Source organism: Brassica napus, chromosome C6 (genome assembly GCF_020379485.1).
Source record: "Brassica napus cultivar Da-Ae chromosome C6, Da-Ae, whole genome shotgun sequence".
Classification (NCBI taxonomy): Eukaryota; Viridiplantae; Streptophyta; class Magnoliopsida; order Brassicales; family Brassicaceae; genus Brassica; species Brassica napus.
The window spans coordinates 22,278,825-22,350,913 of NC_063449.1; the positions used below are offsets into that span (position 1 = coordinate 22,278,825).

The 72,089-nt window shown below is 35.1% G+C and overlaps 5 protein-coding genes, 1 non-coding gene and 3 pseudogenes across 6 annotated transcripts in view; 4 read left to right on the forward strand and 5 right to left on the reverse strand.

Annotated features, from left to right (window-relative positions):
- Positions 1-13,335: 13,335 nt before the first annotated feature.
- LOC106403980 lies at positions 13,336-14,726 on the reverse strand (annotated as a pseudogene).
- A 161-nt stretch (positions 14,727-14,887) lies between these two features.
- On the forward strand, positions 14,888-16,340 carry LOC125589005. The gene has a single exon (XM_048761085.1). It carries the CDS (start codon positions 15,128-15,130, stop codon positions 15,860-15,862), a length of 735 nt encoding a protein of 244 aa, XP_048617042.1. The 5' UTR covers positions 14,888-15,127; the 3' UTR covers positions 15,863-16,340.
- A 1,032-nt stretch (positions 16,341-17,372) lies between these two features.
- LOC106402500 lies at positions 17,373-21,270 on the forward strand (annotated as a pseudogene).
- LOC106403981 (protein NOI4) lies at positions 21,151-21,899 on the reverse strand. Its single transcript, XM_013844750.3, has 3 exons — positions 21,761-21,899; positions 21,469-21,657; positions 21,151-21,337 (listed from the first exon to the last, which is right to left on the reverse strand). Exons 1-3 carry the CDS (start codon positions 21,767-21,769, stop codon positions 21,314-21,316), a joined length of 222 nt encoding a protein of 73 aa, XP_013700204.1. The 5' UTR covers positions 21,770-21,899; the 3' UTR covers positions 21,151-21,313.
- A 5,324-nt stretch (positions 21,900-27,223) lies between these two features.
- Positions 27,224-28,645, forward strand: LOC106404691 (annotated as a pseudogene).
- A 2,644-nt stretch (positions 28,646-31,289) lies between these two features.
- Positions 31,290-31,396, reverse strand: LOC125589367. The gene has a single exon (XR_007325557.1). It is a non-coding gene; the product is annotated as a small nucleolar RNA R71 (small nucleolar RNA).
- Positions 31,397-55,083: 23,687 nt separating this feature from the next.
- LOC106404076 lies at positions 55,084-58,049 on the reverse strand. The gene is made up of 5 exons (XM_048761192.1): positions 57,518-58,049; positions 56,560-57,421; positions 56,231-56,469; positions 55,784-56,095; positions 55,084-55,686 (listed from the first exon to the last, which is right to left on the reverse strand). Exons 2-4 carry the CDS (start codon positions 57,415-57,417, stop codon positions 56,041-56,043), a joined length of 1,152 nt encoding a protein of 383 aa, XP_048617149.1. The 5' UTR covers positions 57,418-57,421; positions 57,518-58,049; the 3' UTR covers positions 55,084-55,686; positions 55,784-56,040.
- Positions 58,050-64,903: 6,854 nt separating this feature from the next.
- Positions 64,904-66,711, reverse strand: LOC106404832 (protein WVD2-like 7). The gene is made up of 5 exons (XM_013845496.3): positions 66,453-66,711; positions 65,644-66,284; positions 65,511-65,564; positions 65,375-65,417; positions 64,904-65,281 (listed from the first exon to the last, which is right to left on the reverse strand). Exons 1-5 carry the CDS (start codon positions 66,522-66,524, stop codon positions 65,174-65,176), a joined length of 918 nt encoding a protein of 305 aa, XP_013700950.2. The 5' UTR covers positions 66,525-66,711; the 3' UTR covers positions 64,904-65,173.
- Positions 66,712-70,611: 3,900 nt separating this feature from the next.
- The window catches only part of LOC106402909 (glycosyltransferase family 92 protein RCOM_0530710), a 2,102-nt gene continuing 624 nt past the window's right edge, over positions 70,612-72,089 (forward strand). Inside the window, exons 1-2 of the mRNA XM_013843735.3 lie at positions 70,612-70,884; positions 70,951-72,089. The exon at positions 70,951-72,089 is cut by the window's right edge and continues 624 nt beyond it. Coding sequence (XP_013699189.2) covers positions 70,764-70,884; positions 70,951-72,089 — 1,260 coding nt within the window. The 5' untranslated portion in view covers positions 70,612-70,763. The remainder of the gene's footprint in view (positions 70,885-70,950) is intronic.

Genomic DNA, 72,089 nt, shown 5'->3' on the forward strand with positions numbered 1-72,089 from the left:
TTTTATTTCGAATTTGTTTTTTCAAAATTTCTTTTTGAAAATCGAAAAATTATGTTTGAAACTATTTTTAAGTATTTATTAATATATTTATTGGAATCCTAAATTTCACATCCAAAAACTCTACCCCACCCCTCAACTCAAAACTTTAATTCTATATTAGTTAATCTTAGGGATATACATGTCTTTTACCCTTCATTAAAAGTGAGGGTAAAAATAGTTAGTGTAAACATGAAAAACGGTACTATGAATGTGATATTTGTGGCAATTTTCCTTTAAAAAATGAATCTTCCGTAGAAATCATATTTCATTTATTTCTAATTAACATTTTAGTATCATTGAGATATCACATCTTATATAATCAACACATATAACAACTTCACCTATAAAACTGTTTTAATATTATTTTTAATTTTAAAATATCTGTTGACAAAAAATCTAACAAAATTTTATTAAAAATTAAAAATGGTTAGTGTAAACATGAAAAACGGTACTATGAATGTGGTATTTGTGGCAATTTCCCTTTAAAAAATGAATCTTCCATAGAAATCATATTTCATTTATTTCTAATTAACATTTTAGTATCATTGAGATATCACATCTTATATAATCAACACATATAACAACTTCACCTATAAAACTGTTTTAATATTATTTTTAATTATAAAATATCTGTTGACAAAAAATCTAACAAAATCTTATTAAAAATTAAATATTTTTTTATCTAATAATATATTAATTAATTTCGTACTTAGAAGTATAATATTATTCAAATCAATGTTAATTAAGATTTTATTATAAAAATTGTATGTTATTTTCATAAACTTTCTAATTATAGCATATATATTATATTAAAATAGAAGTAATATTAAATATAAACATTATATTAAATTAATAAATTAACTTATTTTATTTTTTTAAATCATTTAAAATATCATTCACCATTAAAACATGTTAAATTTTTTAAAGTTTGTATAGATTTTACTTATAAAATCCTGCTATATACTAAAATTGTAGATGCTAAAGTATATTTCTTGAAACACAAAAAAGAAAATAAAATGATCCTACACAAATATGTGTTCTATAGTATAACTAAATAAATTTTAAAATCTATTTTGTATGGAAACTGTGAATATTAAAAATATATATTTTGAATAACATTATCTATTTGATTATTTCAAGTTATGAACTTATTGTAGAACTAGACGTTATATTTTATGTAATAATAATTAATAACAAAGTAAAATGTATATAACAAATCTTTATATATTAATAATATCAAATAAAAAATAAACAATAAAATTATAAAATTACATTATATGTAATAATAAATTATAAATAATATATTTAAAATATTTATAAATATATTAAAATTATACATTAATTATATATTTATAAAATAAAAATAATATCCGCACGACGTGCAAGCTTTAGCGAGCGAGTATGTTAAACTTAGTTATACTCAGATGGAAAATCAAAAGTATCAGAGAGTCAAGAAAGCTTCCGTCTTTAAGGTTTTTCTGTTTCCGAGACTGTAGCTTCCACGGTCTGAGCCTACAAATGATCCAAGGTCAATACTTTATATACTCTTTATCCACTTGAGGCATACCTTTTAAGAGAATCAGGTATTGGATATTAGCAAAAACAGAAGTCTTATTAAATCCATCAACCGGTTAAGGGATGTTGGAAAGAGCCCAAACTTGTCTTGTCACATGACAAGTGAAGAGCACTTGATTAATGGATTCATCACAGCTGCCACATACTTGATAGAGATCCTCGATCTTCATTCCTCTACTTTTCATGCCATCCACCACATATAAGGCTTCACTAAGGAATTTTCGGGAAAATGGCCATTTTCGACCCCTACTATTCGCGTCGTGCCTTTTCATACTCAAACAAAAGATAAGTGATAAATACAACCTAAACTAAAAATTAATTTGAATTATAGACCTGAACTCTAAACCGTGATGTCGTTTTGTAAGTCAGGAAATTTTAAAAAATTTGCATTTCTGGGAATCATACATTGGTCCCGTGGATGGATGTATTTACCGTTGTCCTAAAACACTTATATTGTTTGCTTATTAGATTCAAAATATAAGTAGCTTTTATCTGTATATCCTAAGGAAAGAATTATTTTTGTTTACAAATTTTATTTATTACAAGATATAATTGAATTAATAATTTATGTACTTTAAGTTTTTTTTTACACTTTTACAAATGTAATCAAAACTAAAATGACATTTTATAACTTATTCAATCTAGTTTTAAAATGACATTTCTCAAATAGTTATCTAATTTTAAATTTAAAAATCCATATATAATAGTGATTATAATTTTTTTATTTAAAATCAAAACTAAAATTTTAAAATAAAAGTGTACACAAATCTAACTAAACTTATATAAAATTTAAAATACACAAATTTTATTTTATTTAGATTTGTGTACACTGTTTACGTATTTTGAATTTTATATAATTTTATTTAAATTGGTGTACACTCTTTATTTTAAAATTTAAGTTTTGATTTTTAATAAAAAAATTATAATCACTATTATATGTGGATTTTTAAATTTAAAATTTGATAACTATTTGAGAAATGTCATTTTTAAACTAGATTGAATAACTTATAAAATGCCATTTTAGTTTTGATTACATGTGTAAAAGTGTGAAAAAAAAACTTAAAGTACATAAATTATTGATTCAATTATATCTTGTAATAAATAAAATTTGTAAGCAAAAAATAATTTTTTCTTTAGGATATACAGATAAACTCTACTTATATTTTAAATCTAATAAGCAAACGATAGAAGTGTTGTAGCACAGTGGTAACTACATCCATACTATATCCACGGGCCAAAGTTCGATTCCCAGAAATGCAAAAATTTTAAAATATCCTCAGTTTTACATACACGGTTTAGAGTTCGGGTCTATAATTCAAATTAATTTTTAGTTTAGGTCATATTCAGCACTTATCTTTTGTTTGATTATGAAAAGGCACGACGCGAATAATAGGGGTCAAAAATGGCCCTTTCCCCGGAATTTTCATAGGAAAAAATTCAATGTTTGAATTGAGAGTTCTAACGTCAAGATTTTTTTATCTTCTTCTCTGCTCACAACCAGTTATTTTGATTCAACAGCGCCACATCTCCTGGAACAAAAACCTCTTCTAATACATGTACTTGAGATGTCAGTAAGATCTTCAACCATAAGATTGACATTGAAGGTGTAGTTTTTTTTAGTAGGTATGGGACAAACTAGCTAAAGGTATTATGAAAGGAGGTTTCACTTTGGACTGGAATGGGATCATCAGTTTTATCTCAGATAATTCCCATGATATTCATACAAAATTATGCATTCGCTATGCATTTCAGACAACTCTATACCTTCTATGGAGAGAAAGGAATTCGAGAAAGCATCGGGACGCCAAGATAACAAAGCACACCATGGTTAATATCGGTGATAAGACAATCAGAAACAGACTCAGCACCTTGGTGGCCAAGCAAGAGAGCAAGTACATGATGCACTTGATGTGGTAGTAGTAGTAGTAGAGGAGGACCCAGTCTCATAAGAACATGATGCACTTGATGTAAACAAAAGCGTTTGATGAATCTACTTTTAAATTCATTCAAAAAAAAGAAGGTGTAGATTTTTTATCCATGGATCCCTTAAAACTTCCTCCTCATCGATAATCCATCTGTCCACCCACACTTTCGGTGAACGACCTTTGCCCAGTCTTTTATGAATTTTTTTTAGGATGAAACTTGAGAAGTTAACCAGACCAATTTCCAGCATATAACCAATTGCAAAAAAAAAAAAAACTTAGACTTCTTGAATCACACTCAGTACTGCTGAAAGTATAGACCCGTCATTCTGTCAAGATCAAGAGCCCTTGAAGGTTTGATAGAAAAAACCGTAAATGGTATTTCTTGCTCTGTAACTGGTCTAATTAAGGTCTCATTCATCTCAGCACTGATTCTTTTTAGGCATGTCCGCGAAAATTGATGAAAGCTGGCAGGATTAGAAGATTTGAACAAGGTAGTGAAATAATCAATGGCTACCTCCCTTTTTGCCGCTTCTATCACTGTTCAGTTCCATGTTTATCTTTCATTTTAAGGATTCTCAGTCTCTGTTAAAGTTGCACAAACACAAAGATTATAAGAACTTCTCTTCTTATTAGATTTAGAAACTCTCTCAAAACTAAACCTTTCAATGTGTTTCTTTAATAGAACATCTCTCCATGAGAGCACTGTACATAGGAAGAAGCTACATCTTTTCCTAATGACGAAGCTACATCTTTTCCTAATAATAATATGGAAACATTCCTAAGCTCGATATGTTTTTTTTTTTCCTTAACCCATCAAACTTCACTTTAATGAGTTAACTTGCTCCTCAAGTTAATTGGAATTATCCAACATTCTCCCCCTTAATTCCAACTCGAATCTCGGGTATGTTGATCTTCTGAACTCCGATGAACTTCCATAGACCGTTAATAGGTGCATCGCATTTCTTCGATACGATGTTGCATCAGAACGTGAGTATAGATGCTTCACTGCTTCTCTATGACTCTCTCTTAAGCATCCTATGGTGCTTCGATACGATGTTGCATCAATCTCAGGATCCTCCTCTGCCTTTGATACTTTCAAAATCGTGTGCATCAGAACGTGAGTATAGTTACATGACTCCATCTTCGTCTTGACAAGTATACCTTGCGCGTATCCTTCTTGTTTGATGTGAATGCCATCAGCTCCTTGCGTTACTTCTATACCAAGATAGTATGTAAGCATCTTGAGGTCTGACATCTCAAATCTTCTTGACATATCATCTTTGAATTGCTTGATAACATTGAGCGAAGTTCCTGTTACAAACAAGTCATCAACGTATATAACTATGATCAGAAGCTCCCCCTTCTGTTTCTTTTGATATACCGCAGGTTCCTTGGTGCACTTCGTGAACTCCATCTCCTTGAGAACACGGTCGAGTTTGATGTTCCAAGCTCTTAGAGCAACTGGTGCAAATACTTCGTCGAAGTCTATGCCTTGTTGTTGCACGTAGCCTTTTGCGACTAACCTTGATTTGTATTTGATCACCGTTCCATATGCATTCCTCTTGATCTTATAGATACACTTCAAACCTATCGGTTTCACACCTGCCGGCTTCTTGACGAGCTTCCATGTCTTATTTTTGATGATAGATTCGATCTCTGCCTTCATTGCATCGATCCAAGCTTGTATCACTGCAGCTTCGATGTAACTTTCTGGTTCACCATCGATGGTCAGCAAGAGTCTGCCACCTTCAACTTCAGCAAGTAGGATGTAATCATCGAACCGCTTTTGTTTTTTGATGTTACGGCCATATCTTGATGTTACACGTTGGTCTTGGTTTGCATCGTTGTTCTCTGCTACTTGCTCTTGTTCACCTGCATCTACAACTTCTTCTTCTTCTTCATTATTGTTTTGTTCTTCGTGGTGTTGGTGATCTTGATGCTCATCACCATCTCCTTCCTCTGTAACATCGATATGAGGAAGCTTGAATGATCCTGGTTCTTCGTCCACATTTGTTGATAGTGTATACGATGCGGTGAGATGTCTAGTTACACCGTTTTCTTCACAAAAACGAATGAAATCAGAAGATGTGAACTCTCATCCTCTATCGGTGCGAAAATTCTTGAGTTATAGCTTCGTTTGATTCTCCACGTACTCCTTGAACTTTTTGAACCGATCATACGCTTCACTCTTCTCTCTTAGCAGCATCATCCACATATATCTTGAGTAATCATCAATTAAGACGAATATATATCTATTGTTCGCTGGTGTTGATGGTGATATCGGACCGCACAAGTCACCATTTACCAACTCCAATGCGTGTGATGCTCGATACTTTGCTTTAGGCGGGAAAGACTTCCGAGTTTGCTTCCCAACAAAGCAGGCGCTGCACACATCTTTCTCGTGTATCACCTGAGGCATCCCTACTACCATCTCTTTGTCTACCATATTCTTCATGACTCCAAAGTTCACATGTCCTAGCCGTGCATGCCACGTCCATGTAACATCAGTTTCTTGTATTTGAAGACACTTTGGATATTCAACCTCCATTGGCGTCTTGTACAATCGCTTTGGTTGTCTTGCGACTTGTACTAATAGCATTCCACGGGGATCTTTCAGCATCAGTAAGTATTCGTTCATATTAACCTCACAACCCATCTCGGTTGCTTGTCCAAGACTTATGATATTGTGTTTAAGACTTGGGATGTAGTAGATATCTTTGAGTGCTCTTCTCTCCCCTATTTTTCGATGAACGTGATCGAACCTTTCCCAACAATCTCGACGTTTGATCCATCACCAAATTTGACTTTTGATGCTCTCATCTAGGTTTGAGAAGAACTCTATCTTTCATGTCATATGGTTACTTGCACCATTGTCAAGGTACCATATACTCGTATTTCCATCGCATTCATCAAACCTCTTAGGAAACACTCTCTCTTCGTTGAGGAATACTACTTCATGCATATATAATGCATCTGCTTCTTGTGTTTCTGTTAGGTTAGCTTCTTCTCTTGGTCGTGTAGGACATTGTGACACGAAGTGCCCCATCTTTTCGAATCGCCAACATCTAACCTTAGAGTAGTCCTTCTTGGTCTTGTCTGAAGCTTCTCCTCCTTTGTTATGACCATCAGAACCATTAGACCTTCCTCGTCCTCTTCCTCTTCCACCATAACCTCTACCTATGCCTCTTCCTCGCGAGTTGCTATGGCTTCCACGACCTTCTGCATCATTCTTTACAAACATTAGCTTCGATTGATCTTCATCTTGGGTTTCTTCTTTGATGCGTTCTTCGAAAGCCTTCAATCTCCCAACAATGTCTTCGAATCCCGTTGAATTTAGATCCAACACTTGTTCTAACGAACCTACGATGTGAATGAACTTCGTTCTTGGAAGTCCCTTCAGAAACTTCTTTACCAGCTTTGATGCTTCCATTATCTCTCCTAACGCGGCTGCTCTCGATGCTAAGCCTGAAAGTTTTCCTGCGTAGTCATCCACCGTGTCTGTGTCTGTCATCTTCCGTTTGTCGAACTCAGACATCAAAGTTTGTAACCTTGCTTCTCTCACGCGATCAGCACCTAGGTTACGGGATTTGATAGCTTCCCAAATCTTCTTCTATGTATCATGTTCTCCAATCTAAAGTATTAGCGCCTCCGGGACTGATTGAAAGATTAGAGCAATCGCCATATTGTTCTTCTTTGCATTGTTACTCCCTGAATCAATCGTATCCCAAACTTCGTATAAACGAAGCATCACTTTCATTCGCATCGACCATACGGTGTAGTTGGTCGATGTTAGCATCGGACATCGTATGTCCTTCTTCATCTCAAGACCTTTATCACGTGCTTGAGAATCGTCTCCCATGTTTTGATCGAATTTACAACTCCTCTTGTAAACGACCTTCGGAACCTGGAGCTCTGATACCAATTAAAGTTGCATAAACACAAAGATTATAAGAACTTCTCTTCTCATTAGATTTAGAAACTCTCTCAAAACTAAACCTTTCAATGTGATTCTCTTAATGAAACATCTCTCCATGAGAACTCTTTATATAGGAAGAAGCTACATCTTTTCCTAAGGGCGAAGCTACATCTTTTCCTAATAATAATATGGAAACATTCATAAGCTCGATATGTTTTCTTTTTTCCTTAACCCATCAAACTTCATTTTAATAACATCGATCGGTTTGTTTTGAAAGCAGCATGAAAAAAATTTGAGTTTTGATCACCATGCTTGAGCTGTCTCTTTTGTTTCCGTTAGATTTCCTCTTCTTTAAACGCTCGAGTTAGTTCCTTTGGTGCTTGTTGTATTCTAAAAGGGTCCCGGATAAAGAACAAGGCTCCAAGCAACCCTTCTAAATACCTTGAAATCTCGATAAATCAGCTTGATAAAACCAAAGAAATTAGCATTCTCACTCTCAGCCTGGTCAAATTATTTATCTCTTTCCAATGGCATTGCATTACCAGACCAGACCGAATGGCGGAGGCCAAAATTTTGTCATGCTACTGTGGAATAACCTCTTTTGCACCATAGATTGATGATCTTCATACTGAAACACAATGCCCTTGCCTTTATTTAATTCCTTAGTAACCATAGGGGCTTGTTCCAGCCTCAAAATAGTTCTCTTAGTTATCAGATCTTTCGCTGCCTCCACTACAATATTCCTTACTCTTTCTTCTCTAGTTGCTCGATCGGTCTTCACCATTGAGAAAGAGTAGATACCTTCTCATCTCGTCTAACACTTCTTTCACAATCTTTGGTCTCCCCGTCCCGGGATTTATTCCGGCTTGATATTCCTTTCAAACCTCAAAAAGATATCACTTTCTCTTAGCACCGGGACCTTTTTCTCTAGTTTTTTTTTGGTGAAAAAAAGGTGTTTTCACCTTTTTCTCTAGTTCATGCAGAACTTTTTGTTTTCTTACATAAGCCGCATCCTGGGCCTTTTTTTATCAAGAGAGGACATAGGGTTTTTTCATGGTTAAGCCTTTGACACGAAAAACAATGTTTCCGTATAGTTTTAGTGAATCACAGCAGATTTACCTCCATTGATATTCACAACCTTTGGCATTATTAAAAGATGAGCAACATTAAATACATACTAGGTAAAGAACCTGTCCGATAGGAAATTTTGTAAAATAATATATTATACAATCACTTTTTGGAAACTAAATATGTTAAAAAATTAGCTTCCATGCATCTATATTTTTTTATTGGTTAGTTATAATAAAATTACAAATATGTTAATACATCAGCACATTGAAGTTTTAATACATGTTTTAAGTTATTATTGTAAACTTATTTTATTAAAAAATATATGCCACTTTCTAGAATTTGTACTTTTATATAAAGCATCTTACTTTACTATCAAAGAAGTTCAGATGTCATCAAAGTAAACTAAAATGGGAAGAAAAATAAATATCCTTTCATTTTCCATGAATTTTAAAAATGTATAATATAAGTAAAAATGAGAAATAATCAGAAACAATATCAATAAAAATATTCTAAATTAAAAAGACATATAATTATATATATATATATATATAAATTTTTTTTTGTTTTTTTTACTGAAAATATTTGTCAACATTTTATTTGTTTCAGTATTGTTATACCAGTTGGATAAGAACTAAAATTATATGAATTTATTTTTATAGTAAAAAATAAAATCTTCATCAACAAATTTTGTTTTCTAAAAATGACATTTTACATTTTCTTCAGTCTATAATTGTGGATGTTATTTTCATGTAAACTATATTTAATGTCATATTTATCTTTGTATATAGAATTATCATTTTATGTATTCATCAGATAATTTACAATATGTTCAACTAATTCGGTTGGTAATTTATTTAGAATCTTTGAAACATCTTTCTTAACATTATAAAGGACGATATATATGATCGTCAACAATCAATTGTATGCAATATTTATTCTGAAAAAATATAACTGGAACATTAAGATTTATATATATATATATATATATATATATATATAATAGTAAGCATTTTCAATTTCAATTTAGAACCCTTCTGCAGATGTCATGCATAATACCTATAAAATCGTAAATATCACCATCTGTAGGGGGCCAATTTTAAATGTGTATTTGTGGGACAGAGTTGCGGAAGAGTTTCGATGGAAGCGGAAGTACTGTTTCCTTACTCTTGGTGACAATCGTGTATCCAAAAAGAGTGGGAGGTAAAACAATGTCGCCACATTTTTCAAGCCTAGCATTTTTGTTGCTTTTTATTATTTTGGGTTTTCGATTGTAGTTTTCTTGTAAGAAGAACTACACTGCTGTGATGTTTGTTCACTTGTTAACTAACATTATCTTTGTTTTAATGTTCTCTTATCTCTTTGCTCCATAGGAAACCTTACGTCAGCTTAATATCCCCCTCCGGAGTATTCATTGATCAAGATGTGGATCCAACCGTACAGTATTTAAATGCTTTGTAAATCATATTTTAATCACTCCAATTAAATTTGATTATTTATTAGGTTTTCATATGATATTTAGCTCCAACCACTTCTTGAACAACATTTCAATTATTTTGCATGACATTTAAATATTTTTTTTCTTGTTTAAGAGACAATATTATAATTACTATTTCTATGTTGATTAAAACAACAATTATTTTTACATATATATATTTGCATGTTTTATTTCATAAAAAAAAAGATTAAGAAGACCGGATATTGTAATAAACATATGTTGACTTATGTTGATAAGACCCTTCTTATTAATATTATTGTCTTGGGTTTACGGGAGAGTTCTTATAAAACATCAACATTTATTTTATTAAACTAACACAATAATTAAATAAAATCAACTAAGTTGATAAATTATGGATTTACCTTTATGAAATCATGATTTCTTCTGTTGGATCAGTAAATAATATTTTGGAAATCAATGTGGTATGAGATATAAATACTCTAGAATTCTATTGGTTTCTCAATCAAATTTTACAAGTTTAGAATAAGATACAAAAATAATAAACACAGATCTCCATGTTATATGTGTTTCTCCAGAGATCTTTGAAAATCCCTTAACAATGCATTTCTACATTTTCTAGTCTATTTTTGATTGTTGTAATTTTCTGGTTATGATTGGTCAGTTCCCACAACTCCTTATATACATGACTAAAGGTTGTAATGGTTGATAACCAAACATTACAATGATTAGTTAATGGTTGCAATGGTTAACATTAAAAATTGCAATAATTTATCACCAAATCTTACAATCACTAATAGTTACAATGATTCATCACCAGAGATTACAGTGGTTCTTCACTAAAATTATATTCACCAACAGTTGTAACAATATCTTTAGACATATTGACAACTTCTTTTTAACAAATGTAATTTCAAGGATGAAAAGAAACATCATTATACATTTTGACAATTTCATTTAACAATGCAATTCTTAAAATAAAAAATAACATTGTTAAGATGAAAAGATACATACTTATATATTTTGAAAATATTTTTATAGAATTCAATTTTTAAGATGAAAAAACATATTGTTAGGATGAAAAGTTACAACCTTTGACATTTATTTGAAGAAAATATATATTTTTTAGAAATTTTGACAATTGTTTTAACAAATGCAAATTTTTAGGATAAAAAAACATATTCTTATTCATTTTAAAATTTTCCTTTAAACCAATGCAATTCTTAAAATGAAAAGACACTTTGTTTAAATGAAAATATACATACTTATATATTTGACAACATTTTTTAAAGCAATCTATCTTATTAAATTAGAAGCACACTTATAAATTAACTCTTAGTTTTTTAATTTATTTACATCTCAATGCCACTTAAGTAATAAATTTACCTACTTTTTAGTATTCTTATCTTTTATAGTTTAATGAATGCATTTTCCTAAAATGAAATACAACAAATTATGTCCTACTTATTTAAGGAATACTTCCTATAATCAAGCTAAATAATAAATTACACTTAATCAATACCAAAAATATAACAAAATGTTCATTATACGGACTGTTTATTTTTTATTTTGGTATATTAACTATGTCCAAAAAAACATAGAAAATGTTATAAAAATACATCATATAAAACACAAAAAATTATAAATAATATATATTCGATCATTTGATCGTATAAATCAAAGATAACCATAGACAACATTTTTATTTTACCTAAATTTTTGATCCATAAAAAAATACATTTACCCCAACACACGGGTTATATTTTAAAAATATGGGTATAATAATTGACGGATCAAAAAATAAAATAAAATTATTCACAATAAATTATAAAATTTATGGGTATAGAAATATATTAAACAATTATTTAATACATAAAATTTTTATAAATATATATTACCATTTATATAAGATAATAAAAAAAAAAGAATATCCGTGCGGGTGCGCGGGTCAAGTTCTAGTGTCATTTTAAAATGAAAGACACTTTGTTAGGATGAAAAATTACAACCTTTGACATCTATTTGGAGAAAATATACATTTATAGACATTTTGATAATTATTTAAACCAATTCAATTCTTAGAATGAAAATACACATTGTTAAGATGAAAAGATACATACTTGTATATATTTTGACAACATTTTTTAAAGCAATGCTATTTTTAAGATGACAAGACATATTACTATGTTGAAAAGTTACAACTATATAGTTTATAAATATATATTAATATAAAAATTATTAAATTATCCAAAACTAAATTATATGAATATTTTAGACAATTTTAATATTCTTTAAATGTATATAAAATACATACGAAAATGAAATAAAAGATGAATGATTAGAAACATATGTCAATTTTAGGATAAAATTTTATATCCTCAGATATTTTGAGAATTTTACAAAACTTTATGCAGTTTTAAAAAGAAAAATCTTATCTTTAGACAAATGATAATTTTAAAAATTTTTATACAGTACATTATGTTAAAATACACTTTCTTATACTTTTTTACAATCTCTTAAAACTCAATGTAATTTTAACATGAAAAAACAATTCTTAAGAGACACATCCTTATAGGAAGTTAGGTCTATTCATTTGGCTGTGTTGTTTCATCCTAAAAGTTGTTTCACAACTCTTAATTTTTTTTAAAGATATAGTTTGAAATATTTTAACTACTTTTTAAACTAATTAAAAAGACATGATTCTTCAAACAATTAATTAATGCAACTTTTAAGATGAAAAGACACATCTCTTAGAATTAATTAGGATTGTTATTATTAATAGATATTATTTTGACCCTAACATAATCCATCGTATGTGGTTTCATAGGGTCGAAAACAACTTCTCTCACATCTCACACCAAGTCACCCAACTCAGTGATTGCATCAATTATGTAAAATCTTACTTATCTGAATTCATAGGGAAATGAATTGCAGATATTCTTTTAAGGGCATCTCCAAGGGAGACGTCAAACCGCCATTTTAGTGTCAAATTTTGACTTTTCATCTCCAACGAGACTGTAAATGTAACGCCATTATAGTGTTTTGCTGATTTTTGCAACAGTGTTACACTAAATAGTGTGTCACAGTAGTGATGTGATAAGTTCTTTTTTTCTTTTATTGTTTAAGTAACTTAATTATTTATATTTACTTCTAAAAATAACATATAAAATTCACTGTTATGTAATTATGATATTAAATTTATTTATCATAAATTTTTATGTGATTTCTAAAATTTTTAGTTAATATAAATTATTAATTCATGTAATATTTAAAATATAATTAAAATACATAAAAGTTATTTAAAATACATAAAAGTACCCAAATAAACATCAACTAAACATAAAAAGTGCATACAAGAAAATAAATTTGTATAATTTAAAATAAATAAATTTGCAAAAAAAAATTACAAAACATCAGATAGACTAACATAATAATCTAACAGCCCGAAAAATTATTATCAGCTCCATCAAGATAATTATAATATGGGGTATAATCATCTTGGTCATTTGGTGACATTTGATTTTCACCTTGAACTTTTTCTCTTTCAGATGATTCTCCTTCAGCTTGATCTCCTTCATATTGTGATGTTCGATATTGTGATCCATGATATTGGTATTGGACACCTTCTCCTTGTTCGTTATTGACTTGTTTGGGCTCATTTTCTTAAAAATTCTTTTTTTTGGACTTTCGATATAAGCACGAGACGCATGATCAGTTATAGAATTCAAATATGCGAATAATATTTTATTCTCTTCTTTCATTTTTGCTACTTCGACCTTCTGCCTTTGAATTTCATTTCGTTCTGAATTGTTTTTAGTTATAGCTTTGAGAAGTTTATCATTTTGCTCCATCAATTGAATTGTTCTTCAGATTGTAGTTTTCTCTTAGCTTTCTTCAAACCCATAGGTCTTGAAGATAAATTAGAGGTGCCTTCTTCGGAATTTATATTTAGATCAAATGAATTCATACCAGGGGATGGTGATGACTCGGGATCAACTGAAAATGATGGAGATGATGTAATATTATGACCTTCTTCATAAGAAAGCACCAGGTGCATTACCGTTGTTATCTGTAAATTTTTCCATGCCTTTGAGGATAGGCCAGACGTGGTCGAATTTGAAGTCTCTCTTATATTTGACATCTTGGGCTAATAACATCTTTGATTGGTTCAACTAATTAAATAATGAGCGAAGATTAAATAAGTTAATATGTATAATAAATTTATAAAACATAGTAAAAATAGAATATCATATATACTCAAAATGTCATGTTCAGAAGCACCGCTAGGATTCTTGTTTTCAATTTGGTTAATGCATCCTCTCAACTTGGAGACAGCTGACAGAATTGTAGTCATTCGAGTTTGTAAAGATCTTTTTGGTCTTGGCTGATGGCTGAAAATCTCAAACTTTTGATATTCAGTTTCAACTCTTGCCCAAAATTGATCTTTTGACTGGTTTATTCCTATGATGGGATTTTGAGAAACATCAAGATACACATGACATAAGTGCATATCTTCTTCAATGGAATATGATAAAGAGCGACTTGAAGTCATTTTGGAGAAAGATAGTAGTGGTAAGAAATGATTTGGAGATGTATGATCATTGAAAGAGAAGTATACATTTATATAGAGAAGTGATTCGTATTTTTTTGATAATGTGATAATGGGAATATAACATGAAGTGACTAATCAATTCAACGGTTAGATCTTGGTCAAAAAATCGAATGGCTAAGAGTGATTTGTTTTTTTTTTCTGATATGTGATAACGGAATATGACATGAAGTGACTAATCAATTCAACGGTTAGATTTTTGGTCAAAAAAAAATCGAATGGCTAAGAGTGATTTGTTTTTTTTTTCTGATATGTGATAGTGGAATATGACATCAAATGACTAATCAATTCAACGGTTAGATCTTGGTCAATAAAATCGAATGGTTAAGAGTGATTCCTTTTTTTTTGATATGTGATAATGGAATATGACATGAAGTGACTAATCAATTCAACGGTTAGATCGTGGTCAAAAAAATCCAACGGTTAAGATGGATTCGTCTTTTTCTAATAATGTGATAATGGAATATGACATGAATTTCCTATAAAATGTGTATCATATTCGAACAATAAGACCATCATCTTCTATTTCTTTTCATTCAGAGATGAATTATAACTATGGTAGTTCATCTCATGTATCATCATCTTCTTCTTCTTCTTCAGATAATGAGTATTATGATGATATAGAAAAGCAAGTAGCATGTCAAATTACTACCAACAATAATTTTTCCATCACTCAACACCTACTTAACGAGAGACACCATGGTGGATCAATTCCAGGTCATATTGTTATCGATCGTGATCGGGAGAATGCTTCTCGCAATCTTTTCAACGACTATTTTGCAGAGAGTCCTTTATTCTCTGAGGTGATGTTTCGAAGGCGATTTCGGATGGGCCGTCCTTTGTTTCTTTGTATTTATGATGCCATACAAAGACATGACAAATATTTTGTCCAGCGAAGAGATGGTGCCGGTAAACTTGGGTTGTCTGGTTTACAAAAGATAACTGCTGCATTTCGGATTTTGGCGTATGGTTTACTAGCGGATTCAACCAATGAGTATATCAAAATCGGAAAGTCAACTGCTCTAGAAAGTTTGAAGCGGTTTTATCGTGATGTTGTCGAGGTGTTTGGAAGCCGCTATCTTCGCTCCCCTGATGTTAATGATGTTGCACGACTACTCCATATCTGTGAACGTAGAGGATTTCCAGGTATGTTCGGTAGTTTAGATTGTATGCATTGGAAAAACTGCCCAACAGCTTGGGGAGGAAAATATACCGGTCGTAGTGGTTCTCCTACAATTATTCTAGAGGCTGTAGCTGATTATGATCTTTGGATTTGAAATGCATATTTTGGGCCGCCGGGATCTAATAACGATATTAATGTGTTAGAGGCATCTCATTTTTTTGCTAATCTGGCAGAAGGAACAGCTTCACCCGCTAATTATGTTATAAATGGAAAAACATTATAATATGGGTTATTATCTAGATGATGGTATATATCCAAAATGGTCCACTCTTGTCCAAACAATTCACGATCTGCGTGGTCCAAAAAAAAATATTCGCAATGAAACAAGAAGCTTGTAGGAAAGACGTGCATTTGAAGTATTGCAGTCAAGATTTGCAATTGTGGCAGGACCATCGCGCATGTGGAATAAAAAGGTATTACATGATATAATGACAACTTGTATCATAATGCATAATATGATCATACAGGATGAACGTGATATCAATGAAACAATTGAAGAACAAGCTGAAATTCCAAATGCGGAAGTTGAGATGACAAGTGTTGATGATGCTCGATTTCAAGAATTCTTAGCTCGGCACAATAAAATCAAAGACCGAGATGCTCATTTTGAACTCGAGATGCACTAATCGAACATTTGTGGGGTGAATATGGTAATTCTAATAATTAGAAAGATGTACTGTATTTTTGTTTGTATGTTTTAAGTTATTTTAATTTCATATGTATTTTCGTTTGTATGTGTTTAGTTATTTTAATTTCATATGTATTTCAAAAGTATTATTCAATAATTATAATTATTGTTTTAAATTTGTTAGTCTAGCGTTTATTAAAAATTAGCACTTGTGAATTTTATATGAATAATAAGTATTATCAAAAATATTAAATACTTGAGAGAATCTTTTATTTAATAATATAGTAATAGAGAATATTTTTTTAGTGTATTATTTAGTGTTGTGGTTGGAGAAGAAAAAAAATTTGGTACTAAAATCACATTAAAATAGTGTAGTTTTTACACTAAAATAGTATAGTGGTTGAAGATGGCCTTAAGCACCATAGCCCATTCATTGATGAAGGGTATAGACCTCTTTCAATAATTTTACCAATTTGTACTTATTGTCAAAGAAAAGAGCCGAAATCCCTCTTTAGATAGAGTTCCAAAAAAAAAAAGATAAATGTAATTTTTTTTAACCGATGTCGCTTAGGTGACATTGTTCATGTCGTTTTCTCTTTTCCTTTGCTCCTCTGAATACGAGGAGGTTATTAAATGTTAGCAAAATGAAATGTGCTTAAAATTCAAAAACCAGTCAACAAGAAACATTGAATAAGTTTCACTTATATTATTTTTTGTTTAATTACATTATTGCTAGGGTATAGTCGTCAAAATAACGGTTTCTTCTTTGGCTCCGAATGGTAACAGCGGATTGAGCGATGTGGGACAAGCGGTTCAACTGCGGTGCGGGGGCGGATTAAAACATTTCAAACCTTTGTCTCGATTCTTTTCGTGACTTGTTTTTCAAAATGTTTAATTTAAATTTTAAAGATATTATATTTTCTTGAGGTAGAAAGATTACTTCTTCATTTTCTCTCTAGTTTCCTCTCCGCCTCCCTCTTCAAGCTTTCACTGGTTTTTCTTTTGATCGGCGCGTGGCGGCTCCTTCAGCGCTGGCGCCGGGTCAAAATCTCTTCTACCGCCCTCTGTTTGTTTTGTCGTTCATCCGTGTGTGACTTTCTTTCGTTTCGGGAGAAGATTCGCCTTTGCCAAATCGTCTTTGGCTTTCAGATTTATGATGGATTTCTGTTTCAAACTTCCGGATCTGTGGATTGACGGTGTGGCTTAGCTACAAAGCTTTTTTACTCGAATCTCGTTCTAGATCTGTTTGTCCTGTTGTTGCTGCGGATCTCCTTTCTTCTGGATTGGACTCTTTTTGCAGGTGTTGATTGTCCTCTTGGAGTTTGCTTTGGCTTCCATCTAGTCTACCTTTATGCCGTTCATGGCATGTTCTTGTCTTTTGGATTAGGTGGACCTCGCCCCTAGTTGTTTGTTCAGATCTCGCGGAGATCTGTTGTTGATGTCGCTTCATACCTAGGCTTTCTACGGTCGTCGTAGATCAAGCCGCTTCCTGGAGTGTTAGTAAGAATTTTTACTTGCCGGTTTATGAAGGTTTGGTTGTTGGGTCCTTGAGGTGTTTCCTCAGAGTTCTAGGAGGAGGTGGTTTAGCGGTGGTTTGGCCGAGGGTATTCCCACTAAGCAGCTGCCACAGATGCTCTATTAGATAGTTTCCCTGTATTTTTGTTAGTCTTGTTCTAGTGATTTGGAAAGTTAGTTACTTGTTTTAAGTTTGCAATATCATTGGTTCTTGTATGTTGCCACGTTGTGGGTTCTAGTGTCTGGGGATATCTCTGTTTTCCTCCGGTTTAGCTGACCACGGAAAGATCTGTTATCCGTTGGTGTTGTGTTGAATTTATCTTTGCTTTTAATAAAATCTATTGACAGGAAAAAAAAAAAAAAAGAAAGATTACTTCTTGTCGTGTCTGTGACAGTTTCTCTCTTTCTATCTCTCTCTCTCATTTTCTCTGCTTTACCTTTTGTTTGTTTGATTCGTTTGCTTCTCCGATTATAGGGTCCGAAATCGATTTAATAAATGCGACATTTTGACTGGAAAAGAATAAAATAAATTGAATGGAGCCTCCAACGGGAATATTGTCATCTCTGTGGCGATTCATACTCTTCATTCCTTATTTCACTGGCTTACTCCTTCTGGGTGTTCTCAAAGGTACAAACTTTCATCTGATTCCAATCTTATTTGATGATGGGTTTATTGCCTTTTTACCGTTCATTGTTGCTAAAGTCATTTCATTTAAGTCCAATTTTGAATCTTTCATCAGGGGGTTTGTTAATATATATATATTCCCTTGTCCATTCGTGGATTTGACTTAGTAAACTGATGTTGACCTCAACTCAAGTTTGGCTACTTACTTTTGTTTTTGGGTGGCCCTCTTTGGGTTGTTAGTCATTTTCATTCAAGTGTGAGCTTCTTCATTCATTCATCAAGCAATTTTGCCCAGTATGAAAGTAGCATTTTTACTTTCATCTGGTGAACAATTTAGTGTTCTTCAATACCATAAAGTTCCATTTTTTATGTGGCAATGATGGTTTCTTTACATCTTCTTTGTTTGTTTTTTTTTGGGCGTAGGTATCGTTTTCTGCCCGCTTATATGCCTTATTATGGCTATCGGAAACTCTGCAATCATCTTAGGCCTTTTACCAGTACATGGCATTTGGACTCTCTATTCCATATCAAGGTTAACTTTCTCTCTTCAACATTGTTACCTTCTTTACTAGTCAGATGTTGACAAGTGTTTTTGGTTTCAGTGCTAAACAGTTAGGCCCAATCTTGAAGCTCTTTCTGTGCTTGTGCCTTCCTCTCGGCATCATTCTCTGGGTTGTGGTTAGTATCGTAGGAAGCGTCCTCGGAGGAGCTGTGTATGGCTTTCTTTCCCCAATCTTCGCCACCTTCGATGCTGTTGGTGAAGGGAAGTCTAACCCGCTTTTCCATTGCTTTTACGTAAGTCTTCTACTTCCTTTTTCATGTCCATGTGGATTATTCCTATTCAATCACATTGCTCTCTTTTTGTTTTAGGATGGAACATGGAGCACTGTTAAAGGCTGTTTCACTGTCGTCTGCGATTTTAGAGACGTTTGCTTTCACTCCTACTTTTCTTTTATGGATGATCTTCGAACATCTGGCGCGGATCGTCACTATTATGAAATAAGGTCTACACAACTCTTATGAAGTTCAGTAAATTATGTATATTATTACTTTCTTAATTCAGTAAATTATGTAATCTCAGGTTACTACAAATCCCAGGCGCTGTGATTGCTGCGGTTCTTGGAGTTATTGTTGATTTCCCAATGATTTCACTGATAGCCTTGTTTAAAAGCCCCTACATGCTGTTCAAAGGCTGGCGCCGTTTGTTTCATGATCTCATCGGACGTGAAGGTCCTTTCTTGGAGACCATGTGTGTCCCCATCGCAGGCCTTGTGATCTTACTCTGGCCTTTAGGTGTTGTGGGTGCGGTTCTAGGTTCCCTGGTCTCTAGTGTCTTCCTTGGTGCCTACGCTGGTGTAGTCTCATATCAGGAATCTTCCTTCTTCTTTGGCCTCTGCTATGTTGTTGCTTCTTTGTCCATCTACGATGAGTATAGCAATGATGTTCTTGACATGCCTGAAGGCTCTTGCTTTCCCAGGTTTGTTTTCTCTGCATTTGCTAAACATACAAATCTATGTATGTGTGTCTCTCTCTCTCTCTCTTGACCCTAGAAACTTGGTTTCTTATAGGCCAAAGTTTAGAAGAAAGGAAGAGGAAGGTGGTACTGGTGGGCTTTCAAGACCAAACTCTTTTAAGACAACTCCATCAAGAGGAGGATCAAACAGAGGCCCAATGATTGACCTGAAGCCACTTGATGTACTACTCTACAATCTCTCTCCAATACCCCATTCTAATCTTAATTTCTTGTTGGAATCTTTTTAATGGTTTTTGCAGCTTCTAGAAGCTCTTTTTGAGGAATGTAGAAAGTACGGAGAGACTATGGTAACGAAAGGGATCATAAACTCAAAGGACATAGAGGAAGCAAAGGCAGTCAAGTGATCAGCATTGGCTTACCCGCTTATTCCCTTCTTAACGAGCTCCTACGCTCTATCAAATCCAATTCCACCGGTTTGTTACTCGGTACGTTTGCAATATAGTTACAAGAACCGTATCTTTTAGAGCTTCTCTGAATCATAAATGTTGTGTCTTTTCTGTGTAGGTGACGGTGTGACGGAGATAACTACAAGGAACCGCCCTAAAGATGCCTTCTTTGACTGGTTTCTGAATCCGTTTCTGATCATTAAAGACCAGATCGAAGCAGCGAATCTATCTGAACAAGAAGAAGAGCATCTTGGAAAGTTGGTTCTGCTGTTTGGAGATTCAGAGAGACTTAAACGCTCCATTACCGAATCTGACTCTCCTCATTTGACGGAGTTAAGAAAAGCAGAACTTGACTCCTTTGCTCGCAGGTAAACCATAATAAAATAAAACATCACACTCAAATGAACCTTGTTTTGGTTTTAACCATTTGTTTTTTTGGATTGTAAGGCTTCAAGGATTGACCAAATCAGTATCAAGATATCCAACATTCAGAAGACATTTTGTGGAACTAGTCAAAAAACTATCAAATGATCTAGACAAGAAACATAACCGGTTTGAAGGCGGCGGCCGTTCAAGACCGGTTAAGAAAACCGTTTCTCGGATTTTCAGCCAGAAATCGTTTAAGCAAAAGACGAGTAGCAATGGGTCAGATCATCAAGATTCACCAAACCGTGGCTTAAGAGACATTGATATTGTGTAAGTAACAATGTAATGTTGTTGTTTAACTTTTAGCTCTGTAATGACAACTTTTTAATATACAGATTCAGTGAATATGAAACTGTTCTCCATGATCTAACAATTTCATTTTTACAAATGTTCCGGATTGAGTAGAGTCCCCTTTTCTTGACTTTTGTTTCTCAGAAACAGCAGAACCGTTTCTTCTGCACATGAATAGCAGAAACGGTTTTCACTTTAGTCCTTGTATTTTTGAAAAGTAACGGATAAAGGCTAATGTTTTCGTTTGTGTACACTTAGTCCTAAAATTTTGACAATTTGGTTAGAGGAATGTTACCGTAGGTTCATCTTGCCCTTTGTTGTTATCACGGCGTTGGGAGGGAGCACGACCACTAGCGTTTGTCTTTTTGTCGTCTCGAGCTTTAGCGAATATAACGGTGAATCCTTCGGCTGATGCTGGATCGTTTACGTCCCATTCTCCAAATTTTGGTAATGGTCGATCTTGTTGTTGTCTTGATTGATTATTCTGCTTTTTTTTGAAGATATATTCCAAAAAAAACACAAAAGAATGTGAAAACATACAACAAAACAAAAGAATGTGAAAACGCTTGAAATGAGAAAGATCTTACCGATGCCATTCAAAGATCACGCGTGTTAAAAGATGAGGTTTAATTAGGACATGAGATGATCTTCAAACAACAAGAAACTTTTCTCTTGTGTTTGTTTTTCTTGACGCTTTTTTCTCTAACAGAAGATCAGAAACATGAGCGTTTTTTAAAGGTTTAAATATAGGTTACGTTCAATTTACGTGTTTTTATTATTGTTGAAGCTTGAAATTGAAAGCGCAGGACAAAGCGGCACGAATCGTTTGTCCTCTGCTTAGAAACGGCACGTTTTCTTATTCTTATACTGATCGTTTTGTTAGCGGATGAATTTATCGAATCAGACATTGGCGCATGTTGGACTGCTTGGGCCTACGACGCGCGTTTCATAAACCGTTAGGATTGTTTTAGCTCTGATCAACGGTGGTGATGACGACGTACAGTCTAGTCAGCTACACCTCACTTGTTATCATTTTTTTCTTAACTAATCCTCATTAGTAAATTTAATAATTACAGTTTATTGAAATTACATGATCCTAATTCCTAAGCGATCGTTAAAGAATGGGTAAACCGTTTTCTTAACTTATACTCATTAGTAATTTTTTTCTTAACTAATCCTCGATACAATGAAAACGGCACGGATGTTTTCCGTATGAATCGAAAAAGTTTACTTTAATGATCTCTCTGCTATTTGGTGGATTATCGACTAAGAACATGTAAAACTCTATTTTTTCTTAGAAAATGTAGTAAAAATAAAAATGAGTAAAATTATTTCAACTCTACTTCATTTTCTACTCTATAATGGAATGATGAATAAACAAAAAATAGATTACTCTATTTATGGAGTAAATTTCATTATGGAGTGAGATATGAAGTTGAGTTGAAACATTTTTTATTCCATATTCATTTTTACTCTATTCTAGAGGAAAAAATAGAGTAGAGACGGAGATGCGCATGGTATCATCTCACGTGTTGGATTTGCCTTGTACGCTTGAGCACGCGCATTTTCACATCATATCCGTTAATTTCTGATTAGCCATTTAGCCCTTAAGTTGGATATCATAACTGTTTTAGCTTTGATCAACAGTCACGATGACCAAGTAAACGAACATAATCCCCATCTTATACAATAAAGTTGTCTTGCCTCTCTCCTCTTTAAGCCACATCACCCTTGATAGGCCTGGACATCCGGGTCTTCGGGTCGGGTTCGGGTCGGGTATTGTCGGGTCCGGGTCCTTCGGGTCCTAGCAATTTAGATCCATATAGGTACCTATAACTTTTCGGGTCGGTTCCAGGTCGGGTCTTATCGGGTCCGGGTCGGTTCGGGTCTATAATTTCAATACCCGTAAAATACCCAAAATTTTCGGGTATATTTCGGATCCGGGTCGGTTCGGGTATTTAGGATCCAAAATAGACCCGAAGTACCCGAACTGGACCCGAAAACTCTAAAAGTATCCGAAGAACCGCAAAAATACCCAAAAATTTATCCAAAATCAGACCCGAAAACCCAAAACATACCCGAATTTTACCCGAATACCCAAATTATATTTTCTAAAAATCTAAAATTTCACCAAAAACCTACAATTATACCCAAAAATCCAAACCCGAAACTTTAAAAAAAATCCGAAATACCAAAAATATACCCAATCACCCAAATATACCTAGTATATACAATTATTTGTGGGTACTTTGGGTACCCGAACAGCTCTCGGGTAGGACCCGGACCCGAACCGAGACCCGCGGATCCAAAAAAAAGATCTAATAGGTACTTAGCATGGACCCGGACCCGGACCCGAACCTGTATTTTCGGGTCGGTTCCGGTTCGGGTCTTCGGGTCCGGGTAAAATGCCCAGGCCTAACCCTGGAGAGAGGGGGCTAATGAAGACACGTGGCGTGTCAGTTTTCCTTCTTTTTCGAATGATTTTTTAAGTTCAACTTCGCTGGGCTTTGATTTTCACTTATCATTTAGTTGAAACCCAATAAAATTCAGGGTTTTACCATCTTCTCAACTTTGAGCTTTGTTACCCCGCAGCCGATTTATCCACTAAATGCAAAAGTCGATCAAGTGACCGTAACGTCTCCAAATTGCGCTAATACCAACTTTAATCCGACCTTTAATGTGCTTACACGATTCCTCCCACTCTTAACCATTCAATCGAACTCATCGTCTCCTAAAGTAACCGATTTAAGCTCCGATTATATGTGTTTCTTCTCTGCGATGAACAACCACACTGCTACGAAATCCCAAACTCCAATCATTGTTAAGCTTCGACTTCAACAATGGCCAACTCCTCCACGCTTCTTGCCGATTTGGATGAGAAGGTAACTCCGACGAACTCCATCTTCTCTTTATTGTAATAGATTTATGCGTTGATTATGACTGAATGCTTACAGTCTGATTATTTCTTCGCAGCTTCATTTCTTTGAATTTAAGGCATGACGGTGTAGACGGTTGGTTGAGGTAAGGCTTATTCGTTTCTGGAAAGCACACAATGTTAACAAAGGTGGAGAGCTTATGGGTGTAGATATGCTTTTTGTTGATGGGAGGGTAATCTTACTGACATCGCTTTTGTTTACTTTTACATATCAATTTTTGTACTTTTCGATATCTTTACTCTCCTTCTGTTAATTCATAGTAAACGTTGATCCAGGCTTCCATCAACGTTAACCGGCTCAACACCTTCAGACAACTGCTCAATGAAGGAGCTCTTTATGATCTGAGTTTGTTCGACGTTACACGGAGCAGCCCAAACTTTCGCTTCACTAGCGCACATGTTGTTACAGATTCACTGATCAAACCCGTTTCCATCGAGATTACGGAAGCCAGTTCCCCTAGCTCCACAGAGATCTACAGGTTCAGTAATTACCACCATTTAGTGGCACTTGCTAATACCGACACGGATTTTCTAGGATTGTTTAAGTAGAGATGTCTAAGAATCACTGCTATTATGAATATCTAATACCGCAAACTATTATTGACCCATTTGTTTATGTCCAGATATCCTATGAGAAGTGAAAGGATTCGTTTGCTCTGCAAGGTTGAGGAAATTGAAACTGATAATGTGATAATGGATGTCACGAAGTGCTAACATAAATTGAAAAGAGGATTCTTATCATTCGCTTGAGCATCATGCAATGATGAGAAGGCCCTTGGAGTTGTAAGGTAATACACTTTGAATACGCTTCCAACCATTATTCTAACTGCTAACTAGGAGAGCCTTTTCCATGTTATCAATCTCATTGTTGTTGTCTCTGTGATTAAGGTACCAAGTCCAGCTGGTGATGCATCTGATATGGCTGTCTTTGTCTCATTCAACACTGCAATAGCTCAACTTTCGAATGTTCGAGCTGCAGAAGTATGCAATTCACTTGAATGCTGACTCATCTAAATCACCGCTGAAGCTGTTAGAACTAAATCCCTCTCATGGTGTGAACAGGAGTGCCTCTCCGACCAGTGCTAGGATGGCTACTTCTGGAGTGATAGAGGGACCTACAGCCTCAATAGGTGTGGTGCATAATGAACTTTTTCACGGTTTAATAACTACAGAGGATCCACCACTTCATGAGGATGGGCGCGCCAGAAAAAAACCCTATAATACTTAACTTCCCATCTTTGGGAGAGTGTCCACTCTACTGCTACTTTGTATTTTGTCTTTTTTAAAGTTTGAATAAATTGTATAGGGTCTTGCATCTGATTTATTTCCTTTTGGTTTTTGGTTCTTTTACTTATCTTTTCCTCGGTGTGGGCACGACGAAAACTACCGCCTTGACGGTTTTAAATAATATTTGCCTTTCACGCAGCTCATTATATGTTGTTGTAAGGTAATCTTGGTATCTCACACCCAAGAGCACTGCAACATCATGATTAGAACCTAAAAACTTATATCTTAATCAGTTTCTAAATTTGGTGCTTTATAAATAAATGAAAAAAAAATCAGAATTCACAGTATCTTAAGGTTTGGAATCTGTGTTAAGATTGCTGGTAAAAGGCCTGTGAGCTGATTGTTCTTTAAGTTCATAGTGTCCACAAGTTGGAAGGTCCAGACAAATTTACGGGAAGACAAAACTGGAACATGAAATAAGTAAACACAAAACTGGAACGTGACATCGTTGCATGGACAAAACCAGTAATTCGACTTTATATACAACAATAATTATATTTAAGTGAGAGCACTATAACTGTAACTTAATATCTAAGTTAAAACAAAAAGGGTTTTCTGAAATATGTCGAGTTGATTTTGATTTTGAGAACGAAAAGGTCAATCAAAAATTAGTCAAAAATTCTTTTTAAAAAATTAGTTAGAGAATAATTATTTAGTGAATATACATAAAATAGTTCAATAATATAAAAATTCCAGTAATAAGGGAAAACTTCTGTAAAAAAAAACAAAAAGGTGAAAAATCTATATATGATAAAAAAAATTGATTTCATCAAGTTTAAAAAATCGTCAAGAAAATGATTTAAAACCACAAAAACATGATATGATATAATAAAAAAAAATAAATATTAAACACAAAGGAAATTATTATACTCTATATAAGTGTGATTCCTTACAAAAACATTAATGTACTGATCCCATAAAAACAAATAAAAAATATATTCAATATTGCTATAGTAATAAAAAATAGATGTTTGTACAGTCTAAAAGTGAGACGTACAATATAAAACAATTTGACAAAAAATATATAAATTATAAATAAAATATATATGACCTAACATAAAACAAATAAATTAAAATCCAACCCGTCAAAAAACCCAGAAAACAACCATATTAAACCATTTTAACAATAGCACTAAAAATATTTAACTTGGCTAAATAAAACTAAGGCTGAATATCATATCCACAAAAAATTCAATTGAAAGAAGTCATGAAAAATAAATAAGAGAAACTATAGAATAATGATTCATATACAATATAAAAAAATATTTTTGAAAAAATGCAGAGGAATAAAATTATAAGAATGAAAAGGAAAATTATTCCTAATCAATTTTGGGGAGGAACAAATTTGTTATATATTACTCTAGAATAAAAGGAATGAGAAAGAATGAAAAGGAAAAATCATTCCTTATAAATGGTAAAATAAAAAAAGAATAACAAAAAATGCATTATTTTTTTTCATTCTTTGGTCACCGGTTAGATCCTTAGGACAACATTATCGGTGGTGGGGAGAAGGTCCTTACGTGTGGGCCCTACCACCTTTTCTCAGTGTCTAATGTCCCAAAATAAGAAACGTTTGCACTGAATCCTTTGCACTGTGTGCGGGTTCCACGACACGTGGCAGTCCGCGATTGGTTTAATTTTTTTTTTTTTTAAACCAAAAAAAAAAAAAAAAATTTAGGACCAATAATGTTGCCCTTAGACTTTGAAATCGGATGTAAAAAAAAGTTAAACTTTCAAATCAAACATTGTGTTATATAATTAACAGACATTCCGCCGAAAACCACTAGTTAGTAATAAACTACGCATGTTACTGAAAATAATCATTTCTAAAATAATTAAACACACTATTTAAAACATAATTCTTCTTGCATTTGCTCTTTTTGTCCGAGCATAATGGCGTCTGGTTTGATCGGAAGAGTTGTTGGAACGAACCCGTCGAGGGCGGCGCGATTGATTCCGTCGCGTTGGACATCATCAGGAGCACAAGCACAGTCAAAAGCTGTCGTGGCCCCATGGTTCTAGACGCGCTGATCAAGATCAAAAACGAGATGGATCCGTCGCTCACTTTCCGTCGATCGTGCCGAGAAGGCATCTGCGGTTCGTGCGCGATGAACATCGACGGACGCAACGGCCTCGCTTGTTTGACGAAGATCGAGTCGGAGTCTTCCAAGGAGACGACGATCACGCCTCTGCCGCATATGTTTGTGATAAAGGATCTGGTGGTGGACATGACGAATTTTTACAATCAGTACAAGAGTATTGAGCCGTGGTTGAAGAGGAAGACTCCAGCGTCTGTTCCTGGGAAGGAGATTCTGCAGAGTAAGAAGGATAGAGCTAAGCTTGATGGGATGTATGAGTGCATTCTCTGCGCTTGTTGTAGCACTTCTTTCCCTAGCTATTGGTGGAACCCTGAGTCTTATCTTGGCCCTGCCGCTTTGCTCCACGCCAACAGGTTCACAAATTCTTACTTCTTTTTTTTTTTTTTATAGTGGAGCTTGATTGGTTTAAGCAAATAAGATTTGATTAAGTTGTGAATATTTAGTTTACATTATCATATACGGTTCTTAGGTTGCTTTAAATCTAGTTTAGCTCTGAAGGATTGAGATTCTGCTTAAGATTTGGGAAATTGATTTATGAATGGCTAGCTGGTAGTTTACATTAGATCATTTTGTATGGTCATTTAGGCGGTTTCTACTTCCTGTTAGTTGTGGTGTAAGGGAAGGTGCTTCTTTAAATGTTTCTGTAGAAAACTGCAAGTCCAACTGTCTGATTGTGTCCATATCATTCATTATTTATGGACATTTGGGTTGTTTTTGTTCCGGAACGACTGTTTGTGCTTCTTCAAATTTCTCTTGTAACAATGACATTTCTTCTAACATATGCAGGTGGATAAGCGACAGTCGAGATGAGTATACTAAAGAAAGACTTGAAGCCATTAACGACGAGTTCAAGCTCTATCGGTGCCACACTATCTTGAACTGTGCTCGTGCCTGTCCAAAGGGATTAAACCCAGGGAAACAGATCACACACATCAAGCAACTTCAGAAATAAGGTTAACACAACAACACAAATCATGCAATGCCCATTGGAATCTCATTTATCAATGGTTTTTTTTTTTTGGAGCTAATAAGTCTGCAAGAAACTGTGATTTCGGAATAATTCTTGTATTGCTTTTGCAAACTTACAAATATCAGAACAGATGAGTTTGCTTTGCCTTTATATAAACATCACTTTTTCGAGTTTTGCTTTATTTTACTGAATAAAAAGCAAAACAATGATGACCCTAACAATTCTACAAACAGTGTTTGAGCAGCAGAGCAGATGAGTTTGCTCTGTTCATGGTTTTAAACTTTGATTTTATATTCCGTAATGGCTCAAAAGTAAAGGCTGTACAAAGATGAGATCAAATGACGTCACCTACAATATGCAAACTTGGCAGATTCCTCCTGGTGGGACAGGACCCTCTTGGAAGCTTTTCGGGTTCTCGGCTACCTGAATCCTTGATCGTTTGTCTGATGATCATGATTATGAATCTGACGATGATGAAGAAGAAGAAGAATACAAAGGAAGTAAGGAAATCGTGAATATAAATGGTGATGATGGTGAAAAAAGATTAGATGGGTCTCATGATGATGATGATGGAAGTATTGACATTAAGAGATCAAGTTTGCCTACAGCATTGAAATAAGAATTTTGAGATAGCTACGTTGAGAACTTTGATGTCGTTGGTAAAAGATGATGTCTTGTATATTTTCATTATCTTATTCATTCACCCATGTGCATTTTGATTATATAGATTAGGATTTTAGCCACGTTTAGGCTGCATTACATGAGTCTTTATCAGGTGTTGGAGTACCACATGGAGTTCTTGAAGGCATTTGGGTGCATTTTGAACTCAAAAGAAGTGTTCTAGGCGATCATTGAACGAGCAGAGCATGGGAGCGACATCACGGAGCGACGCCATGAGGTCGCTCCAAACTACCTTTCAGAGCGACCTCGCTGGAGCGACCCCGAGAAGTCGCTCGCCATCTCATCCTGGTGGAAGCCGAGAACTGACCCGGAGCGATCTATCAGAGCGACCACTCAAGGTCGCTCCCGACCCAGAGCGACTTGGCCAGAGTGACACCCTGAGGTCGTTCGCATGTCTATCGCGTGACGACAACACAATGGAGCCAGAGCGACCTTTCAGAGCGACCCACTGAGGTCGCTCCCGAAGCCCGGAGCGACTTGTCGGAGCGACGTGCCGAGGTCGCTTCGCGTCTATTTGTTTGGCCGAATTCATGTTTTCTAAGGGCCTTTTGGTCATTTCATTATGCACGTTTTTACTTTTGAAAACCTATGTTTTAAGTACCTTTAGCAGCCACCAGACAGATTATCTTTTGTTCTAAAAGAAAAAACCTTTGGAAAGTTCATCTCTTGAATCATCTTTGTTCATCTAGTTATTGCAATTCTGTGTTTCCAATTCGTTGTTGTATCCCTCTGTATGATTAATCTGAAATCCAAAATGGGTTTAAGAGGAATCATGAAGAGTAGTGAGTAATCACCATTTGAATTCATGGATTAGGAAAATTAAGGGTGATTAGGTTAGAGCTAGGATGTTTTAGAGTAGATCATTCCAAAACCTTGCTAGTACAGTAATCATAATGCATCTTCTGAGTTAGCTTCTCAAAAGTTGATCTTTAGGCATTTCCCACCCAAAAGGTGTTCGATGAAATGCCTGAAACAACTCTTCTAAGCTTTTAGCATATTTTGCCAAAAACATTTGTTGTTAGAAGTGCTAAGATAGTCTTAGACTTGTTAGTAATGATTGCTTCCATATTATTCAACCAAAGACATTTGTTGTTTGAAATGTGTTAGTAAATGAACATTCATCTAGACATAGAGTTTGCTTAGGATCGTGTCTAAGCTTAAGGTTGATAGTTTGATTGTTCGTCTGTCATCCTTAGTTCGAAACTTGATCACCCAAGGTTTAATTCCTATGCACATGAGTTCTCATTTTCCTTAGTTAAGAAAGTCAACTCATTTACCGTTTTTATTATTCTGAAACTGCATTAGTATTAATCATTAGTTTAGAAAACCCTTTAAATCATCGGTTGCACTTAGATTAAGTAAGTACTTGCATTCTCAGTGCTTGAAATCCCTTAGAATTGGTTCGACAATCATTTATACTACAATATTTGTCTTAGGAGCCTTGAAAACTCCTAACATCAAATTGGCGCCGTTGCTAAATTCTGAGTAGATTTGAACATTGAGATTTAGTCATTTGCTTGAGACTAAGTCATTTTTATTTTCTTTTGTTACTGATTCTCCTTCTTCACCTCCTTTTAATTTACAGGTGTATGAACTTGAGGAGCAGGGGTCCATCAAACCTAGTTCCAAGAGCCGCAGACATCAGAGCTTTAGAGAGAGAGTGTGCTAGAAAGAGAAGAGAAGAAGAGCAACAGTCTCACTTGCAGAGATTGTATACTGATATGGGAGACATACCTCAAAATGATGCCAACAACATTCCACAAAACCAACAACAAGCAGCTCGACCCATTGGCACTTATGACCGCCCCAACATTCATGGTCATAGATTGGGAATCCGAGCACCAGCTGTAGCAGCCAACAACTTTGAGATCAAATCAGGACTCCTCAACGTGATCGAGAACAACAAGTATCATGGCTTGGCTCTAGAGGACCCATTTGATCACTTGGACAGGTTCGACAGCTACTGTGGGTTGTCAAAAACCAATGGTGTGTCTGAGGATGCCTTAAAGCTGAAGTTATTCCCTTTCTCTCTGGGGGATAAGGCACGACAGTGGGAGAAGTCTCTACCAAGCGACTCAATCACCACTTGGGATGACTGCAAGAAAGCTTTCTTGGAGAAGTTCTTCTCTACTTCAAGAACTGCTAAGCTGAGAAATGAGATCTACAGCTTTCAACAAAAAGGCTTGGAAGGATTCAGTGAAGCCTGGGAGAGATTCAAAGGCTACCAAGCTCAATGCCCTCATCATGGATTCTCTAAGGAAAGCCTGCTTAGCACATTCTACAAAGGAGCTCTTCCTAAGTACAGAGCCAGATTGGATACAACTAGCAATGGGTTCTTCTTGGGAAGAACAGAGGAGGATGCAGAGCAGTTGGTAGACAACATGGTCAAGAGTGATGCAGTCTACAGTGGAGACCACGACAGAGGCAGTCGAACAGATGACAAGCAAACGAGGAAGGAGTTAAAGGCTCTCCAGGATAAGATTGATATTCTCATTGCTGATAAGGCCACCCAGAAGCAGCTGCACTTTGTTGGTAACCCAAACAAAGAAGCCACACCTGTTGTCCAGGAAGTTGATGGTTTGGAAGGGCAAGAAGAGTTGTGCTTCATCAACAACAATGGTAGCTGGTACAAGAAAGAGCCAAACTTTCAGTACAACAACTACCAACAGAGATCTTACCCCAACAACCAACAGAGTGGTTATCAGCCTCGGAACAACCAGCAAGGCAGCTATCAGCCTCAACAAAACCCTCCTCCTGGTTTCAACACCAAAGGACAACAACCTGCCCAACAACAACCTACTACTTCTACCTCTACTCCTCAAGTCAGCAGCACTGATGCCCTACTAAAACAAATCTTGGAGTCTCAGACAAGAAGTGAGAAGCATGTTGGCTATGAGTTGAAGAACCTTCACTCAAAGATTGATGGAAGCTACAATGAGCTCAACAACAAGTTTAGAACTTTGGAGAACTAGTTTGCTGCCATGAACACTCAACAAAATCGCCAAGGTTCTTTACCTGGAAAATCTGAGCAAAACCCCAAGGAGACCATGAAAGCTATCACCCTCAGGAGTGGTAAGGAGTTACCTCAGAAAGCTCTCACCAAGGATGCTGAGAAACAAGGTGGGGGGGTTGCCATCAACATAGATGATTTAGTGGTGATTGTTGATGAGAAAATCAATGATGAAATCTTGGAGAAGATTGTGGAAGCGAAAGGTAAAGGAAAGGTTGGGGAAGAGAAGAAAACAGTGAAAGATGGTGAAGTTGTTGCTCCAGCAAGTGAGAATTCTTTTGTTCCTCCTCCCTATGAACCCAAACTACCATTCCCTGGTAGATTCAAGAGGCAGCTGCTAGAGAAGTACAAAGCTCTATTTGAGAAGCAAATGAGTGAAGTTCAAGTCACAATGCCCATCATTGATGCTTTCATGCTGATTCCTCAATATAGCAAGTTCCTGAAAGATGTTGTAGCTGCAAAGAAGAAGGAGATGGAGGGCATGATGATTCTCACTCATGAGTGCAGTGCCATCATCCAGAGGCTTGTTGTTCCAAAGAAGCTAGAAGATCCAGGATGCTTCACATTACCTTGTGCTCTTGGACCTATGGTATTTGATAGATGTCTCTGCGATTTGGGAGCTAGTGTCAGCTTGATGCCTTTATCTGTTGCTAAGAAGCTTGGTTTCACTCAGTACAAGAAGTGTAGACTGTCTCTGGTATTGGCTGATCGTTCAGTGAAGTACCCTGTGGGTATCTTGGAGGACCTCTCCGTTATGGTTGGAAAATATGAGATCCCTACAGACTTTGTGGTGCTTGAGATGGGTGAGGAAGCTGCAGATCCTTTAATCCTTGGAAGGCCTTTCTTAGCTACAGCAGGAGCAATTGTTAATGTGAAAGAGGGCAAGATTGATCTCCACTTGGGTAAAGGGCATGTTCTTCACTTTGACATCAAGGAGGTAATGAAGAAACCAACAGTTCAAGGGCAAGTTTTCTACATTGAAGAGATGGATGCCCTTGCTGATGAGCTCCTTGAAGAGTTGTCACTAGAAGACCCTCTACAGCATGCTTTGACGATAGAGAGGGAAGCTGAAGTGATTCAGAACCTGGAGAGTGCTGCCTATGGGATGATGTTGGATTCACACAGAGGATTTGGTAGTAAGGATCAGTATGAGGAGCTGCCTCAAATTGTCCATCAGGAAGCCTCGGTCATTCAACAAGGGGACACCCAGCAAGACGACTGGAGCGAGCTTAAGGCGCCTAAAGTGGAGCTTAAACCTCTCCCCAATGGTGTAAGGTATGCATTTCTTGGTCCTAATGGAACTTATCCAGTCATTGTGAGTAGTGAACTTACTGAAACTGAGCTATCTGAACTTTTGAAAACACTTAAAAGATTTAGAAAAGCAATAGGTTACTCACTTGATGACATCAAGGGAATATCACCCTCTTTGTGTATGCATAGGATACATCTTGAGGATGAATCAATGACTTCTATCGAGCATCAAAGAAGGTTAAATCCTAACCTAAAGGATGTTGTAAAGAAAGAGATTCTTAAACTCTTAGATGCTGGTGTTATCTACCCTATCTCAGATTCTAAATGGGTATCTCCTGTGCATGTTATGCCAAAAAAGGGTGGTATAACTGTGATTAAAAATGACAAGGATGAATTGATACCAATAAGAACAGTCACTGGGCATAGGATGTGTATTGATTACCGCAAACTGAACTCTGCATCTAGAAAAGATCATTTTCCACTTCCATTTATTGATCAGATACTTGAGAGACTTGCAAATCATCCATTCTATTGTTTTCTTGATGGATATTCGAGATTCTTCCAGATCCCCATACATCCCAATGATCAGGAGAAAACAACATTCACATGTCCTTATGGTACCTTCGCATATCGAAGAATGCCATTTGGTCTATGTAATGCTCCAGCCACCTTTCAAAGGTTCATGATGTCGATCTTTTCTGATCTGATTGAGGATGTTGTGGAGGTGTTCATGGATGATTTCTCTGTCTATGGATCTTCGTTTTCTGCTTGTTTGTCAATTTTGTGCAGGGTCCTACAGAGATGTGAAGACACTAACCTTGTACTGAACTGGGAGAAGTGTCACTTCATGGTCAAAGAAGGGATTGTGCTGGGGCACAAGATTTCAGAGAAGGGGATTGAGGTGGATAAGGCCAAAATCGATGTTATGGTTGGTTTGCCCCCACCAAAGACAGTGAAAGACATCCGAAGTTTTCTTGGTCATGCTGGGTTTTACAGGAGATTCATAAAGGACTTCTCCATGATCACTAGACCATTGACCAGGCTGCTGTGCAAAGAAGCCACCTTCAGCTTTGATGTGGAGTGTCTAGAAGCCTTCAAGAAGCTGAAAGGTGAACTCATCAGTGCTCCAATTGTCCAGCCACCTAATTGGGATCTCCCCTTTGAGATCATGTGTGATGCTAGTGATTATGCTGTGGGAGCTGTTTTGGGGCAGAAGAAAGATGGCAAGACCCATGTGATCTACTACGCGAGCCAAACCCTGAATGATGCTCAGATGAGATATGCCACAACAGAGAAGGAGATGCTAGCCATTGTCTTTGCCTTTGAGAAGTTCAGAAGCTACTTGGTGGGATCTAAAGTCATTGTCTACACAGATCATGCTGCGTTGAGACACCTTTTGGCGAAGAAGGATGCAAAGCCCAGGCTCTTGAGATGGATTCTTTTGCTGCAAGAGTTTGATTTAGAGATCAAGGACAAGCCAGGAGTTGAGAATGGTGTAGCTGATCACTTGTCCAGGCTGAGAGTGGAGTGTGGCATTCCAATTGATGAAGGACTCCCTGAGGAACAGATCATGGCTATTGGAGCAGTGATAGCAGTTTGTGAGACTGGAAGGAAGCTTGAAGAAGTCAAGGCAACAGAAGAGAAAGAACCTTGGTATGCTGATTTGGTGAATTACCTAGCCACAGGAAAAGAGCCTTTGAATCTTGTGGGTTATGCCAAGAAGAAGTTCTACAAGGATGTGAAGAGATACTACTGGGATGAGCCCTACCTCTACATTCTCTGCAAAGATCAACTTTATAGGAGAGTGGTTGCTAATGAGGAGATTGATGGGATCCTTACACAGTGTCATGGATCATCTTATGGAGGCCACTTTGCTACCTTCAAGACTGTTGCTAAGGTGTTACAAGCTGGATTCTGGTGGCCACACATGTTCAAGGACACACAAGACTTTGTTTCAAGGTGTGATTCATGCCAAAGGAGGGGAAACATCACCAAGAGGAATGAGATGCCTCAGAATCCAATCCTTGAAGTTGAAGTGTTTGATGTGTGGGGTATTGACTTCATGGGGCCATTTCCATCATCACATGGCAACAAGTACATCCTGGTAGCTGTTGATTATGTCTCAAAATGGGTGGAAGCTATTGCAAGTCCCACCAATGATGCAAGAGTGGTAATCAAGATGTTCAAGAGCACCATCTTTCCAAGGTTCGGAGTTCCAAGAGTTGTAATCAGTGATGGAGGGTCTCATTTCATCAACAAACTGCTTGAGTGACTTCTCAGGAAGAACGGTGTTAAACACAAGGTTGCAACTCCTTACCATCCTCAAACAAGTGGTCAAGTTGAGATTTCTAACAGAGAGATCAAGTCCATTCTGGAGAAGATTGTGGGGAGTACAAGGAAGGATTGGTCAGTAAAGCTTGATGATGCGCTTTGGGCTTAAAGGACAGCTTACAAGACACCTCTGGGGACCACACCTTTCAACCTAGTGTACGGGAAAGCTTGCCATCTACCAGTGGAGCTTGAGTACAAGGCACTTTGGGCAGTAAAGTTGCTGAACTTTGACATCAAGAGTGCCAAGGAGAAAAGGCTTTTTCAGCTACATGAGCTTGATGAGATAAGAATGGATGCCTTTGAAAACTCAAGGATCTACAAGGAGAAGACTAAAGATTTCCATGACAAGAATATCCTAAAGAGAGAGTTTAAAGAAGGAGATCAAGTTCTTCTCTACAACTCAAGACTGAAGTTGTTTCCAGGAAAGCTTAAGTCAAGGTGGTCCGGCCCTTTCAAGGTCAAAGAGGTTAAGCCATATGGAGCAATAGTTTTGTGGAGTACTGATGGAAGAGACTTCACAGTCAATGGGCAAAGGGTTAAGCTCTACATGGCAGATGCACCTGAGGAAGATGGAGTTTCAACTCCACTGTCTGATCCTACCCCAGCCTAATCCAAAAGGAGGCAAAGTCAAGCTAGATACTTAAAACAAGCTCACTTGGGAGGAAGTCCCATGCGTATCCTTGTACATATTGCATTGGTATTTTCATTTTCATCATATTTCATAAAAAAAAAGGAAAAGTGTTGAAGTAGTGTTCAGGTGGTTCATCGATCCGGTCAATGCAAAGAATTGAGCGTGGGAAGCGAGGTTCCGCAGCGACGCCACGAGGTCGCTCCAACCTCGCTCCAGCTGAAGCGACGTGATCAGAGCGACTGGTCCAAGTCGCTCACATTTTCGGTGTCCGGAGCTCGAGAGTCGCTCTCGGAGCAACATCTCGCAGCGACCACGTGAGGTCGCTCGCGTTTTCTGTGACTGGGAGCGACGTGATCAGAGCGACTCGGCTAAGTCGCTCGCATTTCGGTCTCCGGGGCTCGAGAATCGCTCTCGGAGCGACGTCTCGCAGCGACCACGTGAGGTCGCTCGCGTTTTCTGTCGATCAGAGCGACGTCTCGCAGCGACCACGTGAGGTCGCTCGCGTTTTCTGTTGATCAGAACGACGTCTCGCAGCGACCACGTGAGGTCGCTCGCGTTTTCTGTGACTGGAGCGACGTCTCGCAGCAACCACGTGAGGTCGCTCCCGAGCCGGTCCAGGTAAGTACCTCTTTGATTTTGTCTGGTTTAATTCGAGTTAACCAGCCCTAAACCTAACCGGACGACCCTAGACCTACCCATACCCACGACCTTCATCTTTTTCACTCTCTCTTCCTCTCACAAACACTCATACTCTCTCAAACAAACCCACACCAAAAATCTCCTAACTTTCTCAATTCTCACCCAAGTCTCCTAGTTCTTGTTTCTAAATCCAAGCTTTCGCCCCAACAGTCTATTCCTCACCACCCATTCCCCATTTCTTTTCATCAAAGCAAGGTATTGTGTTTTTAAATTCAAATTCGTAGGTCCATGAACCGTAGAATTTGAAAATCGAAATTTGGTCATTTTCTTGCTTGATTGTGGTAAAATAGACTAGGGAAAGCTTATATATCAAGTTGGGTTGTTGAATTGATGGTGGAATTGAGCTTAATTTGAACTTTGGCAAAATTAGGGTTCATAGATTTGGGGCTTTTCGAAATTGATCCTAATTGAGTGTGTTAGTTGGTGAGTTAGTATGTTAAGGTGTTGAAAGGTTTGATTAGAGAACCCCTCATTCTAGAATTACTTTGATTATTGAATTTTACTTGTCTTGTAATTTTCACATGATGAAAAGATTGAGAATTGTGATTCTTTACGTTGCTTCTTGAAGTTTACATTTGCAAAGTCAATCGACTTATCCCTTTCCAAGTTTTGTATTTCTCAGGTACAATGGTTGGGAAAACTAAGGGAAAGTCGGATGCTGAGAGGCAAGAACCTGAAAGTCAAGAGTCTTCGTTGAGAGGAAAGGCTTTAGCCTCAGAACGAGCTGGTTCTGGGACACAAAGGACTTCTCATTAGCAAACCGTGGCTGCAAAGAAGGCAAAGGAGCAAGAGAAGAGGGCAGGAAAGAGTATAGCAGTTGCCACAGATGAGGAGAGTGGCAATGAAAGTGCAGATGAGTAGGCTCCTACAAAGAGGGCCAAGATGTCCAACGGGAAGGAGATTGCTGATGATAGAGACAGGGCAAAAACTCCATCTGTGGAAGAGCTGTATCATCATTTGCTGAATGGGGTAACTTGGACTCCAACCAGATTCGCTGACCTTGATTTGCTGAAGGAGGTGGGTCTCGATTCTGATATTGAGGCAATGCTGGGGCACCTGAAGATGCCCAAACTCCTCACCATGGCCTACCCTGCCTACCGGGATGTCTCCTGTCAGTTCTTGTCTTCCCTTGAGGTCACTTACCATGACGCTCCGCACGTGAGGCAAGGATGGGGCAAAATAAAGTTCAAGGTCAATGGGAGAGAGTACAACATGAACTTCAAAGACATTGGGAGAGTCATGGGTTTCCAAGACTTGGCAGGCTACTCCCTTCCCAAGTGTGAAATCCTCCCCGCTCAGCTTTGGAAGTTAATCACTGGAAACAAGCACTCTACCGGGGCTGACAAGAACTCACATATCCGGCACCCGTCTGTACGCTACCTCCAAAGGATGCTCGTCCATGCATTCTATCCACGGAAGCAAGCTGGTAATGTCACCAAGGAAGACATGCGACTGCTCTGCCCGGTTATCCACCTCTACGCCCCACCTGGAGCGTTGCCCCTTCCAAGCAACGACATCTATGCTTCCTTCGGGATGGTTAGCTTCTTCGTGAATCGTCTCGAGCACTACAGAGACTGGGCATGGTACACAACTGATTTGCAACCAAAGGTTGGGATAGGCGGGATGATCACACCACTGCTCCAATTTCTGAATGTTCCCTTGGGAAAGGACGCAGCAGGGCCTAAGTTCATCGATGGCACTTACTTGAGGATTGCCACCTATTTCAGTGGGATGTATGGGAAGGACTACGTCTACCACCACTACTTGCAGGGCAAGCCGGTCGAAGTGGTTCTTCCAAACCAGAGACTGACGAGCTTGGAGAGACTGACGAGCTTGGAGAGACCTGGAGCTATCAGCTTCAACTTATCCCAAGAAGACTTTCTTGGAGAACACGGGTCTCTCGGTCCCATTGCTGCACCAAGGAAAAGGAGTGTTCCAACGAGACACGACTTCACGGAACCTCCTAGGGTAGAATCTGTACCCATCTATGGACCTCCACACTACTACTTCAAGCCACATGATGGAGTCCTTCCCCCTGGTGTGCTTCGTGACGCTCATGACCACATTGGCCGACTTCAGCGATGGAACAAGGCACAAAATAGAACAATCGAAAAGTTGAAGGACAAGTGCAAGGCGCTGAGCAAGACGGTGAAGAAGCAAGCAAAGACTTCAGCCAAGTTCATGAAGAAGGTGGCCCATGTCTTGACCAGATGAGGAATAGCTGGATGTAGCTCTCGGACTTCACCTTCGCGAACACATCAGTCCCCCAGCCCCCACCTCAGCCCACTGATCTTGGTTTCCCACTCACTGATAGACAGCTCCAGCGACAATGGAGGAACCCACCCACTCAGCCTTCTGCCTCTGGAAACAAGTCTCCATCCCTAGCCTCTTCAGAAAGTGAAGCTGAGATTGAAGAAGTTCAGAGCCAACAATGGTATGGAGACTACAGCTCAGGACATGGAGGTTAGTACACCACGTTCCCACCGGACGACGACGATGCTGGGGCATCTGCCCCCACTTACTATCCTTGAAGGTACTTCTCTACTTTCCTTTGTATATACCATTTCGTTTTTGCATATTAGTTTTCTCTTTTTGGGTATCTATCTCTCCTTGACAACACAAAGACTGTGTCATTTAAGTTTGGGGGAGGTACCAAGTATTTGATCATGTTTGCTTCGATGTTGTTTCATTGAGTCATGCATTGCATACCTATTTGCATAAAAAAATTTTTATCATTTAGTTTGCATCATTTGCATTTCTAGGAGAGTCTAGAGCATATATGTTGCATCTACTTGCATTGGGAGCAATGATTTGAAATGTCTTGTAAAGAACATTACTTTGCACCTGAGTAGCTTATGCACCTCTCAAAAAGACTTGTATGCTTCGAGCCTTGAAAACTCTTCCTGAAACTTGTTGATTGCTGAAACTCAACCTTTGAAGCCAACTACAACCTTGTTTGAACTGAACGAACTTAATGCTTCTTGCTTATGATCCCTTGTGTACTGAGTCATGGATATACACACTTGAGTTGTCACATCCTTTATGCCAATCTTTTTGACAAACTCGAGTGGTACACCATTCCCAAAACCCTTCCCTCCTTTTGAGCTTTCATTATTTGATGAGTGATGCATTTTTCGGAAAGCCTTAGATGTGCATAATGTTGAGAGTATCGGGAACGACAATGATTGGTCTTCATTCTTGCTAGATTAGGCACTCTATTGTCTAGCTATAGGTGGGGTGAGTGTTGTGACTATGGTTTGGAAGCATGAAAAATTCGAAGGAAAAGAATAGACTATTTTTGTTTAAATGGATAATCTTATTGGAATTAATAGATAAACGTCTAGCTCGAGTTTATGAAAAGTCTTGGCCCCCGAAAAAAAAGGAATACAAAAGAGAAAAAAAAAATTATATATATAAAACAAAAAAAAAGAAAAGAAAAGGGGGGCTAGCAAAGTTGTTTAGAGCTAAGATTTGTTTAGAAGTTGAGAAAAACCTTTATAGATTTCAAAGAAAAAGAGTTTTATGTGCAAAGTGTTCTTGGGATCTTTTGGTGAGAGATGGGAGTTGGGTTTGACATTATGAAGTGATTGTGTAACTTGTATGTTTGGGAAAAGGGTAGAACAATGGAGATTGAGCATTGTATGCATGAGTTGGTCCCTTTCTTAGATATATTATGTGCAAAGTCAAGGCTACTTGTTTTGAGAGTAAACCACTTTAAAAGAACATGGATTTTGAACCTCTTGACCCACTTGAATAAAAGCCTTCCCTTACTCAACCAAATGATTTGGACCAATTGACCATTTGCAAGAATTCACTTGATGTTTTATGCTTAATGAATGTGAGAGTTGGTTGATTTGAATGTGTGGATGCTTGATGATGAGTATAAGGGCAAAAGGAGTTGAGATAGACCTAGAGAAGCTAGAGTGTAATAAGAGAGTGTGCTCATGTTGGATTAGATGTTGAATCGAGTGCTAGTTGTGTTTCTTTTGGCTATGAGCTCCCACCTTCAAACCTCTCTCCCTATGAGTTCTAGAAAGTTCACTTGTGGACAAGTAAAAGAACAAGTTTGGGGGAGTTGATGTCTTGCCTATTTCCATTGTCTTATCCATTCACCCATGTGCATTTTGATCATATAGACTAGGATTTAGCCACGTTTAGGCTGCATTTTGCATACATGAGTCTTTATCAGGTGTTGGAGTACCACATGGAGTTCTTGGAGGCATTTGGGTGCATTTTGAGCTTAAAAGAAGTGTTCTAGGTGATCATTGGACGAGCAGAGCATGGGAGCAACATCACGGAGCGACGCCAAGAGGTCGCTCCAAACTACCTCTCAGTGCGACCTCGCTGGAGCGACTCCGAGAAGTCGCTCGCCATCTCATCCCGGTGGAAGCCGAGAACTGACCCGGAGCGACCTATCAGAGCGGCCACTCCAGGTCGCTCCCGACCCAGAGCGACTTGGCCAGAGTGACACCCCGAGGTCGCTCGTATGTCTATCGCGTGACGACAACACAATGGAGCCGGAGTGACCTCTCAGAGCGACCCACTGAGGTCGCTCCCGAAGCCCAGAGCGACTTGTCGGAGCGACGTGCCGAGGTCGCTCCGCGTCTATTTGTTTGGCCGAATTCATGTTTTCTAAGGGCCTTTTGTTCATTTCATTATGCATGTTTTTACTTTTGAAAACCTATGTTTTAAGTACCTTTAGCAGCCACCAGACAGATTATCTTTTGTTCTAAAAGAAAAAACCTTTGGAAAGTTCATCTCTTGAATCATCTTTGTTCATCTAGTTATTGCAATTCTGTGTCTCCAATTCGTTGTTGTATCCCTTTGTATGATTAATCTGAAATCCAAAATGGGTTTAAGAGGAATCATGAAGAGTAGTGTGTAATCACCATTTGAATTCATGGGTTAGGAAGATTAAGGGTGATTAGGTTAGAGCTATGATGTTTTAGAGTAGATCATTCCAAAACCTTGCTAGTAGAGTAATCATAATGCATCTTCTGAGTCAGCTTCTCAAAAGTTGATCTTTAGGCATTTCCCACCCAAAAGGTGTTCGATGAAATGCCTGAAACAACCCTTCTAAGCTTTTAGCATATTTTGCCAAAGACATTTGTTGTTAGAAGTGCTAAGATAGCCTTAGACCTGTTAGTAATGATTGCTTCCATATTATTCAACCAAAGACATTTGTTGTTTGAAATGCGTTAGTAAATGAACATTCATCTAGACATAGAGTTTGTTTAGGATCGTGTCTAAGCTTAAGGTTGATAGTTTGATTGTTCGTCTGCCATCCTTAGTTCGAAACTTGATCACCCAAGGTCTAATTCCTATGCCCATGAGTTCTCATTTTCCTTAGTTAAGAAAGTCAACTCATTTACCGTTTTTATTATTCTGAAACTGCATTAGTATTAATCATTAGTTTAGAAAACCCTTTAAATCATCGGTTGCACTTAGATTAAGTAAGTACTTGCATTCTCAGTGATTGAAATCCCTTAGAATTGGTTTGACAATCATTTATACTATAACATTTGTCTTAGGAGCCTTGAAAACTCCTAACATCAAAAGACATATCACTTACGACATCAAAGTGGGCGATTTGAGAAATCTGCATTGAGCATTTTGGTTAAAGTGGGCGATTTGAGAAACCTGCATTGAGCACTTTGGTGTCGTAGGGATTCGCAGGACTGTTCATTACAGTCCAAAAGAAGTTCAAATTCAAAAATATAGCTGTTGGGAATATAGCTGTTGGAATCACATCTCTTTGTCTTCTCTCCATATCTTTAATGTTTATGTATTTGGCTATAAAAACCCTCTTTGTACACAGATCTAAATCTAAGGAAAATAAAATCCTTCTTTACTCTATTTCTCGTACTCTTGATTTCTCTTCTCACTCTCACTCTTGTTCTTCATTCACTTTCATGGTATCAGAGCCTTAAGCTCCTGATTACCTCAATTACTTCCGCAAGCTTACTCTATTTCTCTCTGGTTTTATTTCACCAAATTTCTCTACAGATTTCTTTTATCCAGTGGAAAATAAATCTGAATTCTTGTGTGTTCTTGAGTATTTTCTTCAAAATTCTTGGTTGTGCTCACTCTGTTCTGTCTCTAATCTTATTTCTTGAGAGATTGAGAGAAATGGAGCAGTACAGAGCAATTCACATTCCAGTCACACTCAAGGGACAAGGAAACTATATTACCTGGTCTAGGATGGCCAGGACAACCCTTGGAGGTAGAGGTCTTTGGGAGCATGTATCTTCAAGTTCAGCTGTGAGAAGATGGCAAGGAGGTTGTAGTGGTAGATGAAGGCAAATGGGTTCAGGAAGATCTCATGGTGCTGTCTACCTTGCAAAGCTTTCTTGATGGTCCTCTTATGAACTCTTACTCACACTGTACCACCACAAAACAGTTGTGGGATACTTTGCACAAGGTGTATGGCAACACTTCAAATCTCACCAGAATCTTTGAAGTGAAGACAGCCATCAACAACTTACGGCAAGAAGAAGGAGACTTCACCAAGCACCTTGGGAAGTATAGTCAGCTGTGGTCTGAGCTAGAGATGCTAAGGCCAAGCACCAATGACCCTGACACAATTGAAGCCAGGCGTGAGCAAGACAAGACCTTTGGATTGCTTCTCACACTCAGCCCAAGCTCCAATGATGTGGTGAAACATATATTGAGAGACAAGGAACTTCCATGCTATGATGAAGTGTGTGCTCAACTTCAAAAGGAGATAGGCTCAGATGGTCTCTTTGGAGGTTGAAAAGGAGGTCATTCTATGGCACACAAGACTGAGAATATGGACAGAGTAACAGCTAACAAAGCTTACTTCAAGCCAAGGGGAGGAGGAGACAAAATAGTGACTTGTGAACATTGCAACAAGCAAGGACACTCCAAAACCAACTGTTGGATCCTCCATCCTCATCTCAGACCAGCCTCAGCCAACAAATACAGCCACACCAGAGCCCATGAAGCAAGAGCTTAGGAGCATCCAGCACCAAGCTACATGCACATGGGAGATAATGGGAGAGCCTTGGTCTCTACAACCCACACTGGTGCCTCCGCCTCTCACGCCATGCCTTAGCCATCTCATGAGGATGCATTCATCAGGAAGTCAGACATTGAGGCCTTGATCAAGGCTCTCAATGCAAATCCTGGTAACCAAAGTATTAATGCCTTAAACTCTATTCACAATGAATCACACACTGCTAGGCCAATGATCATTGATTCAGGAGCTTCTCATCACATGATTAGGGATGCTAGACTGATTAGTGATATTAAACCAGCTCTAGGAAGTGTTGTGATTGCAAATGGTGATAGAATTCCAATTAAAGGAGTAGAAAATCTGAATATGTTTGATAAAGAATCGCAAGTTTTTTATATGCCTACCTTTGCCTCTAATCTTTTATTTGTGAAAAGAGTCACTAATGATTTAAATTGCAATATTATTTTTAGTCCTAATGATGTGTGCTTTCAGGAAATTGAAACAAGTAAGATGCTAGGCAAAGGCGTGAGCAAGGGAGAGCTGTATTTCCTTGAAGATACCAAGCTTAGAACAGATTCTACTTATGCATTTAATTTTGCTTATGTTTTAGCTAATGATGTGTTATGGCATGCTAGATTAGGCCCCCCTCATTTTCATGCTTTGCAACTGATGTTACCTAATCTATCTCTTAAAAATGAAACTTGTGAGGCTTGCATTCTTGGTAAGCATCATAAATTTGTTTTTCCTTCATCTATGACTATTTATGAGAATTGTTTTGATCTAGTTCACTCTGATGTTTGGACTGCACCTTGTGTTTCTAGAGAAAACCATAAATATTTTGTGACATTCATAGATGAGAAATCAAAATATACTTGGCTCACATTGATTCAAAGTAAAGATAGAGTTTTAGAAGCTTTTATTAACTTCCAAAACTATGTAACTAACCATTTCAATTCCAAGATCAAAATTTTTAGGTCTGATAATGGGGGAGAATACACTAGCAATGCCTTCAAACAACATTTAGCAAAACATGGAATTATTCACCAGACAAGCTGTCCATACACACCACAACAAAATGGAGTGGCTGAGAGAAAAAATCGCCATCTTATGGAGGTTGCAAGAAGCATGATGTTTCACATCAATGTTCCAAAGAGATTTTGGGGAGATGTTGTGGTTTCTGCATGCTATCACATCAATAGAATCCCAACCAGAGTCTTCAAAGATGTCTCTCCATTTCAGGTATTGAACAAAACTAAACTTCCTATTGATCACTTGTGTGTGTTTGGGTGTGTGTGCTATGTGTTGCTACAAGGTGAGCAAAGGACCAAGCTTGATCCCAAGAGTATCAAAGCTATGTTCATAGGATACTCTCACACACAGAAAGGATACAAGTGTTACCTGCCAGACTCAAGAAGGGTAATGGTCTCAAGGGATGTCAAGTTTGTGGAATCAAAGGGGTACTATGATGAGAAGAGCTGGGAAAACCTTAGGGATCTCTCACATGGACCATCTGATAGAGAAAACAACCTGAAGATCATCCTGGAAAGTTTAGGAATCAGTAAGCCTCAGAGCAGTGGCTGTAACCATTCCCTCAACACCAGTGGCTGTAACCAATGAAGAAGCAGTACCCATTGTTGAGCCAGTCCATCCTGATCCTGAGGGGGACAATGAGCATGAATCAACACCAGAAACACCAGAAGATGATTCAGCATCAGTTCATGATCAAGATGGAGCTGAATCTGATCAGTATGAAGACTCAGTGGTAGAAGAGCAGATTCAACCATTGAGGAGGAGTACTAGAGTGAGAAAACTATCCAAGTGGGTCGACACCAGAGTATACTTCAACAACAATGCAGTGGCTCATCCTATCCAAACAACATGCTCCTTTGCAAGCTATCCTCAAGAGCATGTAGCTTTCATTAGTAACCTGGACCAAGAGTATGTTCCAAAAACATATTAGGAAGCTATGGCTGATGAAGAATGGAGAGAGTCAGTTGGAGATGAAGTCAATGTCATGGTCAAGAATGATACTTGGTATGAAACTGAACTTCCCAAAGGCAAGAGAGCAGTAACAAGTCGCCTCATCTACACTGTCAAGTACTTGGCTAATGGAAAGCTAGAAAGGAAGAAAACAAGACTAGTTGCAAGAGGATACACCCAAGTCTATGGAAGACTATCTAGACACCTTTGCACCAGTAGCTAAGCTCCACACTATAAGAATTCTGCTCTCTTTGGCTGTGAACTTGGAATGGGATCTATGGCAGATGGATGTCAAGAATGCATTTCTACAAGGAGAGCTTGAAGATGAGGTCTATATGAGACCACCACCTGGTATGGAAGACATGGTCAAGCCAGGAAATGTCCTAAGGCTGAAGAAAGCAATCTATGGATTAAAACAGTCTCCAAGAGCCTGGTATCACAAGCTGAGTACAACCCTCAATGGAAGAGGGTTTGTAAAATCAGAAGCTGATCATACTCTCTTCACTCTCACAAGCAAGCAAGTAATTGTGGTGATACTGATCTATGTGGATAACATTATTATCACAGGAAGTGACAAGGAAAGTATCATCTCTACTAAAGCTTTTCTTAAATCTACCTTTGATATTAAAGATTTGGGTGAGCTAAAGTACTTTCTAGGGATAGAAATATGCCGCTCTAAAGAGGGGTTTTTCTTATCTCAATGAAAGTACACACTTGATCTTTTAAATGAGGCGGGAAAACTTGGAGAAAGAGTAGCCAAAACACCACTTAAAGAAGGGTACAAAGTCTTGCGTGAGGGGGAGTTTGAAGATAAGTCATTTGGAGACTTCAAACTCTATAAAAGAATGGTTGGGAAGCTGATTTATCTCACCATCACAAGACCAGACATGTGCTTTGCTGTAAATTAAGTCAGCCAGCATATGCAAGCACCTAAAGTTCACCATTTGAATATGGTGGAAAGGATCTTGAGGTACCTAAGAGAAGCTCCAGGCCAAGGTGTATGGATGGGCTGCAACAAGAGCACAGAGATTGTGGGATATTGTGATGCAGATTGGGCTGGTGATAGAGTGGACATGAGGTCCACAACCGGTTATTGTACCTTTATTGGAGGTAACCTAGTGACTTGGAAAAGCAAGAAACAGAAGGTGGTGTCATGTTCAAGTGCTGAAGCAGAATATAGGGCAATGAAGAAGCTCACGAGTGAACTCATTTGGATCAGAAACCTCCTAAGAGACTTCGTCATAGAGATAACCACACCAATCACAATGCATTGTGATCATCAGGCGGCCATTCACATTGTATCAAACTTAGTGTTTCATGAGAGGACAAAGCACATTGAAGTGGACTGTCACAAAGTGAGACAAGCAGTAGAGCAGAAGATCATCTTACCTTGCTATACAAGAAGTGAAGATCAATTGGCAGATATCTTCACCAAAGGGGCTAGCACCAAAGTCTGTGAGTTCATTCATCCAAGGTTGGGACTCATAAACCTATTTAGATCATGATCTCCTTAGCCATGAAGCATCTACTCTTTTTCCTTTGTGTGTTTTTGTCCCACTGGGTTTTTCACACAAAGGTTTTAATGAGGGATGTCTTCATGGGTTCCAAACTTACCCATTTCTTATGGCTAAGCTTGAGGGGGAGTATTGACATTAAGAGATCAAGTTTGCCTACAACATTGAAGTGAGAACTTTGAGATAGCTACATTGAGCACTTTGATGTTGTAGGGAAAAAACATATCACCTACGACATCAAAGTGGGCGATTTGAGAAACCTGCATTGAGCACTTTGGTCAAAGTGGACGATTTGAGAAACCTGCATTGAGCACTTTGGTGCTGTAGGGATTCGCAGCACTATTCACTACAGTCCAAAAGAAGTTCAAATTCAAAAATATAGTTGTTGAGAATATAGCTGTTGGAATCTCATCTCTTTGTCTTCTCTCTATATATTTGGCTATAAAAACCTTTTTTGTACACAGATCTAAATCTAAGGAAAATAAAATCATTTTTTACTCTATTTCTCTTACTCTTGATTTCTCTTCTCACTCTCTCTTTTGTTCTTCACTTTGTTCTTCATTCACTTTCAGGAAGGTTAGGTTTTTGTGATGATGATGGATCATGTGAAAGAATTTGATGAAGAAAGATGGTGTCTGATTTAAGAAATAATGACTTAATTACTTGCAGCCGTTTCTAACAACGTAATAAATGAACGACTATATCTATGTAAATGTGATTTAACTATTAAATAAAAAAACTGTGGTTTATAAACTATAACTAACCGGAGATTGATCCGCGCACTCTATATTGGTTTTTACATTTTTATACATTAATATTTGATTTTCGTAATTAGTGTTATATATTTTAGATGAATCGTAATATAACTAATTGTATTAAAAAAACCTGGATCGAATTGGATAATATGCTCATTTTTGGTACAAATATTCGAATCTATTTCACATACATTTGTTATTTAGATATTTTTAGGTTCATATACATTAGAAAAGAACTCATCTTAAACCTAGAAAAACCAACTCAAAACCCACACATAAATTTATAATATTCAAGCGGAGCCTAATTTAAAAAAATAATAATGATATCTGAAAAGAACAACCCGTACATAAATGGATAACCAATGTTTATGCCTAAGTGATTTTATAAACTAATAAAAATGACTATTTCTATGTGTATGGTTAAATTAAGTGAACTAGAAAGAGCTTTTATTTAGTAAAATAATTATATGAAGTGAAAAATTAAGTTAAAATAAATGTAATACATTTTTATGATTTTGATTTAAATTATTGTTTTATTCACAAAAATATATCTTTGAATTATGTTTTTGGCTACACAATTTTTCACCGATTGAAACTAAAATTTAAAAAAATATTTCAATAAAACAAACTAAACCGAATGTTTAACCACATACAAAATCCTGTTATTTTACATTTTTTATTTTACAATTGGCACAAAGTTAATGTTGATTAACTAAGCATAATTATCCAGCATTAAAAAGAAGAATTCCAACTAACTAAAGTACATGTATGTGAGTATAAATAAATTGAAAATGATAAACCAGGTTTCGGTCTTGTAAGGATGGTGAAGAAGTCGATATATTGTTAAAAAATAAAACGATTTCTTGATTTTCCCTTTGAGCACTAAAGACTGACTAAAGTAAAACAATAAAATACATGATTTATTGATTCAATAGTAACCAAGATATTAAGAGCATGATCATTTTTTTAATCATACCGATTATCATCACACTGCAGCAGCAAATTTATTGATTATACCAAAGTTTCATAACACATTAATGAAATTTTGATAGTTCTTTTTATGGCAAAATTTCTCTATTGATGAAGAAGACGATAGATTGGTTTGCTCCCCTCTAAATTAATTATCTTTCCAATAACCAAAATCAATAAACCGGAGTCATCTTCTCAAAACCGAAATCTAATAAATAAAAGATATTTATTAAGTCAACATATATTACTTGAAAAAATCTAAGGTTGACAAACCCGAAATCTACTCACATTAATTCCCACTAATTTCTTTTATTATTCTTTTTAACTTTTCAGTTTGTGTATTAAAATATCCACTCAAAATAGATAGTCAATGTATTTATTTGTATGTATATAGTTACTGGCATTTTTATTAACAACCTAAAAGTCGGACTAAGTTATCATACGAAATTGACATGTTTAAGATTCCGAACTTCATATGTGGACTTGACTCTATAAATAAATCATACACCGTCATGATATTTTTTGTACTAGATTCTAGCATATATATTGTATGAGGATGGGTTCATTCTTAAACTTTTTTTATATTTTCAAGCTTACATAGAAAATAAACAAAAAAAAAAAGCTGCAAAACTATATATGCTAGACGCAAAATATTTCATATTTAACAACTCTTTAACTAAAAATGCAAAAAAACATATAAATAAACCAAAAATTCACAATTGTACATCTATATAAAGCGTATTTAAGATTTAATTTCAAACTATATCTTTAATCTTTTTTTATTTAAGAAAATACTGTGTCTTTAATCAAAAAAATTGTTTTCAGCAAGATCTTATTCCAGACAAAAAAACCGTTCATTTCTTCTTCTTTTTTCTCGGCAAACGTCCATATCTAAACAACCTTTAATGATGTATGCGTACTTTAATATCTGATTTTTTTTCTGTTTTACAAAATAAAAATATTTTTTTTAATAATACCTGTTGAGATTTTTTTTCATGATCATGAATTATTTACTCTAAATATTTGTACAACAATGTATTTTCTAGATTCCGATCTTAAAAAATTGTACAAATATAATTTTTAGAATCTATCTAATTAAAAAGATAGGTACAAATTTAAAAATAACTTTATTCTGACATATTATATTAAAAATTATCCGATATTCTATATAAAAAAGCATGAAAATGTGATTTTATCTAAACTATTCAAAATTATCCTAAAAATGAGAACTAAAGCTAAACTAAATTGAACTCAAAATTTTATCAGGTTCCAGACATTTTTATTTGAACCAAGCCAAAAATCAAAATTGTTAAACTAAAACCAACCCAAATATATAAATAACCGAACGGTTTTTATATCTTTTGAACTGAAAGACCGGAAAACTAAAACCACAACTGAACGGAAGCCAAACCAAAAACCGAAAAATGGTACTGAACCGAAAACCAAACGTCCGTACCTAACAATAATATCTGCATTAATAAATTAGCAACAAAAATACTTCTGCGCTTTCTAAGCGCTGATCAAGATCTAGTTAGTTTTTAAAACTGAAGTACACTTTCGTAATGTTTGGAAATATGGATAGTAGTAGAAATGAGAATTGTTAGAAAACATGGATATCAGTATATAAAAAGTATTTTATTTTTTTAATAATTTCATTAATATAATTACTTTAATTGTGTTTCTATATTTCACTCAATTTAACAATTTTATTAATTATATTACCTAACAATACATCACATCATTAATTATATTTCTATAAAAATAGTGCAAATTTTATTTATTAGTTTTTTTTTTAGGATGAGGAATACGACCAAATTGTTATAAGTAAGAACAGAAGAAGAGAAATTGGTGTGTATTATTCCATGAATAATGAGTCCTTTATATAGGATTACAACAGTTTGGGGACAAAGCATAACTTGGAGAACAAGTAGACTTGACAATCAAGTAAATCTAAGATTTTCCATATGGACATCACATAATATTCATAACACTTCCCCTTGATGTCTATTATATCAATGTGCTTTTAAAACGCCGTAAGTGTTGCCTCGTTAAAAACATTTCCAGGAAAACCCAGTGGAAAAAACCATGGTAAAGGAAAAAAGAGTGCAACGCGTAATGACTTCCCCTCATGTGTACATACGTCAAAATCTTTGAGATGACTCAGTTTGATAAGATGAACTAACTTCTTGAAAAGAACAGTGGTTAGCGCCTTAGTGAATAAGTCAGAGAAATTGTCACTTGAATGAACTTATAGGACGAACATCGCCATTCTTCTGCAGTATATGAGTCTTGATATGATTTGATTCTTTTCTTTGATTCTCTTGACTTCAAAGACTTTAGATCTGTGATAGATTTTCAACTTTGAAATTATAATAATTCTTTCGGGTGTCTATCATTTGTGTGTTTTTTGTTGCCTCATTAAAACCTTGTCATGGAAAAATCCAGTGGGATAAAAACCATGATGAGGGAAAAGAGTACAACCACACATATTTCACATTTCTTCCCCGGAAAGCAATATTTTCAGGATATGCATTCCAATCAGGTAAATCTTTTTTTGAAACTGAGAATATCATAATACTTTTTCCATTAGAGTATTTCAAGGTCTATAGATTTCTGGTCCACAAATCTTATTTGATATAGACAATATTTTCTTGGTCTATTTGGATTTCAAACCAAATTTCTTACATACAATCTTCTAGACATTTGTCTTGTACATACGATAACTCATACGTAACTATGAAAGTTACTAATAACTTTCTTTCTTGTCATATGAAATTACATCTCTTAGTTATGAAAAGATTAGTAATTTACTCAATAACACTTCAAATATGGTACATCAAGACCAAACATATATGAACATCTTAAATAAAATCCTTCAATGATCTTGATGATAAGATCTCATTTTAGATCTCCAGATTGGAATACATAAAGACAATATGGTATTGTCAAGAACTTTCTTCCAAAATACCATTTTTCTATAACTCTTCAGGAATTTTTTATTATATTCAAATCAATGATTTTATTGATCTATAATCTCTTGATAAATACAAAGATGTATTGATTAAATTCAAATATTTCATATATTCCATAAAACATTTTGATGGAATAGCTAGAGTTCCCGGGAACATGATTTTGATATCAACAATCCTTCAGGGATTCAATCTCTTAGGGATAATCAGTTTCCAGTGGGTCTTATAATTTAAATTCTTCATTTATTATGAGAATAATAATGAACTTGAAAGTAGTTGCATCTACCACATGAGACTATGTCTCTTCACAATAAATTCCATGTTGATCTTTCAATGAGCAACAAATCATTTCCATCCCACTTGTTTTACACCTTCTAGTGTATGGAATACTGGTCCAAATACCTCTCTCTTTTACAAGAGTTTTTATCTTTGTCTATTGCTTCTTTCTGATTTGGCCAATCATCTCTTTTTGTACACTTTTCAATAGACTTTATTCCATGATCCTCTTTCTCATTCATCATATCAAATACTACTTTGTAGGCATAAATATCATCGACGTCGATTTGCTTATTGGTTCCATTTTATTCTATACATGACATAACTTATTGAGATCTCTTCATTGTCTCAGGTACCTGAATTTCTTTCAGTCATGTTTAATGTCTCTTCTGGAGATCATTCAAAACTATATTGCCTCGTTTTGACCATTGTCAATATACGCTCCTTTTCATATACGGGGATTCTTATCTTAGGAACCAACATGTCTACCACGCTGCAGGCGTGACTAGCAGTTTGATATTGTTCTTCTAGAACATTTATTCTTATTGGAGCATTAACAGCTGGTATATGTGACTTGATCACTTTATCTATATGGGCCAGTAAATGTGTAGCAGATGCTTTACTAAGCTCTACAACTGAATTATCTTTTGGACTTTTATTTCACATTCTCTTTAGTCCGAGGATCATTGATAATTCATTTCAACTTATTTTTTTTTCCAGCTGTTTATTTTCTCCCCCTTATGTTGGATATACTAATTCAATTTTGGCATTCAAATCGAACCTTACTTATATCCTTCGGGGATGGCTCTAAATTCTTAAATATGAATGGAGATTCATATCCAACATATATTCCAGCTCATTAGAAACTCATATTAATTAAGCTCTATGTGGAGCAACTGGAATGTATTCCGCACATCCAACATTATTAGATGCAAAATGGTTGGTTTAAGACCCAATACCAATTACGGGGAGAACTAGTGATTACTTGTTGGCTTGATGCAAATTATGTTGCTCAAATGTTCAATACTTATTTTCAGTAAACATGTCAGATATTTAAGACGTGAATTCACCAATATTATAAAGATGCACAGTGGGTGATCAGTCCACCAACATCTCTTTTATTCATGCTTATTACTTCTTTTGGCTGGTGAAAACCGTATTACTATTTTATCTTATGAGCAAACAACATATGTGAAATCATTCGCAAGAATCTTCGGGTTCTTCAATAAATATTCACATAAATCTTTATGTATCTTTTCACATCATTACTGAACCAAAATGGTCTAACTGGTTCATGCCAAATATTTTGTAAACTTTTGGTTTACTATATTTTTTAGGGAAGATTACTAAAATAACACACATTTTATGAGTAATGACTAGAATAACATACTTTTTTTTTTAATTACTAGACTATTTTTTATGCCCAGAATGTCCTTGTTTTCTTTGTTAACAAAAAAAAAATTTACAAAAAAAAAAATTACAGAAAAAAAATATTTTCGAAATATATAAATAAGTCTACTATTAAAACTCTGCGACATGTAATGGCAGTTTTATTAGTACGTGACAGATTAATATTTTTCAACAAACTTATTGTGGCAGATTTTATATCGTTAAAGACTTTCTGAAAAAGTCTACCACACATTATGGTAGATTTAATTTCAATAGCAAATTTGTTTTTAAATGGCAGGTTTTTATAGCAGATTTTTGTCTTTTGATGGCAGCTTTATAATATTTCGAAGACTTTCATAATCGCACACATATTTTTCTCACATACTTTTTATAATTTGGCAGATTTTTGTGTTCATGAGATCGCAGACTTATATTTTATGTATGCTAAGCTGCAGACTTATAAACTAACAAAAGTAACTTTTATGTGATGGCAGACTTTAACATACGTTATGGCAGACTTTGAAGGAGTTATATGTTATAGCAGACTTATTCGCGAAAATCGGTTTACTAATTAGATTTAGATCAATTCTGGGTTACTAATTAAACCAAAAAATTCGACCACTAACCGGAACAGTTATGAAAACCTAGGTTTAGCCGTAGTCAGTTCTTTCTTCTCCAAGTAACGATGTCTTGTTTTTGACAATAGATTCTTTCATGTTAATCCCAAGAAATTCAATGAAGGATGTTATAGTTGTTTGTGGCCAGTGGTTATTCGAGAATGATAAATGGATGTTTCACGTTGATAGCAGAAGAGGAAGCAAAGTAATTCCAGTGAATGACGACACAAACTTGGAAGATATGATTAACATGGTTTATGAGGACTACGACTTAGACAGAGGCCATGTTAATCTCGAATTGAGTTACATGCTTAGCAGGAAAAGCTTGATGAAGCTAACTCATGACACACCTCCAGTTAAAATTGGGAATTTTCGACAATTTCAAGGTTTCATCCGTCTCCGAAAGTCTGACCAAGTCCGTCTATGTGTGGAAGTCTCTCTAAGAAGCAACAAGAAAACGAAAAAGACACAGACACTGATGGAAAACCAATCTAATTATAATCATGATGAAGACACAGACACTGACGGAGAACGATTTGACTATTGCGATGATTCAGATGGTGCTACATCAGATGACGAGGACTTTATAGGGTACGGATTAACTCCAGAATTAGATATAGAGATGAAGAAGGAGTATAAGCCAAAGATTGGGTCAGCAACAAAATCGAAAAAGGCTAAGGTAGTCACTCATGTTAGGCAACAACTGGATTCTATAGATATAGTTGTTGGCCAAAGTTTTGACTCCAAGTCTTCATTAACAACACGACTTAAGATCTTGACGATAGTGCAAAAATTTGATTATGATGTTGAGTACTCAACGCCGACTCTTCTAATCGTAAAGTGTTGGATTGAAGGCTGTAGTTGGAAGTTAAGAGCATCACCAACAAGTGATAGTCCTCGCTTTACCGTGGATGTCATATTTTTGCTTATCTTCTAAATCAGACCATGTTTCAGCAGAATCTCTAAGTTGTGGAACTGCATTCTTCTCCTTCTTAACGTTTATCAAACCTCCAGCAGGTTCTTTTACTTGATTTTTTCTAGTAACCTTCCCTCCAACAGTGTCAAGTAGAATAGGAGACGTTAGCTTGACCTCGGATTTCTTGGCTTTCTTTCTAACCACACACTGCACTGCCGCATCTACATCAAATGGTGTCTTGTCTTGGACCATCCATGACTATTTGAGTATGTCAAAACCAATTTCAAGTTAATTTCGAATCTAAAGTTACTTTAACCTAAAATAGACATACTCATAAGTGAAGCAAAAGACTAACCGGGTCATTGCTGTTGACTTCATCTTCTTGGTTTACAATGTGTCCATCATTTTTGGGGGCAGTTTCTTGCATCTGCTCTGTAATTTTAGCAACTTGTTCTTGTAATGCTAAGATTTGACTGCCAAGTACCTGCTCGGCTTGAGCAACTCTTGCATTTACTTTTGCTTCAATCTTTGTGTCTAATGTAGTCAACACCTTCTCAGCAACAACTGTGTCCACATTTTGAACCGTTGCAGTCAATGTCTTCACTGCTTCCATTAGATCATGCCTGAATCCATCATCTCCACCTGAGTTAAGGCTGGATCCACAGTCCTGCCATAAAACAGTAAACGAACTCAACAATAAACTCAAGTAAAAAATAAAGTACTTTCAGCACGGCTTCACAAACTAGACTAATCAATACATACAAGTAAACAATCTTACAAGTAAACAATCAAGCATACTCACTGTGATTTTCCTCTTCGCTGAATTTTTTTCTTCATGCAATGATCTTCTTCAGTCACTAAATTCCTTTGCTTTTTGATTGCTACTGGTTCATTAGTTGCCTTCAAGCTCCAGTACTTATCATCAAGCTGGTCATGTAGAATGTCTAAAATCAAGTTATGAAGATCATCATCAACCTTGTCATCATCCCATTGAGGATATATGTCCGATTCTGCCTTAACAATGAGATGTCTGACACGCACCTACCAATCAAGTCATGTAAAAAACATTAGTATGAATACATTTACAAGTGATATCTTTTAATAAGAGTTAACAATAATGTAAGAAACTACCTTCTGGTGAGCTTTTTTCTCTTTTTTATAAAACAAATCCCACTGTATACGGGGACGGGATGCAGACCAAGAGAGAAGAGGAACTTGGTTACCGTCAATATGGTTCCCATATTCATGCCCAATGCCAGGTATTGATTCATACACCCAGATGAGAAGAGCATGAACACATCCACGAAGTGTATATTTCTTCTTTCCTTCATATGAAACAAGCTTAACTGAATTAACGAGGCTGGAAAATCCGACACGCCCCCAAGGATATCTTTCAAAAGCTTCTGCGTCTAGGACTCTCTTCGCTTCTTCTAAAGGAATTCTGCTACCAGGAGAGATGCCTAATATGCCAATCGATAAGACACAAAGCCAGCCAATCATTCTTCTCTTCTCAAATGACCAATTCCTAATGCGAGGAAACAATTCGCGCAACTCAGATAACATTGGACCATGTGAAGGAGACACACCCATCTCTTCCCAAAACGCCTTATGATCAACCTCCACCTTATCATTAATGTCGAAAGGGTCGCAATTCAAACCTGTTATTTCACCAAACTCATATAGCGAAAACCTGATTGGCTGTCCTTCTATTGCAGACCATAGCTCATGAAGATTATCCACGACCAGTTGGTTTGCCAGCAAATGGTGAACGACTTGGGCTGACCATGTATAATCCATCTCTTTCAACCTTATAATAACTCCAACAGAAGATGCCTTAATGGATTCCCACGCATCCAAACCAACAGATTCCTCCACCATCTGCAAACCAGCCAAGTGACAGTTATGATTCATTGATCGATATTGCAGTGGACATTTTCCCTCTTCATAAAGTCTTTCTGGATATTTTTTGTGGGTGCTTGATGTAGTCATATCTCTGTAAATAATGAACAATGAAGTAAGGGACACACAAGTTTTATATTTCCAGAAATCCAATTATAAAAAACCCAAAAAACTAAGAAAGAGACTAAACCTTGATGCCACGATTTTTTGGTCAATTGAATAGCTTCAAGAGGAGATGAGGTTGTATCTAAAGAAACAACTGAGAAAACGTAAATAAAGCTACGACCTTCGACGAAACTTTGAACTTTAGAAAGGGGATTTAGGGTTCGTCGGCCGAGTGGATGAGGAATCGAAGGCTTTTAGTGGTAGAGTAGAGTGTCGACATGACCCAATCGATGAGGAATCATCTTAATAAGAAAGTGAATCGAAATTTTGAGGATTACACAATTTGGGGATTTAGGGTTCTTGGGGAGGAGGGTCACGGGAAAGAGAAAGTGTCGTGGGGGAGAAATTTTTTTTTTTTTTTACCTTTTTTGTTCAACCAAAGCTTCTACTTTATCTAGAGTCTTTCATTTTCTGTATTAAAAAAGTTATATTATGTTTAAATATATTTCTTGATTGGGTATTTTGGACATTAACTCACTTTTTTCTTCTTTCTTTGTTTTGGTATGTTATTCTAGTCATTACTCATAAAATGTGTGTTATTCTAAGTAATTTCCCTATTTTTTATCTCCATTACACTAATTTTTGTCTATTACAATAAATAAGAGGATATAAATACTGTCTCTAAAATACTTATATTGCCTTGAGAAATATTTCTGATTTGAAATGTATATAGCATTTCCTTTGCTTATTGTCTCAACACAAGTGTCTCAAAATTCCAGAGATTTACTTTGAGAATAATTCTTCAATCTTAGTTTTAGTGCAAACATAATCTTCTGGATGTTTCACTTATCATAAAATGTGAGATTCTTTAACTCTTCCCCTCGAGATGATAACACTACAGGTTTATCAATCTCGAATGAATCTCACTTTTTGAATCAACAACATACCCTACATGAGTCATGTATTATTTTCTTTGATCTTTCTATTGAGACTTATAAGAATACAATACATTAAGAACTTTAAATTGCATTCTTATAAATTGCATCTTATGTGGAGTAATAATATATACTCTTCTGGAGCAATCATACTTCTTGAAAGATTTATATTAGCTTGTATTGTACTCACAATAATTTTCTTTCATTTTTAGATGAATGAATCATATCTCTTCTGTATTACCATTTTTATTTTCTCAACTTCAAGTGAAAAAATGAGTTCTATAAAGAAACTCTTTGGCTTTTGACCTTATTTATATTCATATTTCACGTCTACACTTTCTTTACCAATACTATTTATGTGGATTTTTTTTTTCTCAATCTAAAATGTCATATTCTCTTCAAGAGAATGATCATAATCTACTAGACGTGATTTATCATCTTACATTAATAGCTCATTGGTTTTCTGAGTCTCAAGGACACATGATATAAGTATAAACTTCTTTAATATATTTTCGCAATCATGTGTCTGCTGAAGAAAATTATTTTTTTGTGGAAAATATATATTTTTCCATATCTATGCATCATTAAAAATTTCTGAGAAATTTTATTTTTAAACTTAAAAACCAACATAGTTGGGATTTATTTACAGACTTCAGGTCTTGTAATCTTTAGATGCAAGATACACAATGAGCTTTAGTTAATCACTTCTGGTGATTATACTTTTCTTTGGATTTTTCCAAAACTCATGGATCTTTTAAGATCAAGCCTTAAGCTTAAAATTCTCATATATATAATGGTAGTGAAATATAATAATAAAATATTTATTATATAGAGACATGTATTATCACAAGTATTTTACTACATTAAAAGTATATAATATTATTTTAGTAATTATTTTATTGACTAGCCGTTTACTATCATGTCATTAACCATCTTAATATTGGCTATCTTTCAATGAATATTCAAACAAAATCAGATGACATGTATAAATTAATTTATCTAATCAAACTTTACTTGACTATAAATCAATATTAAACATGATAGGTAAACAATACTTATCTCGATAATAGAGGTAAAATGGAAATTGAAGATCTGACGTAAAGATGATCTTTAAGGCCTTTTATGTTTTTCAGCTAGTGAGAATCTCTGCAACACTTAAAATTTGCTCATATAAATATGGCAATTTGTTAGTAGACATCAATATAAAACATGTATGCACATAAACTAATAGTCATGTAAACCAACTTGAATCACTTTTTTTTTAAACCAAATAATTAGCTGCTGGTCAAATATTTAATCACAGATATATACTATACTGAAGCATGGCTTGATAATCAATATATAACCATATAGGAAAATTACCGGTAAGACAATAGGCTCAATGAAGCTATTTAAACTATTAACAGTATATAATTATCTATTCACATATGGTCAGAATAAATCAACTAGGTTTAGTTAACAAAATCAATATGCTTAACCAAGCAGAAAAATTAAACCGTAACTTCACCATATTAACAGGATTGAGTTATAATAATTCACTCAAAAACACTCAGCCGTGCAAATGAACACTAACAACTCTTAAAATATTCACAAAATTATTTTAATAACTCTTGGTTATATTTACATGCAGCAAGTCGTTACATGTAAGATAATATTAATAACTATATGCAATTGTAAACCTTGACTTCTGCAATCGTAATATTACATGCACTGCAGGCGCAAACGTAGTAAATCAGAATACTATAACTGTGGCATAGATTCAAACTTTGAAAATGACTATGAGTCACAAACGTAGTGAATCTGATTAACACTAATCAACACTAAATGGCCAAATCATACTGTGAGATGTATAAGTAACAATCGATTAACATAATCTAATAAATTATGCATGAAAATAGTGATTTATGAATCGTGATTATGCTATTAGTTTCGATCTATAGTCATGCCGTATTAATAAACAATAACGATATGCATATGTATGATTAAATAATTAACAATATGCAGAAGTCAACAAACTATACGCAAACGAGTTATCAATATTCATGGTGTCAAGTAATAAAAAAAAGTTATACGAATATAAATATCGTAACTAACGAGATTGAATTTAGTTTATAAAGTCGATACGATCCCATCAAAGTGATCTAATAATTTTATTTCTTTGGAACAAGGCCAAATCAATATTATCGACTAAAAACTTTTAAACTCAATAAGCTAGATGAATCATGAGTTGATAATGAACATGATTCTAGTATCGATAAATAATACTTCAGTTTAAGTATCGATAGTATTAGATCCACTCTTACAACCATGAATTGATAATAAACATGGATTGAAGAAAGATTGAAAAAATATTAAGAACATAACAAACAAAAAAAAATTTATACCTCTTAGCTCAAGATTGATAGAGTTTCGTGCTGATAACGTGTTATAAGTAAGAAGAGAAGAGGAGAAATTGGTGTATATTATTCCATGAATAACGAGTCCTTTATATAGGATTACAATAGTTTGGGGACAAAGCATAACTTGGAGAACAAGTAGTCCTGACAATCAAGTAATTCTAAAACTTTTCATATGGACATCACAAAATATTCATAACACAAATAACGTTAATAGATTAAATGTGGTGTGAGAAATCGATAGAAGTAGTGCTGAGTTTAGGAAATTAATTAATGTCGTTAAATTTATTAAAAAATAGGAAATATATTCACAATGGCATTTGGGTTGTGTAAAAATTGTGAAAGATTAAGGGGAAATTCAAATGTGTACTTAAATTTTAATAGATTGGATAAATAAAATTTGCACTATTATTATTATGGAAATATAATTAATGATATGATGTATTGTTAAGGTAATATAATTAATAAAATTATTTTTTTTTTGACATCAAAAGACTATTCTATCACTCAAACTAGAGGTGGCCTGGAAATCCAGACCGGGACAGAACAACCAAAAAACAATTAATAAAATTGTTAAACTGAGTGAAATATAGAAATACAATTAATGTAATTATCCTCTATATATTAATTGAAAAAAATTACAACTTATTTTTGTAGCCACGTGTCATCACCAGGATGATTCTTAAAATTACTAGAGAAATAAATTGGTCCATCTAATTATATAATAATTTTTTTATTAAATTAACTATAAATTCATTATTAATGTTATTTATTATTTCCTTAAATAAAAGTTACGGAATTGTCTAATGTGACTAAAATATATATGGCAATTAATCATTTTGAATAATAAAGATTTGATAAAAATTAGTTTATCTTCAATCATATATGTTTAATTTTAAGCTATTAAAATAAATTAAACAATCAAATTAACTGGATAATAAAAAAATTAGATCTTTCTGTATATATTATACTTTGAATTTTTTAAACGACTATAAATTACTAAAACTATTAAAAGTCTCACACTCAAAATTTGAGATCCATGGTTTAAAATTTTTGTTAAGACTAGCCACGTGTCATCACTAGGATGATTCTTAAAATTACTAGAGAAATAAGTTGGTACATCTAATTATATAATAAGTTTTTTATTAAATTAACCATAAATTCATTATTAATGTTATTTATTATTTCTTTAAATAAAAGTTACGGAATTGCCTAATGTGGCTAAAATATATAAGGCAATTAATGATTTTGAATAATAAAGATTTGATAAAAATTAGTTTATCTTCTATCATATTTGTTTAATTTTCAACTATTAAAATAAATTAAACAACCAAATTAACTGTATAGTAAAAAAATTAGCTATTTCTGTATATGTTATACTTTAAATTTTTTAAACGGCTATAAATCACCAAAACTATTAAATGTCTCGTACTCAAATTTTGTGATCCATGGTTTAAATTTTTTGTTATGACTATCCACGTGTTATCACTAGGATGATTCTTAAAATTACTAGAGAAATAAGTTGGTTCATCTAATTATATAATAAGCCTTTTATTAAATTAACCATAAATTCATTATTAATGTTATTTATTATTTCCTTAAATAAAAGTTACGGAATTGCCTGATGTGGCTAAAATATATATGGAAATTAATCATTTTGAATAATAAAGATTTGATAAAAAATTAGTGTATCTTCAATCATATTTTTTTTTAATTTTAAGCTATTAAAATAAATTAAAGAATCAAATTAACTGTATAATAAAAAAATTAGATCTTTCTATATATGTTATACTTTGAATTTTTTAAACGACTATAAATTACTAAAACTATTAAAAGTCTCACACTCAAAATTTGTGATCCATGGTTTAAAATTTTTGTTATGACTAGCCACGTGTCATCACTAGGATGATTCTTAAAATTACTAGAGAAATAAGTTGGTCTATCTAATTATATAATAAGTTTTTTTATTAAATTAACCACAAATTTATTATTAATGTTATTTATTATTTCCTTAAATAAAAGTTTCGGAATTACCTAATGTGGCTAAAATATATAAGGCAATTAATGATTTTGAATAATAAAGATTTGATAAAAATTAGTTTATCTTCTATCATATTTGTTTAATTTTAAACTATTAAAATAAATTAAACAACCAAATTAACTGTATAGTAAAAAAAATAGATATTTATGTATATGTTATACTTTGAATTTTTTAAACGACTATTAATTACCAAAACTGTTAAAAGTCTCACACTCAAATTTTGTGATCCATGGTTTAAAATTTTTTGTTATGACAAAATACAAATAACTACAAAATCATATAAGTAAAACGTCTAATTTAATTAATTATTAAGATTAAACGACATATATATATATATATATATATATATATGTCGTTTTAAATTAAACTATATACCATATAAAATACAGAAATATTTCAATTTTGAAATTTACTTTGAAATTTTTTTTTTGATAAAAGCTTTGAACAAAAATTGACAACTTAATTTTTTAAAAAATATAAATTACTAAAACTATTAATCCCACAATGAAAATTTTGTTATCATTAATTTAAAGTTTTTGCTATAAAAGATAGAAATGATCAAAGATAGAAATGAGTAGAAAACATGATTTAATAGACATTAATATTAAAAATATACTATATATGTTAATATCATTTAAATTTAATTATATATCCTATCAAATAAAAAATTATTGTTAGGATTAATAATATTAATTTATATGTTCGCATCAATTTAATTATATATGTAATAGTTACTGACTTTTAATTATTCAATAAATATGTATTATTTTATAATATAATATGTAAAAATATATAATACATAAAATAATTTTTATATATAATGTTCATCCCGCGCAAGGAGCGGTTCTTAATCTAGTCTATCTTATTAAAATAGGAGTACAAATAAAAAATAACCTTAAGATTTACTATTTATTTATAATGGCATGCCACTGAAGTTATTAATAACTTACCTTTTACGATTCTTTGTTTTTTCCTCTTTAATTAATGAATTTCCAAAATAAAATTTAAACAAAAACAATAATTAATAAACCTAGCTTTTTCTGTCTTTTCTTATTTAGTATATATATGTGTGTCTGGAAATAATTAATTCCATATATACATTTCGTAATTAAATACATACATTGTATGGTAATTATTTTAATAATTTCATATATACACAATAATTGATTCCATATTAATTAAGCTACATTTTTCGAATTTTTTTCTTATTAATTCTTTACCTAGCTTTAATTAATTAATTAAAAATTTTGTTTTGAAAGCTATATAATTATATTTTTATTATTTATAAGTAATAACTAAAATAAAAGTCACATTAACCGAATCATTTACATAATATATAGATTAATATATAAATATATTATGTTATATATATTTTCATATAAATAATAGTCCAATGTAAATTTAGTATGATAAATGTTGAAAAGTATAAAATATATAACACTATATATATTAAATGATATATACAACAATTTTATTATAAATTATCATTAAATTTTGATCCATAAAAAAATAAAATTACTTTTGTGTGGATATACTGGTCATATTCTAAAATATCGATGAAACAATTGATGGTTTACAAGATAAAAAAAATTACTCAATATAAACTATAAAATTGTTTTGTTTAGAAATATCATATCAAACAATTGTTTAAAAATTACTCAATATTTATTAATAAAAAAAACAAACACCTGCGCGGGTGCGCGGATCAAACTCTAATATTAATGAAATTACTAAAAGAACAGAATATCTTTTTATACTGCTATCCATGTTTACTAACAATTCTCATTTATACTATTATTCATATTTCCAAACATTACGAAAAGTTAATTTAGTTTTAATAATATAGATATTTCCAAATATTACGAAAAATACTTCAATAATAATATAGATGATACATGATGATAATCTATGCAAAGCTGAAACCTTTACTCTACAACTGATTCCCAATCCAAATCAGAACAGAAGTCTCAACAACTTCAGAATACTTAGTGTATGTTTAAATATGATTTCAAACTAAACTATCATGTAAAGTTTATTGTACCTTTATACTAAACAAACTCATCTCATTCCAAATCAGAACAGAGGTTCCTGCACTCACATCTCAATGAACAACAACACAAACAAATATATCAATATGATGAGTATGTAAAACAAACATACAACAAAACGTTCATTAGATATACAATACAAGAAAATGAAGCAAACTTTTTTTTCTTCTGGTATCTCAGTTTTTTTGTTTTACCACTGTGCACTCAATGATTCTATTTTTCTACCATACTTGAATCTGAGGAGCTTTGAAGCCAACAGAAAAGATTCTATCTTTTTTCTAAGAGCTTTGAAGCCAACAGAAAAGATTCTATCTTTTATTCTCAGAGATTCTTCCTCTGTGTTTTGGTTGGCCCTTCTGTTTCCCTCACCATCTCAGGGTTGAGGCAAAGACAGAGAAACATTTTGTTCGGTTTCTTATCAGTCTTTCTCTGTAGAAGAAACACGGCTAGTTTCAGTCTTCACATTACAAATAGAAATGAGAAATGTCTTGTTCTCATGATTTGTTGAAATTGAAATCTTACCTTTGGGTTCTGATCTTGAGTTTTTGTGTTGCCCATCAAAAGCCTACATCACAAAAAAAAACACAGTATACAATTAGGACAAGAACATAAACTCAAATGCAAACTGAGTCAAGGGTAGAAAACAAATCCGGCTTACTTCAAGAAACTGAATTTGTTCTTCTTCATGGAACTGTGAGTTGCCGGCTTTTCACTGCAAATAAATTACATAGAACAAATCAAATGCAGAACAAAATTTCCAGAGAAAACAATCAAAAGATGCTTTTGTTTACCTTATTTTCTGTGAGACAACAAGCTCCATTGCTTTTTCTGGAGCTTCTGATTTATCCATAGACACCGGTGAGATCTTGGTAACAGATTTTCTCTCTTCTTCTTTTTCTCCAACAGAAGAGCTCTTCTTCAACAACTCTGCATCCTCTATGTGATTCTCATCAAGCACTTCAAGAATAGCCTTTAAATCATCTGCAATCACAGAGTTATCAACCACAGTGTCTTCTTGTTCCAAGACCACAACAACACTCCTCTGGGGATCTTTTTCATCTTTCTCAGTACTCAAAACCACCTCCTCACCACCCAGGACTAACTCTGTTTCACCACTCTCTTCTTCTTCTTCTTTAACCTCGTCTTTAGTCAATGTCTCCAATGTGTTTAGCAACACCGCAACACTTTCTGGTTGTTGTTCTTCTTGTTTTGAGTCATCTGAAGCAGCTTTTGCTTTCTTGGCTTCAGCTATTTTCTTGTAATGAGCGTCAAAGAAAGCTTTCTTCTGAGCAACAGATCCAGGCTGAGAATATTTTTCAGCTTCATCGACATACTTCTTGTGCGAGAAGCTTGACCATTTCCCCCACTCAAGATTCTCTGTCATGAATCTACCGAAGGAGACTGATTGGCTAAGCGCATGCATGGTATTATCCTGCAAATTTGCAAACTTTCTGATGAGTCAAAAGTGTTTCCAATCAAATCATTAGCTAAACCGGAAACCCAAATTCAGAAACTTTCATACAACACACATTAAGATCAGAGAGAAAATCAAGATAATAACTATATTTCAAGATCACCATAGGAGGAATCAGAAACAAACCTGATGAGATTCATGACGAGAAAGAGGAGCTGCGAACGAATGTGAATGAAATAGAACTGCAGATTCACCCATTGCGCCAATCCTCAAAACAATATTTTTCTCTCTGAATTATTATTTTCTCTCTTTGTGTAAGCCAAACGGCTAATAGAATTCGAACGTTCGAAAACAATTCTTTTCTCAGACCAAACACATGTTTTAGAAGACGTTCTGAAAAAGTTTTGTTGAAATCTGGGTCCCACGAAAAAATAAATAATTGGAAGAAATTTTTTTTTGAAAGAGGTTAAATTATGAACCTAAGAAGTTTAACAAATTAGATTGTTTTTTGCTACGGTTGTTGACATGATGAAGTGGTTGAGAATTAAAACAAAAGGAAATTTCTGGTGAAAAAATATATTAAAATGTTATGTTCGGGAAAAAAAAATCTAAAAGATCAGTAATCTTTAAACTGCATTCTAAGTACATTTTTAATTTTTAGATAATAGTAACGCGTTTTAAATCTTATTTTAGTTATTTTTTTACAAAACATTTGTTTTTTTATACAGTTATATTACATTTTATTTAGGGTGGGAAAGAAAAAAGTGTGATTACGGTTGAGTTGAATCTGATGCATGTAACGTTTTTGTTCTTTTGGTACCAAAGAAAACAATTTTACACTACAAGTAATGCTGTTAGAATACATTTACTTCACAACCATCAGAGAAAGCAACTATTTTCTTCTTCTTTGGCATCTATTAATAAATAGACAGACAGAACTTTGGTTAGAAACTATAAACACAAACAATAAGGGAAAATCTCAATCTTCTTATAGTTATTTATTTGAAATCTTATTATTTCTGAAAAGTATGCACCCTAGTCAACGTTCAAAAATCATGGTCTGATTGGTTCATTGGTTATGTCCGCTTTTTAGTTCGAAATATACATTTTAGCGGACATAACCAATCAGACCATCATGATAACAAGTTCCTGTTCCAACATGAAAAAACTAATAGCAAACTGAAAATAATTTTTTTAACTATAATTGTTATCAAAATCACTCAAATTGTTTAGTATCAAACTAAAATAAAATTGTTTATCAAAATTGTTAGCTATATCACTATAATCGCTAAATTACTAAAATTGTTTATTAAAAACTAATATCAAAGTAAAATTCTTTTGTAAATTAAAATTGTTAGTAAATAGTATAAATCAGCTAAATCACTAAAGTTATTTATTAAAACTAATGATTTACCCTATAATCGTAAAAAAAAATATGACAAAACAACAAAATCACTTCTTAGATATATAGATAGATAGATATATAGATATTCCCAAATGAATTAAAGCTTGGTTTGATTTTAGAGATATCATATCAAACCGGTTATTCTGCTGAAGAGAAGTATGTGGTACATTATTATTTCCATCGTCACTTTGATATTGTTTCCTTTTTTGTTACAGCTTTGTCTACTTGTGCCAAAGGTTAGAGTATTCATTTAGCTTTTTTCAAATCTGAGAACTATAGATCATGAAAAGCATCACATGAACTCATTTGTTCTTACGTTTACCTGATTTGCGCAATGGTCTTAAGAAGAAATCTTAAAGTATATCAAGCTTTACCTTTACTGGTAGCCTAATAATTGATCATCTGAGAAAGAGATAATATTTTTTCCTTTGCAAGGTGATTAGAGTTACTATGTGATTTGCAAATCCTCCATAGCCATATTATATACTAATTGTTTTTAACATTTTAGTGAGTTATGCTAATATTGTTACTTAAGAGTTCAATAGTGTTTACTGCAATTTGATTTTTGGTCAAATAATAGTTTGCTTTTCTCGAACGAAGGCATAAATGTGTAAAATTGCTGATTAATATGAACATGGTAAATAAACGGCTAAAAGGACATTTATACCAACTTAATCATGACTCGCCAAAGAAGAAGTTTGACTCTTTTCTTCATAATGGTGCATAAACAAAGTTATGAATTCTCGATCAAAGCAACATATAAATGATCACAAATTTCTAAGAGACAGGCTTAACAATAGATCTCTTAATCTGCCTAATACATCCGTGTATTTGTGTATATATAGGGGCATGATGCGATAATTGTAAACATGCAGATGGTGAAATGGAGGTTCAGGAAACTAAAACGTTAAAACAATATAGCAACAAGCAGAAAATACTTCTGGTCGGAGAAGGAGATTTTTCATTTTCTGTCTCTAGGCAGAGCCTTTGGTTCAGCCTCCAACATCACTACGTCTTCCCTTGACAGTCGAGGTACTAAAAATAGTATTCATCTTATAAATTTTGTTACATTAATAATCGAACTTGGGTCGCTAATGAGTTATTATAAATGGTGTAGTTGATGTAAATCGTAAGTACACATATGGAAAGCAGAACGTGGAAGAGTTGGAACGACTCGGATGCACCGTTATCCACGGTGTCAACGTCCACTCCATGAGCTCAGATAATCGCTTAGCTCGATACAACCGAATTGTCTTTAATTTTCCTCATTCAGGTTTAGGTTTTGGTTCTGAGCATGAGAGCTTCTACATCATGTATGTATTGTGCAACACCCACACTTTTATCTCCTTTGGTTGCCATACTTCATGTATAATTAACATTAAAATTTGGTACATGTGTACAATATTCACAGGCAACACCAGGCGTTAGTAAGAGGATTTTTCGAGAGTGCGAGAAAGATGTTAGAAGATGAGGATGGAGAGATTCATCTGACTCATAAGACAACAAGACCATTTAGTGAGTGGGAAATAGAGACTCTAGCTCAAGAAAAGGGTTTGCGTCTAATCAAGTTGATGGTATTTGACCAATTGGCGTTTCCGGGTTATTCTAACAAGAAAGGAAGTGGAAGTAACTGTGACTCTAACTTTCCGATCCGAAGTGCAGTTACTTTCATGTTCAAGAAATAAATCTTTGCTTAATGCCAAAGAACTAAATAATATGCATCTTTTAATCAGTACTCTAATAATAATGATGGATTTGTTTTCTAATCGCCAAAACTAATTCTACTATAAAACGTATCAGCCCCATGCGCTTACAACGAACCATATAATTTCCAATCTTAAAGACATAGAACAACAACTAAGTAGGGAAGTTTACAAATGGTGCAACTAAATGTTGCCTGCTTAAATCACATAAATTAGCCGAAACTAACAATCTACATTACACTCAATTCTAGATTGTGTGAATGAGGAGGTACACAACTCAAAAGCTATAATGACAAGAGGTATGCAATAACTGCAAAAGGTATGGGATAATAATACAAAACATCTAAAGTTAGCAAAGAAAGATTTAGCTTGTAAAAAAAGTGTTGAGTCGTCTTTTTTATCCGTGGCATCCATTGGTACAAGCATATTCAATAGATCCTCTACTGAAAATATGGTCGTGATCGAAATCTTCGACCCTCTATATAAAAGGACAGTTTATTTGTAGTACATTACCGATGCGGGACTTACTTAACAAGCAGCTTCACACACCCAGTACGTCCCCGTTTCTAAACTCAATGCACTAACACCACACCATACGTCACCGTTTGGTTGATTTCATTCTCAATCTACTAAAAAGAATTTCACTTCCAAAAACCAAAACGACGTCGTGGGATATACGTTAGAGATGACGATCACGACGTACGAAAACAAACAAAAAATGGCGATAAGTGGATCCTACTTTTCCAGTGTGAGTCCAATATGATTCAAAAGTCAATGACACTAATCGAATCATGGCCTCGTCTCTTTCAACTTTGGAGCTCAATCAATTACGAAAACAAAAATTCAAGTTGATACAGAACTGAAGCTCTAAATATATATTTAATAAATGATTTGAAATATCAAATTATCAAGCAAGGTATCTTAACTTTCTCTTTGCTTTTTTCTTCTTCTTCTTCTTTCTTTGAACTACAATTTTTTGTTTTGTTTTTTTTTCTTCTTTTGGCAAATCTTTAATTGTTTTTTTGTTGTATATTATATGGTACACTCTTCGAATGTAAACTACTAAAAAGTAAAAAACAAGAATTGTAGATACTTTATTGGGTTTAAAACGAGAAAGAGATAGATTGTCCGGTCGAACCGGCGTTGGTTTAACAATAAGCAGTCACTTTCTTGATCCTTCAACGTCAAGCTCGTAAATTTCCATGAACGTCTTTGAGCATCAGTGAAGAAAAAAATGACAAACCCATATTTATCTGTCTTCTTTCATAATCAGAGAATAAGAACAAAAATTACAATTTGTATACGAGTAAAATAAGTATAGATGCTTAAATTCTTAAGCAATAATTGATCAAACCCAAAATCTAGAAACAGAGAGCGTAAGAACAAAAGATGAAGAACCGTAGGAAACGGGGCGTTGGTGACGTCGTTGTTTCATGGAGAAGATTTTTCCGGTTTGTTGCTCTGTTCGTCTCCTCCTTCCTTGTCTTCTCGGCTTTGTTCATCTTCTTAGGTAATTGGTTAAGCTCTATAACGCCCGCTAATAATCAGTAAACTGACTATAATTTGGATAAACCAGGGAAATTCCGCCCGTCGATTAAGGCGGTTCATGGTGGCTCTGTACCGCCGGTTATGGTGGCCCCGGTTCATGAAGCGGTTAAGTTTCCTGACCAAACACTTATTTTCATAAAGTATCAATCGTCTTCTCGGTTATTAACAAAAGACTACCTCTTTTGCGTTTTCGCCCACACAAACGATTCGTCCAAAGTGTATAAAGAGTTACCATTCGCGGTGGAAATCAGCGATCCCGGCCGTCAGATTGTACGGTGTTCCGCCGTGCCACGTCACCATACTGTATCACTCGCCGTTACGAGATGGACGGTTGATAATCGTTTCCTGGTGGGAGCCACGTACCAGTGGGATAGGCTGGTTTACGACGCCGTGATCGACCACGATAACACCACGGTGGCGTTTGTCAAGGGTTTAAATCTACGGCCAGGAAAAGTTGCTGACGTGTCAAGATACGAGTGCGTGTACGGTTGGGATTTAGCGAAGCCCAAGTTTTTGCTTAGGTCACAAGTTATCTCTGCGGCCCAAGAGATCGTACGGTGCAAAACGCCACTAACAGTGTTAAAGGGCCCACGAGTGGCCCAATCTTCTGCGGTTAAAGTCTCTGTGAGAATCAAAGGAAGTGGGATGCTACCTTCCGTTGCCCACCCAATAAACCTTGCGGTTCGGGTCAAAGACTTGACCTATGGTGAAAGAAAACAATTCGAGACATGTGTTTGTACCATGACACGAAACGCAGCCAACGTTTTGAGAGAATGGGTGATGTACCAAGCTGGAATCGGCGTTTCACGATGGTTCATCTACGACAATAATAGCGATGACGACATAGTTTCCGAGGTCGAGAATCTAAAAAACAGCGGTTACAACGTTTCTAGACACTTTTGGCCGTGGATCAAAACTCAAGAAGCTGGGTTTGCTAACTGCGCGATTCGAGCCAAACGCGATTGTGATTGGGTCGCGTTTATTGACGTCGACGAGTTTTTTTACATCCCGTCTGGTCAAACCTTAACCCAAGTCATAAAAAAATACACAACACCATCATCATCGTCTAGCAAGATTGGTGAAATACGAACGTCATGTCACAGTTTCGGACCTTCTGGTCTTAAAGATCCACCTCGTCGTGGAGTCATGGCATCTTACACGTGTCGT

Coding starts and splice junctions, on each gene's coding strand:
- LOC125589005 (XM_048761085.1), top strand. CDS start 15,128: ATGAATTATAACTATGGTAGTTCATCTCATGTATCATCATCTTCTTCT.
- LOC106403981 (XM_013844750.3), bottom strand. Junction 21,338..21,468: donor AAGGGCAAGATGAACCTACG/GTAACATTCCTC, acceptor ATTCATGTGCAG/AAGAAACGGTTCTGCTGTTT.
- LOC106404076 (XM_048761192.1), bottom strand. CDS start 57,417: ATGACTACATCAAGCACCCACAAAAAATATCCAGAAAGACTTTATGAA. Junction 56,470..56,559: donor AGAAAAAAGCTCACCAGAAG/GTAGTTTCTTAC, acceptor CTTGATTGGTAG/GTGCGTGTCAGACATCTCAT. Junction 56,096..56,230: donor CAGCGAAGAGGAAAATCACA/GTGAGTATGCTT, acceptor GTTTTATGGCAG/GACTGTGGATCCAGCCTTAA.
- LOC106404832 (XM_013845496.3), bottom strand. CDS start 66,524: ATGGGTGAATCTGCAGTTCTATTTCATTCACATTCGTTCGCAGCTCCT. Junction 66,285..66,452: donor CTCGTCATGAATCTCATCAG/GTTTGTTTCTGA, acceptor GCAAATTTGCAG/GATAATACCATGCATGCGCT. Junction 65,282..65,374: donor CTCAAGATCAGAACCCAAAG/GTAAGATTTCAA, acceptor TTTCTTCTACAG/AGAAAGACTGATAAGAAACC.